This window comes from Leiobunum rupestre, chromosome 9, assembly GCF_980474605.1.
Source record: "Leiobunum rupestre chromosome 9, qqLeiRupe1.1.hap1, whole genome shotgun sequence".
NCBI classification, from domain to species: Eukaryota; Metazoa; Arthropoda; class Arachnida; order Opiliones; family Sclerosomatidae; genus Leiobunum; species Leiobunum rupestre.
Genome location: NC_143392.1, coordinates 24,585,269 through 24,657,357, shown reverse-complemented (window position 1 = coordinate 24,657,357; position 72,089 = coordinate 24,585,269).

Below are 72,089 nucleotides of genomic sequence, written 5' to 3'. Positions count from 1 at the left end.
ATTTTGGCCAATTTCCAACAGCAAAGCAGCTTACGGAATTCATAGAAGAAATAGACATTTATTGTTAATCGTCCGGGTCAATCACGGCTTAAAAGTCTGAACGACACTAACATTTTGATAACGAAAAAGTTAACCTAAGTGATTAAAGATTTAATTGAACAGGCAACACTTAAATGTTCGACACACTCAGAAAATCGATATAAATTTTGTATTAATTCTTAAGAAGGAAGAATTTTCCCAGGTTCCAAAATCCATTTATATGGCAGAATGCCGTGTTGAAATACCAAATTTTGGTAAATTGCTTCAGTCAAACAGGGTTTTGATGAAATATCGACACTAGCAATTGATTAACAAATAAATAAAATCTTAATAAAATATTGATATAAATATACTGGCCGTTCTGTTAAGCTAGTCACACTCCATAATTATCTAAATTTTTTCATTTTTATAACCAGCTTGATCTGCCTTAGGAAGTTTTGGCAAATTGACAACAGCAAAGCAACTTACGGAATTCATAGAAGAAATACACATTTCTTGTTAATCGTCTTGGTCAATCATGGATTAAAAGTCTGATCGATACTAACATTTTGATAACGAAAAAAATTAACCTTCGTGATTAAAGATTTAATTAAACTGGCAACACTTGAATGTTAGACACACTCAGAAAATTGATAAAAAAAATTGTATTAATTCTTAAGAAGGAAGAATTTTCTCAGGTTCGAAATCTATTAATCTGGTAGATTGCCGTTTTGAATTACCAAATTTTGGTAAATTGCTTCAGTCAAACAAGGTTTTGATGAAATATCGACACTAGCAATTGATTAAAAAATAAATAAAACGTTAATAAAATATTGATATAAATAAACTGGCCGTTCTGTTAAGTTAGTCACACTCCATAATTATCTAAATTTTTTCATTTTTATAACCAGCTTGATCTGCCTAAGGAAGATTTTGGCAAATTTTCAACAGCAAAGCAACTTACGGAATTCATAGAAGAAATACACATTTCTTGTTAATCGTCTTGGTCAATCATGGATTAAAAGTCTGATCGATACTAACATTTTGATAACGAAAAAAATTAACCTTCGTGATTAAAGATTTAATTAAACTGGCAACACTTGAATGTTAGACACACTCAGAAAATCGATAAAAATTTTGTATTAATTCTTAAGAAGGAAGAATTTTCTCAGGTTGGCAATCTATTTATATGGCAGATTGCCGTGTTGAAATACCAAATTTTGGTAAATTGCTTCAGTCAAACAGGGTTTTGATGAAATTTCGACATTAGCAATTGATTAACAAATAAATAAAACCTTAATAAAATATTGATATAAATAAACTGGCCGTTCTGTTAAGTTAGTCACACTCCATAATTATCTAAATTTTTTCATTTTTATAACCAGCTTGATCTGCCTAAGGAAGATTTTGGCAAATTTTCAACAGCAAAGCAACTTACGGAATTCATAGAAGAAATACACATTTCTTGTTAATCGTCTTGGTCAATCATGTATTAAAAGTCTGATCGATACTAACATTTTGATAACGAAAAAAATTAACCTTCGTGATTAAAGATTTAATTAAACTGGCAACACTTGAATGTTAGACACACTCAGAAAATTGATAAAAAAAATTGTATTAATTCTTAAGAAGAAGAATTTTCTCAGGTTCGAAATCTATTAATCTGGTAGATTGCCGTTTTGAATTAACAAATTTTGGTAAATTGCTTCAGTCAAACAAGAATTTGATGAAATATCGACACTAGCAATTGATTAAAAAATAAATAAAACGTTAATAAAATATTGATATAAATAAACTGGCAGTTCTGTTAAGCTAGTCACACTCCATAATTATCTAAATTTTTTCATTTTTATAATCAGCTTGATCTGCCTAAGGAAGATTTTGGCAAATTTTCAACAGCAAAGCAACTTACGGAATTCATAGAAGAAATACACATTTCTTGTTAATCGTCTTGGTCAATCTTGGATTAAAAGTCTGATCGATACTAACATTAAGATTACGAAAAAAATTAACCTTCGTGATTAAAGATTTAATTAAACTGGCAACACTTGAATGTTAGACACACTCAGAAAATCGATAAAAATTTTGTATTAATTCTTAAGAAGGAAGAATTTTCTCAGGTTCGCAATCTATTTATCTGGCAGATTGCCGTGTTGAAATACCAAATTTTGGTAAATTGCTTCAGTCAAACAGGGTTTTGATGAAATTTCGACATTAGAAATAGATTAACAAATAAATAAAACCTTAATAAAATATTGATATAAATAAACTGGCCGTTCTGTTAAGCTAGTCACACTCCATAATTATCTAAATTTTTTCATTTTTATAACCAGCTTGATCTGCCTTAGGAAGTTTTGGCCAATTGACAACAGCAAAGCAACTTACGGAATTCATAGAAGAAATACACATTTCTTGTTAATCGTCTTGGTCAATCATGGCTTAAAAGTCTGATCGATACTAACATTTTGATAACGAAAAAAATTAACCTTCGTGATTAAAGATTTAATTAAACTGGCAACACTTGAATGTTAGACACACTCAGAAAATCGATAAAAATTTTGTATTAATTCTTAAGAAGGAAGAATTTTCTCAGGTTGGCAATCTATTTATATGGCAGATTGCCGTGTTGAAATACCAAATTTTGGTAAATTGCTTCAGTCAAACAGGGTTTTGATGAAATTTCGACATTAGCAATTGATTAACAAATAAATAAAACCTTAATAAAATATTGATATAAATAAACTGGCCGTTCTGTTAAGTTAGTCACACTCCATAATTATCTAAATTTTTTCATTTTTATAACCAGCTTGATCTGCCTAAGGAAGATTTTGGCAAATTTTCAACAGCAAAGCAACTTACGGAATTCATAGAAGAAATACACATTTCTTGTTAATCGTCTTGGTCAATCATGTATTAAAAGTCTGATCGATACTAACATTTTGATAACGAAAAAAATTAACCTTCGTGATTAAAGATTTAATTAAACTGGCAACACTTGAATGTTAGACACACTCAGAAAATTGATAAAAAAAATTGTATTAATTCTTAAGAAGAAGAATTTTCTCAGGTTCGAAATCTATTAATCTGGTAGATTGCCGTTTTGAATTACCAAATTTTGGTAAATTGCTTCAGTCAAACAAGAATTTGATGAAATATCGACACTAGCAATTGATTAAAAAATAAATAAAACGTTAATAAAATATTGATATAAATAAACTGGCAGTTCTGTTAAGCTAGTCACACTCCATAATTATCTAAATTTTTTCATTTTTATAATCAGCTTGATCTGCCTAAGGAAGATTTTGGCAAATTTTCAACAGCAAAGCAACTTACGGAATTCATAGAAGAAATACACATTTCTTGTTAATCGTCTTGGTCAATCTTGGATTAAAAGTCTGATCGATACTAACATTAAGATTACGAAAAAAATTAACCTTCGTGATTAAAGATTTAATTAAACTGGCAACACTTGAATGTTAGACACACTCAGAAAATCGATAAAAATTTTGTATTAATTCTTAAGAAGGAAGAATTTTCTCAGGTTCGCAATCTATTTATCTGGCAGATTGCCGTGTTGAAATACCAAATTTTGGTAAATTGCTTCAGTCAAACAGGGTTTTGATGAAATTTCGACATTAGAAATAGATTAACAAATAAATAAAACCTTAATAAAATATTGATATAAATAAACTGGCCGTTCTGTTAAGCTAGTCACACTCCATAATTATCTAAATTTTTTCATTTTTATAACCAGCTTGATCTGCCTTAGGAAGTTTTGGCCAATTGACAACAGCAAAGCAACTTACGGAATTCATAGAAGAAATACACATTTCTTGTTAATCGTCTTGGTCAATCATGGCTTAAAAGTCTGATCGATACTAACATTTTGATAACGAAAAAAATTAACCTTCGTGATTAAAGATTTAATTAAACTGGCAACACTTGAATGTTAGACACACTCAAAAAATCGATAAAAATTTTGTATTAATTCTTAAGAAGGAAGAATTTTCTCAGGTTCGCAATCTATTTATCAGGCAGATTGCCGTGTTGAAATACCAAATTTTGGTAAATTGCTTCAGTCAAACAGGGTTTTGATGAAATTTCACATTAGCAATTGATTAACAAATAAATAAAACCTTAATAAAATATTGATATAAATAAACTGGCCGTTCTGTTAAGTTAGTCACACTCCATAATTATCTAAATTTTTTCATTTTTATAACCAGCTTGATCTGCCTAAGGAAGATTTTGGCAAATTTTCAACAGCAAAGCAACTTACGGAATTCATAGAATAAATACACATTTCTTGTTAATCGTCTTGGTCAATCATGGATTAAAAGTCTGATCGATATTAACATTAAGATCACGAAAAAAATTAACCTTCGTGATTAAAGATTTAATTAAACTGGCAACACTTGAATGTTAGACACACTCAGAAAATCGATAAAAATTTTGTATTAATTCTTAAGAAGGAAGAATTTTCTCAGGTTCGCAATCTATTTATCTGGCAGATTGCCGTGTTGAAATACCAAATTTTGGTAAATTGCTTCAGTCAAACAGGGTTTTGATGAAATTTCGACATTAGCAATTGATTAACAAATAAATAAAACCTTAATAAAATATTGATATAAATAAACTGGCCGTTCTGTTAAGTTAGTCACACTCCATAATTATCTAAATTTTTTCATTTTTATAACCAGCTTGATCTGCCTAAGGAAGATTTTGGCAAATTTTCAACAGCAAAGCAACTTACGGAATTCATAGAAGAAATACACATTTCTTGTTAATCGTCTTGGTCAATCATGGATTAAAAGTCTGATCGATACTAACATTAAGATTACGAAAAAAATTAACCTTCGTGATTAAAGATTTAATTAAACTGGCAACACTTGAATGTTAGACACACTCAGAAAATCGATAAAAATTTTGTATTAATTCTTAAGAAGGAAGAATTTCCTCAGGTTCGCAATCTATTTATCTGGCAGATTGCCGTGTTGAAATACCAAATTTTGGTAAATTGCTTCAGTCAAACAGGGTTTTGATGAAATTTCGACATAAGCAATTGATTAACAAATAAATAAAACCTTAATAAAATATTGATATAAATAAACTGGCCGTTCTGTTAAGCTAGTCACACTCCATAATTATCTAAATTTTTTCATTTTTATAACCAGCTTGATCTGCCTTAGGAAGTTTTGGCCAATTGACAACAGCAAAGCAACTTACGGAATTCATAGAAGAAAAACACATTTCTTGTTAATCGTCTTGGTCAATCATGGCTTAAAAGTCTGATCGATACTAACATTTTGATAACGAAAAAAATTAACCTTCGTGATTAAAGATTTAATTAAACTGGCAACACTTGAATGTTAGACACACTCAGAAAATCGATAAACATTTTGTATTAATTCTTAAGAAGGAAGAATTTTCTCAGGTTCGCAATCTATTTATCTGGCAGATTGCCGTGTTGAAATACCAAATTTTGGTAAATTGCTTCAGTCAAACAGGGTTTTGATGAAATTTCACATTAGCAATTGATTAACAAATAAATAAAACCTTAATAAAATATTGATATAAATAAACTGGCCGTTCTGTTAAGTTAGTTACACTCCATAATTATCTAAATTTTTTCATTTTTACAACCAGCTTGATCTGCCTAAGGAAGATTTTGGCAAATTTTCAACAGCAAAGCAACTTACGGAATTCATAGAAGAAATACATATTTCTTGTTAATCGTCTTGGTCAATCATGGATTAAAAGTCTGATCGATATTAACATTAAGATTACGAAAAAAATTAACCTTCGTGATTAAAGATTTAATTAAACTGGCAACACTTGAATGTTAGACACACTCAGAAAATTGATAAAAAATTTTGTATTAATTCTTAAGAAGGAAGAATTTTCTCAGGTTCGAAATCTATTAATCTGGTAGATTGCCGTTTTGAATTAACAAATTTTGGTAAATTGCTTCAGTCAAACAAGGTTTTGATGAAATATCGACACTAGCAATTGATTAAAAAATAAATAAAACGTTAATAAAATATTGATATAAATAAACTGGCAGTTCTGTTAAGCTAGTCACACTCCATAATTATCTAAATTTTTTCATTTTTATAATCAGCTTGATCTGCCTAAGGAAGATTTTGGCAAATTTCCCACAGCAAAGCAACTTACGGAATTCATAGAAGAAATACACATTTCTTGTTATTCGTCTTGGTCAATCATGGCTTAAAAGTCTGATCGATACTAACATTAAGATTACGAAAAAAATTAACCTTCGTGATTAAAGATTTAATTAAACTGGCAACACTTTAATGTTAGACACACTTAGAAAATCAATATTAATTTTGTATAAATTCTTAAGAAGGAAGAATTTTCCCAGGTTCCAAAATCCATTTATCTGGCAGATTGCCTTGTTGATATACCAAATTTTGGTAAATTGCTTCAGTTTAACAAAGTTTTGATGAAATATCGACACTAGCAATTGATTAACAAATAAATAAAATCTTAATAAAATATTGATATAATTAAACTGGCCGTTCTGTTAAGCTAGTCACACTCCGTAATTATCTAAAATTTTTCATTTTTATAACCAGCTTGATCTGCCTTAGGAAGTTTTGGAAAATTGACAACAGCAAAGCAACTTACGGAATTCATAGAAGAAATACACATTTCTTGTTAATCGTCTTGGTCAATCATGGCTTAAAAGTCTGATCGATACTAACATTTTGATAACGAAAAAAATTAACCTTCGTGATTAAAGATTTAATTAAACTGGCAACACTTGAATGTTAGACACACTCAGAAAATTGATAAAAAAAAATTGTATTAATTCTTAAGAAGGAAGAATTTTCTCAGGTTCGAAATCTATTAATCTGGTAGATTGCCGTTTTGAATTACCAAATTTTGGTAAATTGCTTCAGTCAAACAAGAATTTGATGAAATATCGACACTAGCAATTGATTAAAAAATAAATAAAACGTTAATAAAATATTGATATAAATAAACTGGCAGTTCTGTTAAGCTAGTCACACTCCATAATTATCTAAATTTTTTCATTTTTATAATCAGCTTGATCTGCCTAAGGAAGATTTTGGCAAATTTCCCACAGCAAAGCAACTTACGGAATTCATAGAAGAAATACACATTTCTTGTTATTCGTCTTGGTCAATCATGGCTTAAAAGTCTGATCGATACTAACATTAAGATTACGAAAAAAATTAACCTTCGTGATTAAAGATTTAATTAAACTGGCAACACTTAAATGTTAGACACACTCAGAAAATCGATAAAAAATTTGTATTAATTCTTAAGAAGGAAGAATTTTCTCAGGTTCGCAATCTATTTATCTGGCAGATTGCCGTTTTGAATTACCAAATTTTGGTAAATTGCTTCAGTCAAACAAGAATTTGATGAAATATCGACACTAGCAATTGATTAAAAAATAAATAAAACGATAATAAAATATTGATATAAATAAACTGGCAGTTCTGTTAAGCTAGTCACACTCCATAATTATCTAAATTTTTTCATTTTTATAACCAGCTTGATCTGCCTTAGGAAGTTTTGGCCAATTGAAAACAGCAAAGCAACTTACGGAATTCATAGAAGAAATACACATTTCTTGTTAATCGTCTTGGTCAATCATGGATTAAAAGTCTGATCGATATTAACATTAAGATTACGAAAAAAATTAACCTTCGTGATTAAAGATTTAATTAAACTGGCAACACTTGAATGTTAGACACACTCAGAAAATCGATAAAAATTTTGTATTAATTCTTAAGAAGGAAGAATTTTCTCAGGTTCGCAATCTATTTATCTGGCAGATTGCCGTGTTGAAATACCAAATTTTGGTAAATTGCTTCAGTCAAACAGGGTTTTGATGAAATTTCGACATTAGCAATTGATTAACAAATAAATAAAACCTTAATAAAATATTGATATAAATAAACTGGCCGTTCTGTTAAGTTAGTCACACTCCATAATTATCTAAATTTTTTCATTTTTATAACCAGCTTGATCTGCCTAAGGAAGATTTTGGCAAATTTTCAACAGCAAAGCAACTTACGGAATTCATAGAAGAAATACACATTTCTTGTTAATCGTCTTGGTCAATCATGGATTAAAAGTCTGATCGATACTAACATTAAGATTACGAAAAAAATTAACCTTCGTGATTAAAGATTTAATTAAACTGGCAACACTTGAATGTTAGACACACTCAGAAAATCGATAAAAATTTTGTATTAATTCTTAAGAAGGAAGAATTTCCTCAGGTTCGCAATCTATTTATCTGGCAGATTGCCGTGTTGAAATACCAAATTTTGGTAAATTGCTTCAGTCAAACAGGGTTTTGATGAAATTTCGACATTAGCAATTGATTAACAAATAAATAAAACCTTAATAAAATATTGATATAAATAAACTGGCCGATCTGTTAAGTTAGTTACACTCCATAATTATCTAAATTTTTTCATTTTTATAACCAGCTTGATCTGCCTAAGGAAGATTTTGGCAAATTTTCAACAGCAAAGCAACTTACGGAATTCATAGAAGAAATACACATTTCTTGTTAATCGTCTTGGTCAATCATGGATTAAAAGTCTGATCGATACTAACATTAAGATTACGAAAAAAATTAACCTTCGTGATTAAAGATTTAATTAAACTGGCAACACTTGAATGTTAGACACACTCAGAAAATCGATAAAAATTTTGTATTAATTCTTAAGAAGGAAGAATTTTCTCAGGTTCGCAATCTATTTATCTGGCAGATTGCCGTGTTGAATTACCAAATTTTGGTAAATTGCTTCAGTCAAACAGGGTTTTGATGAAATTTCGACATTAGAAATAGATTAACAAATAAATAAAACCTTAATAAAATATTGATATAAATAAACTGGCCGTTCTGTTAAGCTAGTCACACTCCATAATTATCTAAATTTTTTCATTTTTATAACCAGCTTGATCTGCCTTAGGAAGTTTTGGCCAATTGACAACAGCAAAGCAACTTACGGAATTCATAGAAGAAATACACATTTCTTGTTAATCGTCTTGGTCAATCATGGCTTAAAAGTCTGATCGATACTAACATTTTGATAACGAAAAAAATTAACCTTCGTGATTAAAGATTTAATTAAACTGGCAACACTTGAATGTTAGACACACTCAAAAAATCGATAAAAATTTTGTATTAATTCTTAAGAAGGAAGAATTTTCTCAGGTTCGCAATCTATTTATCTGGCAGATTGCCGTGTTGAAATACCAAATTTTGGTAAATTGCTTCAGTCAAACAGGGTTTTGATGAAATTTCACATTAGCAATTGATTAACAAATAAATAAAACCTTAATAAAATATTGATATAAATAAACTGGCCGTTCTGTTAAGTTAGTCACACTCCATAATTATCTAAATTTTTTCATTTTTATAACCAGCTTGATCTGCCTAAGGAAGATTTTGGCAAATTTTCAACAGCAAAGCAACTTACGGAATTCATAGAAGAAATACACATTTCTTGTTAATCGTCTTGGTCAATCATGGATTAAAAGTCTGATCGATACTAACATTAAGATTACGAAAAAAATTAACCTTCGTGATTAAAGATTTAATTAAACTGGCAACACTTGAATGTTAGACACACTCAGAAAATCGATAAAAATTTTGTATTAATTCTTAAGAAGGAAGAATTTCCTCAGGTTCGCAATCTATTTATCTGGCAGATTGCCGTGTTGAAATACCAAATTTTGGTAAATTGCTTCAGTCAAACAGGGTTTTGATGAAATTTCGACATTAGCAATTGATTAAAAAATAAATAAAACGTTAATAAAATATTGATATAAATAAACTGGCAGTTCTGTTAAGCTAGTCACACTCCATAATTATCTAAATTTTTTCATTTTTATAATCAGCTTGATCTGCCTAAGGAAGATTTTGGCAAATTTCCCACAGCAAAGCAACTTACGGAATTCATAGAAGAAATACACATTTCTTGTTATTCGTCTTGGTCAATCATGGCTTAAAAGTCTGATCGATACTAACATTAAGATTACGAAAAAATTAACCTTCGTGATTAAAGATTTAATTAAACTGGCAACACTTTAATGTTAGACACACTTAGAAAATCAATATTAATTTTGTATAAATTCTTAAGAAGGAAGAATTTTCCCAGGTTCCAAAATCCATTTATCTGGCAGATTGCCTTGTTGATATACCAAATTTTGGTAAATTGCTTCAGTTTAACAAAGTTTTGATGAAATATCGACACTAGCAATTGATTAACAAATAAATAAAATCTTAATAAAATATTGATATAATTAAACTGGCCGTTCTGTTAAGCTAGTCACACTCCGTAATTATCTAAAATTTTTCATTTTTATAACCAGCTTGATCTGCCTTAGGAAGATTTGGAAAATTGACAACAGCAAAGCAACTTACGGAATTCATAGAAGAAATACACATTTCTTGTTAATCGTCTTGGTCAATCATGGCTTAAAAGTCTGATCGATACTAACATTTTGATAACGAAAAAAATTAACCTTCGTGATTAAAGATTTAATTAAACTGGCAACACTTGAATGTTAGACACACTCAGAAAATCGATAAAAATTTTGTATTAATTCTTAAGAAGGAAGAATTTTCTCAGGTTCGCAATCTATTTATCTGGCAGATTGCCGTGTTGAAATACCAAATTTTGGTAAATTGCTTCAGTTTAACAAAGTTTTGATGAAATATCGACACTAGCAATTGATTAACAAATAAATAAAATCTTAATAAAATATTGATATAAATAAACTGGCCGTTCTTTTAAGCTAGTCACACTCCATAATTATCTAAATTTTTTCATTTTTATAACCAGCTTGATCTGCCTTAGGAAGTTTTGGCCAATTGACAACAGCAAAGCAACTTACGGAATTCATAGAGGAAATACACATTTCTTGTTAATCGTCTTGGTCAATCATGGCTTAAAAGTCTGATCGATACTAACATTTTGATAACGAAAAAAATTAACCTTCGTGATTAAAGATTTAATTAAACTGGCAACACTTGAATGTTAGACACACTCAGAAAATCGATAAAAATTTTGTATTAATTCTTAAGAAGGAAGAATTTTCTCAGGTTCGCAATCTATTTATCTGGCAGATTGCCGTGTTGAAATACCAAATTTTGGTAAATTGCTTCAGTTTAACAAAGTTTTGATGAAATATCGACACTAGCAATTGATTAACAAATAAATAAAATCTTAATAAAATATTGATATAAATAAACTGGCCGTTCTTTTAAGCTAGTCACACTCCATAATTATCTAAATTTTTTCATTTTTATAACCAGCTTGATCTGCCTTAGGAAGTTTTGGCCAATTGACAACAGCAAAGCAACTTACGGAATTCATAGAAGAAATACACATTTCTTGTTAATCGTCTTGGTCAATCATGGCTTAAAAGTCTGATCGATACTAACATTTTGATAACGAAAAAAATTAACCTTCGTGATTAAAGATTTAATTAAACTGGCAACACTTGAATGTTAGACACACTCAGAAAATCGATAAAAATTTTGTATTAATTCTTAAGAAGGAAGAATTTTCTCAGGTTCGCAATCTATTTATCTGGCAGATTGCCGTGTTGAAATACCAAATTTTGGTAAATTGCTTCAGTCAAACAGGGTTTTGATGAAATTTCACATTAGCAATTGATTAACAAATAAATAAAACCTTAATAAAATATTGATATAAATAAACTGGCCGTTCTGTTAAGTTAGTCACACTCCATAATTATCTAAATTTTTTCATTTTTATAACCAGCTTGATCTGCCTAAGGAAGATTTTGGCAAATTTTCAACAGCAAAGCAACTTACGGAATTCATAGAAGAAATACACATTTCTTGTTAATCGTCTTGGTCAATCATGGATTAAAAGTCTGATCGATATTAACATTAAGATTACGTAAAAAATTAACCTTCGTGATTAAAGATTTAATTAAACTGGCAACACTTGAATGTTAGACACACTCAGAAAATCGATAAAAATTTTGTATTAATTCTTAAGAAGGAAGAATTTTCTCAGGTTCGCAATCTATTTATCTGGCAGATTGCCGTGTTGAAATACCAAATTTTGGTAAATTGCTTCAGTCAAACAGGGTTTTGATGAAACTTTGACATTAGCAATTGATTAACAAATAAATAAAACCATAATAAAATATTGATATAAATAAACTGGCCGTTCTGTTAAGTTAGTCATACTCCATAATTATCTAAATTTTTTCATTTTTATAACCAGCTTGATCTGCCTAAGGAAGATTTTGGCAAATTTTCAACAGCAAAGCAACTTACGGAATTCATAGAAGAAATACACATTTCTTGTTAATCGTCTTGGTCAATCATGGATTAAAAGTCTGATCGATACTAACATTTTGATAACGAAAATAATTAACCTTCGTGATTAAAGATTTAATTAAACTGGCAACACTTGAATGTTAGACACACTCAGAAAATTGATAAAAAATTTTGTATTAATTCTTAAGAAGGAAGAATTTTCTCAGGTTCGAAATCTATTAATCTGGTAGATTGCCGTTTTGAATTACCAAATTTTGGTAAATTGCTTCAGTCAAACAAGGTTTTGATGAAATATCGACACTAGCAATTGATTAAAAAATAAATAAAACGTTAATAAAATATTGATATAAATAAACTGGCAGTTCTGTTAAGCTAGTCACACTCCATAATTATCTTAATTTTTTCATTTTTATAACCAGCTTGATCTGCCTAAGGAAGATTTTGGCAAATTTTCAACAGCAAAGCAACTTACGGAATTCATAGAAGAAATACACATTTCTTGTTAATCGTCTTGTTCAATCATGGATTAAAAGTCTGATCGATACTAACATTTTGATAACGAAAAAAATTAACCTTCGTGATTAAAGATTTAATTAAACTGGCCACACTTGAATGTTAGACACACTCAGAAAATCGATAAAAATTTTGTATTAATTCTTAAGAAGGAAGAATTTTCTCAGGTTCGCAATCTATTTATCTGGCAGATTGCCGTGTTGAAATACCAAATTTTGGTAAATTGCTTCAGTCAAACAGGGTTTTGATGAAACTTCGACATTAGCAATTGATTAACAAATAAATAAAACCTTAATAAAATATTGATATAAATAAACTGGCCGTTCTGTTAAGCTAGTCACACTCCATAATTATCTACATTTTTTCATTTTTATAACCAGCTTCATCTGCCTAAGGAAGATTTTGGCCAATTTCCAACAGCAAAGCAAGTTACGGAATTCATAGAAGAAATACTTATTTCTTGTTAATCGTCTTGGTCAATCATGGCTTAAAAGTCTGATCGATACTTACATTTTGATAACGAAAAAATTAACCTTCGTGATTAAAGATTTAATTAAACTGGCCACACTTGAATGTTAGATACACTCAGAAAATCGATAAAAATTTTGTATTAATTCTTAAGAAGGAAGAATTTTCCCAGGTTCTAAAATCCATTTATATGGCAGATTGCCGTGTTGAAATACCAAATTTTGGTAAATTGCTTCAGTTAAACATGGTTTTGATGATATATCGACACTAGCAATTGATAAACAAATAAATAAAACCTTAATAAAATATTGATATAAATAAACTGGCAGTTCTGTTAAGCTAGTCACACTCCATAATTATCTACATTTTTTCATTTTTATAACCAGCTTCATCTGCCTAAGGAAGATTTTGGCCAATTTCCAACAGCAAAGCAAGTTACGGAATTCATAGAAGAAATACTTATTTCTTGTTAATCGTCTTGGTCAATCATGGCTTAAAAGTCTGATCGATACTTACATTTTGATAACGAAAAAATTAACCTTCGTGATTAAAGATTTAATTAAACTGGCCACACTTGAATGTTAGACACACTCAGAAAATCGATATAAATTTTGTATTAATTCTTAAGAAGGAAGAATTTTCTCAGGTTCGAAATCTATTTATATGGCAGATTGCCGTGTTGAAATACCAAATTTTGGTAAATTGCTTCAGTTAAACATGGTTTTGATGAAATATCGACACTAGCAATTGATTAACAAATAAATAAAACCTTAAGAAAATATTGATATAAATAAACTGGCAGTTCTGTTAAGCTAGTCCCACTCCATAATTATCAAAATTTTTTCATTTTTATTACCAGCTTGATCTTCCTAAGGAAGATTTTGGCAAATTTCCAACAGCAAAGCAGCTTACGGAATTCATAGAAGAAATAGACATTTATTGTTAATCGTCCGGGTCAATCACGGCTTAAAAGTCTGATCGATACTAACATTTTGATAACGAAAAAAATTATCTTCGTAATTAAAGATTTAATTAAACTGGCAACACTTGAATGTTAGACACACTCAGAAAATCGATATAAATTTTGTATTAATTCTTAAGAAGGAAGAATTTTCCCAGGTTCCGAAATCCATTTATATGGCAGATTGCCGTGTTGAAATACCAAATTTTGGTAAATTGCTTCAGTTAAACATGGTTTTGATGAAATATCGACACTAGCAATTGATTAACAAATAAATAAAACCTTAATGAAACCTTAATAAAATATTGATATAAATAAACTGGCCGTTCTGTTAAGTTAGTCATACTCCATAATTATCTAATTTTTTTAATTTTATAACCAGATTTATCTGCCTAAGGAAGATTTTGGCCAATTTTCAACAGCAAAGCAGCTTACGGAATTCATAGAAGAAATACACATTTCTTGTTAATCGTCTTGGTCAATCATGGATTAAAAGTCTGATCGATACTTACATTTTGAAAACGAAAAAAATTAACCTTCGTGATTAAAGATTTAATTAAACTGGCAACACTTGAATGTTAGACACACTCTGAAAATTGATATCAATTTTGTATTAATTCTTAAGAAGGAAGAATTTTCTCAGGTTCGGAATCTATTAATCTGGTAGATTGCCGTTTTGAATTACCAAATTTTGGTAAATTGCTTCAGTTAAACAGGGTTTTGATGAAATATCGACACTAGCAATTGAAAAACAAATAAATAAAACCTTAATAAAATATTGATATAAATAAACTGGCAGTTCTGTTACGCTAGTCACGCTCCATAATTATCTACATTTTTTCATTTATATAACCAGCTTCATCTGCCTAAGGAAGATTTTGGCCAATTTCCAACAGCAAAGCAAGTTACGGAATTCATAGAAGAAATACTTATTTCTTGTTAATCGTCTTGGTCAATCATGGCTTAAAGGCCTGATCGATACTAACATTTTGATAACGAAAAAATTAACCTTCGTGATTAAAGATTTAATTAAACTGGCAACACTTGAATGTTAGACACACTCAGAAAATCGATATCAATTTTGTATTAATTCTTAAGAAGGAAGAATTTTCTCAGGTTCGAAATCTATTTATATGGCAGATTACCGTGTTGAAATACCAAATTTTGGTAAATTGCTTCAGTTAAACATGGTTTTGATGAAATATCGTCACTAGCAATTGATTAACAAATAAATAAAACCTTAATAAAATATTGATATAAATAAACTGGCAGTTCTGTTAAGCTAGTCCCACTCCATAATTATCTACATTTTTTCATTTTTATAACCAGCTTTATCTGCCTTAGGAAGATTTTGGCAAATTTCCAACAGCAAAGCAGCTTACGGAATTCATAGAAGAAATAGACATTTATTGTTAATCGTCCGGGTCAATCATGGATTAAAAGTCTGATCGATACTAACATTTTGATAACGAAAAAAATTAACCTTCGTGATTAAAGATTTAATTAAACTGGCAACACTTGAATGTTAGACACACTCAGAAAATCGATATAAATTTTGTATTAATTCTTAAGAAGGAAGAATTTTCCCAGGTTCCAAAATCCATTTATCTGGCAGATTGCCGTGTGGAAATACCAAATTTTGGTAAATTGCTTCAGTCAAAAAGGGTTTTGATGAAATATCGACACTAGCAATTGATAAACAAATAAATAAAACCTTAATAAAATATTGATATAAATAAACTGGAAGTTCTGTTAAGCTAGTCCCACTCCATAATTATCTAATTTTTTTCATTTTTATAACCAGCTTGATATGCCTAAGGAAGATTTTGGCAAATTTCCAATAGCAAAGCAGCTTACGGAATTCATAGAAGAAATAGACATTTATTGTTAATCGTCCGAGTCAATCACGGCTTAAAAGTCTGATCGATACTAACATTTTGATAACGAAAAAAATTAACCTTCGTGATTTAAGATTTAATTAAACTGGCAACACTTTAATGTTAGACACACTCAGAAAATCGATATAAATTTTGTATTAATTCTTAAGAAGGAAGAATTTTCCCAGTGTCCAAAATCCATTTATATGGCAGATTGCCGTATTGAAATACCAAATTTTGGTAAATTGCTTCAGTTAAACATGGTTTTGATGAAATATCGACACTAGCAATTGATTAACAAATAAATAAAACTTTAATAAAATATTGATATAAATAAACTGGCCGTTCTGTTAGGTTAGTCACACTCCATAATTATCTTAATTTTTTCATTTTTAAAACCAGCTTGATCTGCCTAAGGAAGATTTTGGCAAATTTCCAACAGCAAAGTAGCTTCCGGAATTCATAGAAGAAATAGACATTTATTGTTAATCGTCCGGGTCAATCACGGCTTAAAAGTCTGACCGATACTAACATTTTGATAACGAAAAAAATTAACCTTCGTGATTAAAGATTTAATTAAACTGGCAACACTTGAATGTTAGACAGACTCAGAAAATCGATAAAAAATTTTGTATTAATTTTTAAGAAGGAAGAATTTTCTCAGGTTTGAAATCTATTTATCTGGCAGATTGCCGTGTGGAAATACCAAATTTTGGTAAATTGCTTCAGTCAAAAAGGGTTTTGATGAAATATCGACACTAGCAATTGATAAACAAATAAATAAAACCTTAACAAAATATTGATATAAATAAACTGGCAGTTCTGTTAAGCTAGTCACGATTTATAATTATCTAAATTTTTTCATTTTTATAACCAGCGTGATCTGCCTAAGGAAGATTTTGGCCAATTTCCAACAGCAAAGCAACTTACGGAATTAATAGAAGAAATACACATTTCTTGTTAATCGTCTTGGTCAATCATGGCTTAAAAGTCTGATCGATACTAAAATTTTAATAACGAAAAAAATTAACCTTCGTGATTAAAGATTTAATTACTCTGGCAACACTTTAATGTAAGACACACTTATAAAAACAATATTAATTTTGTATAAATTCTTAAAAAGGAAGAATTTTCCCAGGTTCCAAAATTCATTTATCTGGCAGATTGCCGTGTTGAAATACCAAATTTTGGTAAATTGCTTCAGTTAAACAGGGTTTTGATGGAATATCGACACTAGCAATTGATAAACAAATAAATAAAACCTTAATAAAATATTGATATAAATAAACTGGCAGTTCTGTTAGGTTAGTCACACTCCATAATTATCTAAATTTTTTCATTTTTATAACCATTTTGATCTGCCTTATGAAGTTTTGGCAAATTGCCATCAGCAAAGCAGCTTACGGAATTCATAGAAGAAATACACATTTCTTGTTAATCGTCTTGGTCAATCATGGCTTTAAAGTCTGATCGATACTAACATTTTGATAACGAAAAAATTAACCTTCGTGATTAAAGATTTAATTAAACTGGCAACACTTGAATGTTAGACAGACTCAGAAAATCGATAAAAAATTTTGTATTAATTCTTAAGAAGGAAGAATTTTCTCAGGTTCGAAATCTATTTATCTGGCAGATTGCCGTGTGGAAATACCAAATTTTGGTAAATTGCTTCAGTCAAAAAGGGTTTTGATGAAATATCGACACTAGCAATTGATAAACAAATAAATAAAACCTTAACAAAATATTGATATAAATAAACTGGCAGTTCTGTTAGCTTAGTCACACTCCATAATTATCTAAATTTTTTTCATTTTTATAACCAGCTTCATCTGCCTTAGGAAGATTTTGGCCAATTTCCAACAGCAAAGCAAGTTACGGAATTCATAGAAGAAATAATTATTTCTTGTTAATCGTCTTGGTCAATCATGGCTTAAAAGTCTGACCGATACTAACATTTTGATAACGAAAAAAATTAACCTTCGTGATTAAAGATTTAATTAAACTGGCAACACTTTAATGTTAGACACACTTAGAAAATCAATATTAATTTTGTATAAATTCTTAAGAAGGAAGAATTTTCCCAGGTTCCAAAATCCATTTATCTGGCAGATTGCCTTGTTGAAATACCAAATTTTGGTAAATTGCTTCAGTCAAAAAGGGTTTTGATGAAATATCGACACTAGCAATTGATTAACAAATAAATAAAACCTTAATAAAATATTGATATAAATAAACTGGCAGTTCTGTTAAGCTAGTCACGATTTATAATTATCTACATTTTTTCATTTTTATAACCAGCTTGATCTGCCTAAGGAAGATTTTGGCCAATTTCCAACAGCAAAGCAACTTACGGAATTAATAGAAGAAATACACATTTCTTGTTAATCGTCTTGGTCAATCATGGCTTAAAAGTCTGATCGATACTAACATTTTAATAACGAAAAAAATTAACCTTCGTGATTAAAGATTTAGTTAAACTGGCAACACTTTAATGTAAGACACTTTTATAAAATCAATATTAATTTTGTATAAATTCTTAAAAAGGAAGAATTTTCCCAGGTTCCAAAATCCATTTATCTGGCAGATTGCCGTGTTTAAATACCAAATTTTGGTAAATTGCTTCAGGTAAACAGGGTTTTGATGAAATATCGACACTAGCAATTGATTAACAAATAAATAAAACCTTGATAAAATATTGATATAAATAAACTGGCAGTTCTGTTAGGTTAGTCACACTCCATAATTATCTAAATTTTTTCATTTTTATAACCAGCTTCATCTGCCTAAGGAAGATTTTGGCCAATTTCCAACAGCAAAGCAAGTTACGGAATTCATAGAAGAAATACTTATTTCTTGTTAATCGTCTTGGTCAATCATGGCTTAAAAGTCTGACCGATACTAACATTTTGATAACGAAAAAAATTAACCTTCGTGATTAAAGATTTAATTAAACTGGCAACACTTGAATGTTAGACAGACTCAGAAAATCGATAAAAAATTTTGTGGTAATTCTTAAGAAGGAAGAATTTTCTCAGGTTCGAAATCTATTTATCTGGCAGATTGCCGTGTGGAAATACCAAATTTTGGTAAATTGCTTCAGTCAAAAAGGGTTTTGATGAAATATCGACACTAGCAATTGATAAACAAATAAATAAAACCTTAACAAAATATTGATATAAATAAACTGGCAGTTCTGTTAAGCTAGTCACGATTTATAATTATCTAAATTTTTTCATTTTTATAACCAGCTTGATCTGCCTAAGGAAGATTTTGGCCAATTTCCAACAGCAAAGCAACTTACGGAATTAATAGAAGAAATACACATTTCTTGTTAATCGTCTTGGTCAATCATGGCTTAAAAGTCTGATCGATACTAAAATTTTAATAACGAAAAAAATTAACCTTCGTGATTAAAGATTTAATTAAACTGGCAACACTTTAATGTAAGACACACTTATAAAAACAATATTAATTTTCTATAAATTCTTAAAAAGGAAGAATTTTCCCAGGTTCCAAAATTCATTTATCTGGCAGATTGCCGTGTTGAAATACCAAATTTTGGTAAATTGCTTCAGTTAAACAGGGTTTTGATGGAATATCGACACTAGCAATTGATAAACAAATAAATAAAACCTTAATAAAATATTGATATAAATAAACTTGCAGTTCTGTTAGGTTAGTCACACTCCATAATTATCTAAATTTTTTCATTTTTATAACCATTTTGATCTGCCTTATGAAGTTTTGGCAAATTGCCAACAGCAAAGCAGCTTACGGAATTCATAGAAGAAATACACATTTCTTGTTAATCGTCTTGGTCAATCATGGCTTTAAAGTCTGATCGATACTAACATTTTGATAACGAAAAAATTAACCTTCGTGATTAAAGATTTAATTAAACTGGCAACACTTGAATGTTAGACACACTTAGAAAAACGATATTAATTTTGTATAAATTCTTAAGAAGGAAGAATTTTACCAGGTTCCAAAATCCATTTATCTGGCAGATTGCCGTGTTTAAATACCAAATTTTGGTAAATTGCTTCAGTTAAACAGGGTTTTGATGGAATATCGACACTAGCAATTGATAAACAAATAAATAAAACCTTAATAAAATATTGATATAAATAAACTGGCAGTTCTGTTAGCTTAGTCACACTCCATAATTATCTAAATTTTTTTCATTTTTATAACCAGCTTCATCTGCCTTAGGAAGATTTTGGCCAATTTCCAACAGCAAAGCAAGTTACGGAATTCATAGAAGAAATACTTATTTCTTGTTAATCGTCTTGGTCAATCATGGCTTAAAAGTCTGACCGATACTAACATTTTGATAACGAAAAAAATTAACCTTCGTGATTAAAGATTTAATTAAACTGGCAACACTTTAATGTTAGACACACTTAGAAAATCAATATTAATTTTGTATAAATTCTTAAGAAGGAAGAATTTTCCCAGGTTCCAAAATCCATTTATCTGGCAGATTGCCTTGTTGAAATACCAAATTTTGGTAAATTGCTTCAGTTTAACAAAGTTTTGATGAAATATCGACACTAGCAATTGATTAACAAATAAATAAAACCTTAATAAAATATTGATATAAATAAACTGGCAGTTCTTTTAAGCTAGTCACGATTTATAATTATCTACATTTTTTCATTTTTATAACCAGCTTGATCTGCCTAAGGAAGATTTTGGCCAATTTCCAACAGCAAAGCAACTTACGGAATTAATAGAAGAAATACACATTTCTTGTTAATCGTCTTGGTCAATCATGGCTTAAAAGTCTGATCGATACTAACATTTTAATAACGAAAAAAATTAACCTTCGTGATTAAAGATTTAGTTAAACTGGCAACACTTTAATGTAAGACACACTTATAAAATCAATATTAATTTTGTATAAATTCTTAAAAAGGAAGAATTTTCCCAGGTTCCAAAATCCATTTATCTGGCAAATTGCCGTGTTTAAATACCAAATTTTGATAAATTGCTTCAGGTAAACAGGGTTTTGATGAAATATCGACACTAGCAATTGATTAACAAATAAATAAAACCTTGATAAAATATTGATATAAATAAACTGGCAGTTCTGTTAGGTTAGTCACACTCCATAATTATCTAAATTTTTTCATTTTTATAACCAGCTTCATCTGCCTAAGGAAGATTTTGGCCAATTTCCAACAGCAAAGCAAGTTACGGAATTCATAGAAGAAATACTTATTTCTTGTTAATCGTCTTGGTCAATCATGGCTTAAAAGTCTGACCGATACTAACATTTTGATAACGAAAAAAATTAACCTTCGTGATTAAAGATTTAATTAAACTGGCAACACTTGAATGTTAGACACACTTAGAAAAACGATATTAATTTTGTATAAATTCTTAAGAAGGAAGAATTTTACCAAGTTCCAAAATCCTGTTATCTGGCAGATTGCCGTGTTTAAATACCAAATTTTGGTAAATTGCTTCAGGTAAACAGGGTTTTGATGAAATATCGACACTAGCAATTGATAAACAAATAAATAAAACCTTAATAAAATATTGATATAAATAAACTGGCAGTTCTGTTAGGTTAGTCACACTCCATAATTATCTAAATTTTTTCATTTTTTTAACCATTTTGATCTGCCTTAGGAAGTTTTGGCAAATTGCCAACAGCAAAGCAGCTTACGGAATTCATAGAAGAAATACACATTTCTTGTTAATCGTCTTGGTCAATCATGGCTTAAAAGTCTGATCGATACTAAAATTTTGATAACGAAAAAATTAACCTTCGTGATTAAAGATTTAATTAAACTGGCAACACTTGAATGTTAGACACACTTAGAAAAACGATATTAATTTTGTATAAATTCTTAAGAAGGAAGAATTTTACCAGGTACCAAAATTCATTTATCTGGCAGATTGCCGTGTTTAAATACCAAATTTTGGTAAATTGCTTCAGTTAAACATGGTTTTGATGAAATATCGACACTAGCAATTGATTAACAAATAAATAAAACCTTAATAAAAATATTGATATAAATAAACTAGCAGTTTTGTTAAGCTAGTCACACTCCATAATTATCTAAATTTTTTCATTTTTATAACTATTTTGATCTGCCTTAGGAAGTTTTGGCAAATTGCCAACAGCAAAGCAGCTTACGGAATTCATAGAAGAAATACACATTTCTTGTTAATCGTCTTGGTCAATCATGGCTTAAAAGTCTGATCGATACTAAAATTTTGATAACGAAAAAAATTAACCTTCGTGATTAAAGTTTTAATTAAACTGGCAACACTTGAATGTTAGACACACTCAGAAAATCGATAAAAATTTTGTATTAATACTTAAGAAGGAAGAATTTTCTCAGGTTCGAAATCTATTTATCTGGCAGATTGCCGTTTTGAAATACCAAATTTTGGTAAATTGCTTCAGTCAAACAGGGTTTTGATGAAATATCGACACTAGCAATTGATTAACAAATAAATAAAACCTTAATAAAATATTGATATAAATAAACTGGCCGTTCTGTTAATTTAGTCACACTCCATAATTATCTAAATTTTTTCATTTTTATAACCAGCTTGATCTGCCTAAGGAAGATTTTGGCAAATTTTCAACAGCAAAGCAACTTACGGAATTCATAGAAGAAATACACATTTCTTGTTAATCGTCTTGGTCAATCATGGATTAAAAGTCTGATCGATACTAACATTTTGATAACGAAAAAAATTAACCTTCGTGATTAAAGATTTAATTAAAATGGCAACACTTTAATGTTAAACACACTTAGAAAATCAATATTAATTTTGTATAAATTCTTAAGAAGGAAGAGTTTTCCCAGGTTCCAAAATCCATTTATCTGGCATATTGCCTTGTTGAAGTACAAATTTTGGTAAATTGCTTCAGTTTAACAAAGTTTTGATGAAATATCAACACTAGCAATTGATTAACAAATAAATAAAACCTTTATAAAATATTGATATAAATAAACTGGCCGTTCAGTTAATTTAGTCACACTCCATAATTATCTACATTTTTTCATTTTTATAACCAGCTTGATCTGCCTAAGGAAGATTTTGGCAAATTTTCAACAGCAAAGCAACTTACGGAATTCATAGAAGAAATACACATTTCTTATTAATCGTCTTGGTCAATCATGGATTAAAAGTCTGATCGATACTAACATTAAGATTACGAAAAAAATTAACCTTCGTGATTAAAGATTTAATTAAACTGGCAACACTTTAATGTTAGACACACTTAGAAAATCAATATTAATTTTGTATGAATTCTTAAGAAGGAAGAATTTTCCCAGGTTCCAAAATCCATTTATCTGGCAGATTGCCTTGTTGAAATACCAAATTTTGGTAAATTGCTTCAGTTTAACAAAGTTTTGATGAAATATCGACACTAGCAATTGATTAACAAATAAATAAAACCTTAATAAAATATTGATATAAATAAATTGGCCGTTCTATTAAGTTAGTCACACTCCGTAATTATCTAAATTTTATCATTTTTATAACCAGCTTGATCTGCCTAAGGAAGATTTTGGCAAATTTTCAACAGCAAAGCCACTTACGGAATTCATAGAAGAAATACACATTTCTTGTTAATCGTCTTGGTCAATCATGGCTTAAAAGTCTGATCGATACTAACATTTTGATAACGAAAAAAATTAACCTTCGTGATGAAAGATTTAATTAAACTGGCAACACTTGAATGTTAGACACACTCAGAAAATCGATAAAAATTTTGTATTAATACTTAAGAAGGAAGAATTTTCTCAGGTTCGAAATCTATTTATCTGGCAGATTGCCGTTTTGAAATACCAAATTTTGGTAAATTGCTTCAGTCAAACAGGGTTTTGATGAAATATCGACACTAGCAATTGATTAACAAATAAATAAAACCTTAATAAAATATTGATATAAATAAACTGGCAGTTTTGTTAAGCTATTCACACTCCATAATTATCTAAATTTTTCATTTTTATAACCAGCTTGATCTGCCTAAGGAAGATTTTGGGAAATTTCCCACAGCAAAGCAACTTACGGAATTCATAGAAGAAATACACATTTCTTGTTATTCGTCTTGGTCAATCATGGCTTAAAAGTCTGATCGATACTAACATTAAGATTACGAAAAAAATTAACCTTCGTGATTAAAGATTTAATTAAAATGGCAACACTTTAATGTTAAACACACTTAGAAAATCAATATTAATTTTGTATAAATTCTTAAGAAGGAAGAGTTTTCCCAGGTTCCAAAATCCATTTATCTGGCATATTGCCTTGTTGAAGTACAAATTTTGGTAAATTGCTTCAGTTTAACAAAGTTTTGATGAAATATCAACACTAGCAATTGATTAACAAATAAATAAAACCTTTATAAAATATTGATATAAATAAACTGGCCGTTCAGTTAATTTAGTCACACTCCATAATTATCTACATTTTTTCATTTTTATAACCAGCTTGATCTGCCTAAGGAAGATTTTGGCAAATTTTCAACAGCAAAGCAACTTACGGAATTCATAGAAGAAATACACATTTCTTGTTAATCGTCTTGGTCAATCATGGCTTAATAGTCTGATCGATACTAACATTTTGATAACGAAAAAAATTAACCTTCGTGATTAAAGATTTAATTAAACTGGCTACACTTGAATGTTAGACACACTCAGAAAGTCGATAAAAATTTTGTATTAATTCTTAAGAAGGAAGAATTTTCTCAGGTTCGAAATCTATTTATCTGGCAGATTGCCGTTTTGAAATACCAAATTTTGGTAAATTGCTTCAGTCAAACAGGGTTTTGATGAAATTTCGACATTAGCACTTGATTAACAAATAAATAAAACCTTTATAAAATATTGATATAAATAAACTGGCCGTTCTGTTAATTTAGTCACACTCCATAATTATCTAAATTTTTTCATTTTTATAACCAGCTTGATCTGCCTAAGGAAGATTTTGGCAAATTTTCAACAGCAAAGCAACTTACGGAATTCATAGAAGAAATACACATTTCTTGTTAATCGTCTTGGTCAATCATATATTAAAAGTCTGATCGATACTAACATTAAGTTTACGAAAAAAATTAACCTTCGTGATTAAAGATTTAATTAAACTGGCAACACTTGGATGTTAGACACACTCAGAAAATCGATAAAAATTTTGTATTAATACTTAAGAAGGAAGAATTTTCTCAGGCTCGAAATCTATTTATCTGGCAGATTGCCGTTTTGAAATACCAAATTTTGGTAAATTGCTTCAGTCAAACAGGGTTTTGATGAAATTTCGACATTAGCACTTGATTAACAAATAAATAAAACCTTTATAAAATATTGATATAAATAAACTGGTCGTTCTGTTAATTTAGTCTCACTCCATAATTATCTAAATTTTTTCATTTTTATAACCAGCTTGATCTGCCTAAGGAAGATTTAGGGAAATTTCCCACAGCAAAGCAACTTACGGAATTCATAGAAGAAATGTACATTTCTTGTTATTCGTCTTGGTCAATCATGGCTTAAAAGTCTGATCGATACTAACATTAAGATTACGAAAAAAATTAACCTTGGTGATTAAAGATTTAATTAAACTGGCAACACTTTAATGTTTAACACACTTAGAAAATCAATATTAATTTTGTATAAATTCTTAAGAAGGAAGTGTTTTCCCAGGTTCCAAAAACCATTTATCTGGCATATTGCCTTGTTGAAATACAAATTTTGGTAAATTGCTTCATTTTAACAAAGTTTTGATGAAATATCAACACTAGCAATTGATTAACAAATATATAAAACCTTAATAAAATATTGATATAAATAAACTGGCAGTTTTGTTAAGCTATTCACACTCCATAATTATCTAAATTTTTCATTTTTATAACCAGCTTGATCTGCCTAAGGAAGATTTTGGCAAATTTCCCACAGCAAAGCAACTTACGGAATTCATAGAAGAAATACACATTTCTTGTTATTCGTCTTGGTCAATCATGGCTTAAAAGTCTGATCGATACTAACATTAAGATTACGAAAAAAATTAACCTTCGTGATTAAAGATTTAATTAAAATGGCAACACTTTAATGTTAAACACACTTAGAAAATCAATATTAATTTTGTATAAATTCTTAAGAAGGAAGAGTTTTCCCAGGTTCCAAAATCCATTTATCTGGCATATTGCCTTGTTGAAATACAAATTTTGGTAAATTGCTTCATTTTAACAAAGTTTTGATGAAATATCAACACTAGCAATTGATTAACAAATAAATAAAACCTTAATAAAATATTGATATAAATAAACTGGCCGTTCTGTTAAGTAAGTCACACTCCATAATTATCAAAATTTTTTCATTTTTATAACCAGCTTGATCTGCCTAAGGAAGATTTTGGCAAATTTTCAACAGCAAAGCAACTTACGGAATTCATAGAAGAAATACACATTTCTTGTTAATCGTCTTGGTCAATCATGGCTTAATAGTCTGATAGATACTAACATTTTGATAACGAAAAAAATTAACCTTCGTGATTAAAGATTTAATTAAACTGGCAACACTTGGATGTTAGACACACTTAGAAAAACGATATTAATTTTGTATAAATACTTAAGAAGGAAGAATTTTCCCAGGTTCCAAAATCCATTTATCTGGCAGATTGCCGTGTTTAAATACCAAATTTTGGTAAATTGCTTCAGCTAAACAGAGTTTGGATGAAATATCGACCCTAGCAATTGATTAACAAATAAATAAAACCTTTATAAAATATTGATATAAATAAACTGGCCGTTCAGTTAATTTAGTCACACTCCATAATTATCTACATTTTTTCATTTTTATAACCAGCTTGATCTGCCTAAGGAAGATTTTGGCAAATTTTCAACAGCAAAGCAACTTACGGAATTCATAGAAGAAATACACATTTCTTATTAATCGTCTTGGTCAATCATGGATTAAAAGTCTGATCGATACTAACATTAAGATTACGAAAAAAATTAACCTTCGTGATTAAAGATTTAATTAAACTGGCAACACTTTAATGTTAAACACACTTAGAAAATCAATATTAATTTTGTATAAATTCTTAAGAAGGAAGAGTTTTCCCAGGTTCCAAAATCCATTTATCTGGCATATTGCCTTGTTGAAGTACAAATTTTGGTAAATTGCTTCAGTTTAACAAAGTTTTGATGAAATATCAACACTAGCAATTGATTAACAAATAAATAAAACCTTTATAAAATATTGATATAAATAAACTGGCCGTTCAGTTAATTTAGTCACACTCCATAATTATCTACATTTTTTCATTTTTATAACCAGCTTGATCTGCCTAAGGAAGATTTTGGCAAATTTTCAACAGCAAAGCAACTTACGGAATTCATAGAAGAAATACACATTTCTTGTTAATCGTCTTGGTCAATCATGGCTTAATAGTCTGATCGATACTAACATTTTGATAACGAAAAAAATTAACCTTCGTGATTAAAGATTTAATTAAACTGGCTACACTTGAATGTTAGACACACTCAGAAAGTCGATAAAAATTTTGTATTAATTCTTAAGAAGGAAGAATTTTCTCAGGTTCGAAATCTATTTATCTGGCAGATTGCCGTTTTGAAATACCAAATTTTGGTAAATTGCTTCAGTCAAACAGGGTTTTGATGAAATTTCGACATTAGCACTTGATTAACAAATAAATAAAACCTTTATAAAATATTGATATAAATAAACTGGCCGTTCTGTTAATTTAGTCACACTCCATAATTATCTAAATTTTTTCATTTTTATAACCAGCTTGATCTGCCTAAGGAAGATTTTGGCAAATTTTCAACAGCAAAGCAACTTACGGAATTCATAGAAGAAATACACATTTCTTGTTAATCGTCTTGGTCAATCATATATTAAAAGTCTGATCGATACTAACATTAAGTTTACGAAAAAAATTAACCTTCGTGATTAAAGATTTAATTAAACTGGGAACACTTGGATGTTAGACACACTCAGAAAATCGATAAAAATTTTGTATTAATACTTAAGAAGGAAGAATTTTCTCAGGCTCGAAATCTATTTATCTGGCAGATTGCCGTTTTGAAATACCAAATTTTGGTAAATTGCTTCAGTCAAACAGGGTTTTGATGAAATTTCGACATTAGCACTTGATTAACAAATAAATAAAACCTTTATAAAATATTGATATAAATAAACTGGTCGTTCTGTTAATTTAGTCTCACTCCATAATTATCTAAATTTTTTCATTTTTATAACCAGCTTGATCTGCCTAAGGAAGATTTAGGGAAATTTCCCACAGCAAAGCAACTTACGGAATTCATAGAAGAAATACACATTTCTTGTTATTCGTCTTGGTCAATCATGGCTTAAAAGTCTGATCGATACTAACATTAAGATTACGAAAAAAATTAACCTTCGTGATTAAAGATTTAATTAAAATGGCAACACTTTAATGTTAAACACACTTAGAAAATCAATATTAATTTTGTATAAATTCTTAAGAAGGAAGAGTTTTCCCAGGTTCCAAAATCCATTTATCTGGCATATTGCCTTGTTGAAATACAAATTTTGGTAAATTGCTTCATTTTAACAAAGTTTTGATGAAATATCAACACTAGCAATTGATTAACAAATAAATAAAACCTTAATAAAATATTGATATAAATAAACTGGCCGTTCTGTTAAGTAAGTCACACTCCATAATTATCAAAATTTTTTCATTTTTATAACCAGCTTGATCTGCCTAAGGAAGATTTTGGCAAATTTTCAACAGCAAAGCAACTTACGGAATTCATAGAAGAAATACACATTTCTTGTTAATCGTCTTGGTCAATCATGGCTTAATAGTCTGATAGATACTAACATTTTGATAACGAAAAAAATTAACCTTCGTGATTAAAGATTTAATTAAACTGGCAACACTTGGATGTTAGACACACTTAGAAAAACGATATTAATTTTGTATAAATACTTAAGAAGGAAGAATTTTCCCAGGTTCCAAAATCCATTTATCTGGCAGATTGCCGTGTTTAAATACCAAATTTTGGTAAATTGCTTCAGCTAAACAGAGTTTGGATGAAATATCGACCCTAGCAATTGATTAACAAATAAATAAAACCTTTATAAAATATTGATATAAATAAACTGGCCGTTCAGTTAATTTAGTCACACTCCATAATTATCTACATTTTTTCATTTTTATAACCAGCTTGATCTGCCTAAGGAAGATTTTGGCAAATTTTCAACAGCAAAGCAACTTACGGAATTCATAGAAGAAATACACATTTCTTATTAATCGTCTTGGTCAATCATGGATTAAAAGTCTGATCGATACTAACATTAAGATTACGAAAAAAATTAACCTTCGTGATTAAAGATTTAATTAAACTGGCAACACTTTAATGTTAAACACACTTAGAAAATCAATATTAATTTTGTATAAATTCTTAAGAAGGAAGAGTTTTCCCAGGTTCCAAAATCCATTTATCTGGCATATTGCCTTGTTGAAGTACAAATTTTGGTAAATTGCTTCAGTTTAACAAAGTTTTGATGAAATATCAACACTAGCAATTGATTAACAAATAAATAAAACCTTTATAAAATATTGATATAAATAAACTGGCCGTTCAGTTAATTTAGTCACACTCCATAATTATCTACATTTTTTCATTTTTATAACCAGCTTGATCTGCCTAAGGAAGATTTTGGCAAATTTTCAACAGCAAAGCAACTTACGGAATTCATAGAAGAAATACACATTTCTTGTTAATCGTCTTGGTCAATCATGGCTTAATAGTCTGATCGATACTAACATTTTGATAACGAAAAAAATTAACCTTCGTGATTAAAGATTTAATTAAACTGGCTACACTTGAATGTTAGACACACTCAGAAAGTCGATAAAAATTTTGTATTAATTCTTAAGAAGGAAGAATTTTCTCAGGTTCGAAATCTATTTATCTGGCAGATTGCCGTTTTGAAATACCAAATTTTGGTAAATTGCTTCAGTCAAACAGGGTTTTGATGAAATTTCGACATTAGCACTTGATTAACAAATAAATAAAACCTTTATAAAATATTGATATAAATAAACTGGCCGTTCTGTTAATTTAGTCACACTCCATAATTATCTAAATTTTTTCATTTTTATAACCAGCTTGATCTGCCTAAGGAAGATTTTGGCAAATTTTCAACAGCAAAGCAACTTACGGAATTCATAGAAGAAATACACATTTCTTGTTAATCGTCTTGGTCAATCATATATTAAAAGTCTGATCGATACTAACATTAAGTTTACGAAAAAAATTAACCTTCGTGATTAAAGATTTAATTAAACTGGGAACACTTGGATGTTAGACACACTCAGAAAATCGATAAAAATTTTGTATTAATACTTAAGAAGGAAGAATTTTCTCAGGCTCGAAATCTATTTATCTGGCAGATTGCCGTTTTGAAATACCAAATTTTGGTAAATTGCTTCAGTCAAACAGGGTTTTGATGAAATTTCGACATTAGCACTTGATTAACAAATAAATAAAACCTTTATAAAATATTGATATAAATAAACTGGTCGTTCTGTTAATTTAGTCTCACTCCATAATTATCTAAATTTTTTCATTTTTATAACCAGCTTGATCTGCCTAAGGAAGATTTAGGGAAATTTCCCACAGCAAAGCAACTTACGGAATTCATAGAAGAAATGTACATTTCTTGTTATTCGTCTTGGTCAATCATGGCTTAAAAGTCTGATCGATACTAACATTAAGATTACGAAAAAAATTAACATTGGTGATTAAAGATTTAATTAAACTGGCAACACTTTAATGTTTAACACACTTAGAAAATCAATATTAATTTTGTATAAATTCTTAAGAAGGAAGTGTTTTCCCAGGTTCCAAAAACCATTTATCTGGCATATTGCCTTGTTGAAATACAAATTTTGGTAAATTGCTTCATTTTAACAAAGTTTTGATGAAATATCAACACTAGCAATTGATTAACAAATATATAAAACCTTAATAAAATATTGATATAAATAAACTGGCAGTTTTGTTAAGCTATTCACACTCCATAATTATCTAAATTTTTCATTTTTATAACCAGCTTGATCTGCCTAAGGAAGATTTTGGCAAATTTCCCACAGCAAAGCAACTTACGGAATTCATAGAAGAAATACACATTTCTTGTTATTCGTCTTGGTCAATCATGGCTTAAAAGTCTGATCGATACTAACATTAAGATTACGAAAAAAATTAACCTTCGTGATTAAAGATTTAATTAAAATGGCAACACTTTAATGTTAAACACACTTAGAAAATCAATATTAATTTTGTATAAATTCTTAAGAAGGAAGAGTTTTCCCAGGTTCCAAAATCCATTTATCTGGCATATTGCCTTGTTGAAATACAAATTTTGGTAAATTGCTTCATTTTAACAAAGTTTTGATGAAATATCAACACTAGCAATTGATTAACAAATAAATAAAACCTTAATAAAATATTGATATAAATAAACTGGCAGTTTTGTTAAGCTATTCACACTCCATAATTATCTAAATTTTTCATTTTTATAACCAGCTTGATCTGCCTAAGGAAGATTTTGGCAAATTTCCCACAGCAAAGCAACTTACGGAATTCATAGAAGAAATACACATTTCTTGTTATTCGTCTTGGTCAATCATGGCTTAAAAGTCTGATCGATACTAACATTAAGATTACGAAAAAAATTAACCTTCGTGATTAAAGATTTAATTAAAATGGCAACACTTTAATGTTAAACACACTTAGAAAATCAATATTAATTTTGTATAAATTCTTAAGAAGGAAGAGTTTTCCCAGGTTCCAAAATCCATTTATCTGGCATATTGCCTTGTTGAAATACAAATTTTGGTAAATTGCTTCATTTTAACAAAGTTTTGATGAAATATCAACACTAGCAATTGATTAACAAATAAATAAAACCTTAATAAAATATTGATATAAATAAACTGGCCGTTCTGTTAAGTAAGTCACACTCCATAATTATCAAAATTTTTTCATTTTTATAACCAGCTTGATCTGCCTAAGGAAGATTTTGGCAAATTTTCAACAGCAAAGCAACTTACGGAATTCATAGAAGAAATACACATTTCTTGTTAATCGTCTTGGTCAATCATGGCTTAATAGTCTGATAGATACTAACATTTTGATAACGAAAAAAATTAACCTTCGTGATTAAAGATTTAATTAAACTGGCAACACTTGGATGTTAGACACACTTAGAAAAACGATATTAATTTTGTATAAATACTTAAGAAGGAAGAATTTTCCCAGGTTCCAAAATCCATTTATCTGGCAGATTGCCGTGTTTAAATACCAAATTTTGGTAAATTGCTTCAGCTAAACAGGGTTTGGATGAAATATCGACCCTAGCAATTGATTAACAAATAAATAAAACCTTTATAAAATATTGATATAAATAAACTGGCCGTTCAGTTAATTTAGTCACACTCCATAATTATCTACATTTTTTCATTTTTATAACCAGCTTGATCTGCCTAAGGAAGATTTTGGCAAATTTTCAACAGCAAAGCAACTTACGGAATTCATAGAAGAAATACACATTTCTTATTAATCGTCTTGGTCAATCATGGATTAAAAGTCTGATCGATACTAACATTAAGATTACGAAAAAAATTAACCTTCGTGATTAAAGATTTAATTAAACTGGCTACACTTGAATGTTAGACACACTCAGAAAATCGATACAAATTTTGTATTAATTCTTAAGAAGGAAGAATTTTCTCAGGTTCGAAATCTATTTATCTGGCAGATTGCCGTTTTGAAATACCAAATTTTGGTAAATTGCTTCAGTCAAACATGGTTTTGATGAAATATCGACACTAGCAATTGATTAACAAATAAATAAAACCTTAATAAAATATTGATATAAATAAAATGGCAGTTCTGTTAAGCTAGTCACACTCCATAATTATCTAGATTTTTTCATTTTTATAATCAGCTTGATCTGCCTAAGGAAGATTTTGGCAAATTTCCAACAGCAAAGCAACTTACGGAATTCATAGAAGAAATACAAATTTCTTAATAATCGTTTTGGTCAATCATGGCTTAAAAGTCTGACCGATACTAACATTTTTATAACGAAAAAAATTAACCTTCGTGTTAAAGATTTAATTAAATGGCAACACTAAAATGTTAGACACTTTCAGAAAATCGATAAAAAATTTGTATTAATTCTTAAGAAGGAAGAATTTTCTCAGGTTCGAAATCTATTTATCTGGCAGATTGCCGTGTTGAAATACCAAATTCTGGTAAAGTGCTTCAGTTAAACAGGGTTTTGATGAAATATCGACACTAGCAATTGATTAAAAACAATTAAAACCGAAAAATTAAAAATTTAAATAAACCTGGCAGCTCTGTTAAGTCACACTCCATAATTATCTAAATTTTTTCATTTTTATAATCAGCTTGATCTGCCTAAGGAAGATTTTGGCAAATTTCCCACAGCAAAGCAACTTACGGAATTCATAGAAGAAATACACATTTCTTGTTATTCGTCTTGGTCAATCATGGCTTAAAAGTCTGATCGATTCTAACATTAAGATTACGAAAAAAATTAACCTTCGTGATTAAAGATTTAATTAAACTGGCAACACTTTAATGTTAGACACACTTAGAAAATCAATATTAATTTTGTATAAATTCTTAAGAAGGAAGAATTTTCCCAGGTTCCAAAATCCATTTATCTGGCAGATTGCCTTGTTGATATACCAAATTTTGGTAAATTGCTTCAGTTTAACAAAGTTTTGATGAAATATCGACACTAGCAATTGATTAACAAATAAATAAAACCTTAATAAAATATTGATATAAATAAACTGGCCGTTCTGTTAAGTTAGTCACACTCCATAATTATCTAAATTTTTTCATTTTTATAACCAGCTTGATCTGTTTAAGGAAGATTTTGGCAAATTTTCAACAGCAAAGCAACTTACGGAATTCATAGAAGAAATACACATTTCTTGTTAATCGTCTTGGTCAATCATGGATTAAAAGTCTGATCGATACTAACATTAAGATTACGAAAAAAATTAACCTTCGTGATTAAAGATTTAATTAAACTGGCAACACTTTAATGTTAGACACACTTAGAAAATCAATATAAATTTTGTATAAATTCTTAAGAAGGAAGAATTTTCCCAGGTTCCAAAATCCATTTATCTGGCATATTGCCTTGTTGAAATTCAAATTTTGGTAAATTGCTTCAGTTTAACAAATTTTTGATGAAATATCAACACTAGCAATTGATTAACAAATAAATAAAACCTTAATAAAATATTGATATAAATAAACTGGCCGTTCTGTTAAGTAAGTCACACTCCATAATTATCTAGATTTTTTCATTTTTATAATCAGCTTGATCTGCCTAAGGAAGATTTTGGCAAATTTCCAAAAGCAAAGCAGCTTACGGAATTCATAGAAGAAATAGACATTTATTGTTAATCGTCCGGGTCAATCACGGCTTAAAAGTCTGATCGATACTAACATTTTGAAAACGAAAATTTAACCTTAGTGATTAAAGATTTAATTGAACTGGCAACACTTTAATTTTAGACACACTCAGAAAATCGATATAAATTTTGTATTAATTCTTAAGAAGGAAGAATTTTCCCTGGTTCCAAAATCCATTTATATGGCAGATTGCCGTGTTGAAATACCAAATTTTGGTAAATTGCTTCAGTTAAACATGCTTTTGATGATATATCGACACTAGCAAATGATTAACAAATAAATAAAATCTTAATAAAATATTGATATAAATAAACTGGCAGTTTTGTTAAGCTAGTCACACTCCATAATTATCTAAATTTTTCATTTTTATAACCAGCTTGATCTTCCTAAGGAAGATTTTGGCAAATTTCCAACAGCAAAGCAACTTACGGAATTCATAGAAGAAATACACATTTCTTAATAATCGTTTTGGTTAATCATGGCTTAAAAGTCTGACCGATACTAACATTTTGATAACGAAAAAAATTAACCTTCGTGTTAAAGATTTAATTAAATGGCAACACTAAAATGTTAGACACTTTCAGAAAATCGATAAAAAATTTTGTATTAATTCTTAAGAAGGAAGAATTTTCTCAGGTTCGAAATCTATTTATCTGGCAGATTGCCGTGTTGAAATACCAAATTCTGGTAAAGTGCTTCAGTTAAACAGGGTTTTGATGAAATATCGACACTAGCAATTGATTAAAAACAATTAAAACCGAAAAATTAAAAATTTAAATAAACCTGGCAGCTCTGTTAAGTCACACTCCATAATTATCTAAATTTTTTTATTTATATAAACAGCTTCATCTGACTACGGAAGATTTTGGCCAATTTCCAACAGCAAAGCAACTTACGGAATTCATAGAAGAAATACACATTTCTTGTTAATCGTCTTGGTCAATCATGGATTAAAAGTCTGATCGATACTAACATTAAGATTACGAAAAAAATTAACCTTCGTGATTAAAGATTTAATTAAACTGGCAACACTTTAATGTTAGACACACTTAGAAAATCAATATAAATTTTGTATAAATTCTTAAGAAGGAAGAATTTTCCCAGGTTCCAAAAACCATTTATCTGGCATATTGCCTTGTTAAAATACAAATTTTGGTAAATTGCTTCATTTTAACAAAGTTTTGATGAAATATCAACACTAGCAATTGATTAACAAATAAATAAAACCTTAATAAAATATTGATATAAATAAACTGGCCGTTCTGTTAAGTAAGTCACACTCCATAATTATCTAAATTTTTTCATTTTTATAACCAGCTTGATCTGCCTAAGGAAGATTTTGGCAAATTTTCAACAGCAAAGCAACTTACGGAATTCATAGAAGAAATACACATTTCTTGTTAATCGTCTTGGTCAATCATGGCTTAATAGTCTGATAGATTCTAACATTTTGATAACGAAAAAAATTAACCTTCGTGATTAAAGATTTAATTAAACTGGCAACACTTGGATGTTAGACACACTTAGAAAAACGATATTAATTTTGTATAAATACTTAAGAAGGAAGAATTTTCCCAGGTTCCAAAATCCATTTATCTGGCAGATTGCCGTGTTTAAATACCAAATTTTGGTAAATTGCTTCAGCTAAACAGGGTTTGGATGAAATATCGACCCTAGCAATTGATTAACAAATAAATAAAACCTTTATAAAATATTGATATAAATAAACTAGCCGTTCAGTTAATTTAGTCACACTCCATAATTATCTACATTTTTTCATTTTTATAACCAGCTTGATCTGCCTAAGGAAGATTTTGGCAAATTTTCAATAGCAAAGCAACTTACGGAATTCATAGAAGAAATACACATTTCTTATTAATCGTCTTGGTCAATCATGGATTAAAAGTCTGATCGATACTAACATTAAGATTACGAAAAAAATTAACCTTCGTGATTAAAGATTTAATTAAACTGGCAACACTTTAATGTTAGACACACTTAGAAAATCAATATTAATTTTGTATGAATTCTTAAGAAGGAAGAATTTTCCCAGGTTCCAAAATCCATTTATCTGGCAGATTGCCTTGTTGAAATACCAAATTTTGGTAAATTGCTTCAGTTTAACAAAGTTTTGATGAAATATCGACACTAGCAATTGATTAACAAATAAATAAAACCTTAATAAAATATTGATATAAATAAATTGGCCGTTCTATTAAGTTAGTCACACTCCGTAATTATCTAAATTTTATCATTTTTATAACCAGCTTGATCTGCCTAAGGAAGATTTTGGCAAATTTTCAACAGCAAAGCAACTTACGGAATTCATAGAAGAAATACACATTTCTTGTTAATCGTCTTGGTCAATCATGGCTTAAAAGTCTGATCGATACTAACATTTTGATAACGAAAAAAATTAACCTTCGTGATGAAAGATGTAATTAAACTGGCAACACTTGAATGTTAGACACACTCAGAAAATCGATAAAAATTTTGTATTAATACTTAAGAAGGAAGAATTTTCTCAGGTTCGAAATCCATTTATCTGGCATATTGCCTTGTTGAAATACAAATTTTGGTAAATTGCTTCAGTTTAACAAAGTTTTGATGAAATATCAACACTAGCAATTGATTAACAAATAAATAAAACCTTAATAAAATATTGATATAAATAAACTGGCCGTTCTGTTAAGTAAGTCACACTCCATAATTATCTAAATTTTTTCATTTTTATAACCAGCTTGATCTGCCTAAGGAAGATTTTGGAAAATTTTCAACAGCAAAGCAACTTACGGAATTCATAGAAGAAATACACATTTCTTGTTAATCGTCTTGGTCAATCATGGCTTAAAAGTCTGATCGATACTAACATTTTGATAACGAAAAAAATTAACCTTCGTGATTAAAGATTTAATTAAACTGGCTACACTTGAATGTTAGACACACTCAGAAAATCGATACAAATTTTGTATTAATTCTTAAGAAGGAAGAATTTTCTCAGGTTCGAAATCTATTTATCTGGCAGATTGCCGTTTTGAAATACCAAATTTTGGTAAATTGCTTCAGTCAAACATGGTTTTGATGAAATATCGACACTAGCAATTGATTAACAAATAAATAAAACCTTAATAAAATATTGATATAAATAAAATGGCAGTTCTGTTAAGCTAGTCACACTCCATAATTATCTAGATTTTTTCATTTTTATAATCAGCTTGATCTGCCTAAGGAAGATTTTGGCAAATTTCCAACAGCAAAGCAACTTACGGAATTCATAGAAGAAATACAAATTTCTTAATAATCGTTTTGGTCAATCATGGCTTAAAAGTCTGACCGATACTAACATTTTTATAACGAAAAAAATTAACCTTCGTGTTAAAGATTTAATTAAATGGCAACACTAAAATGTTAGACACTTTCAGAAAATCGATAAAAAATTTGTATTAATTCTTAAGAAGGAAGAATTTTCTCAGGTTCGAAATCTATTTATCTGGCAGATTGCCGTGTTGAAATACGAAATTCTGGTAAAGTGCTTCAGTTAAACAGGGTTTTGATGAAATATCGACACTAGCAATTGATTAAAAACAATTAAAACCGAAAAATTAAAAATTTAAATAAACCTGGCAGCTCTGTTAAGTCACACTCCATAATTATCTAAATTTTTTCATTTTTATAATCAGCTTGATCTGCCTAAGGAAGATTTTGGCAAATTTCCCACAGCAAAGCAACTTACGGAATTCATAGAAGAAATACACATTTCTTGTTATTCGTCTTGGTCAATCATGGCTTAAAAGTCTGATCGATACTAACATTAAGATTACGAAAAAAATTAACCTTCGTGATTAAAGATTTAATTAAACTGGCAACACTTTAATGTTAGACACACTTAGAAAATCAATATTAATTTTGTATAAATTCTTAAGAAGGAAGAATTTTCCTAGGTTCCAAAATAAATTTATCTGGCAGATTGCCTTGTTGAAATACCAAATTTTGGTAAATTGCTTCAGTTTAACAAAGTTTTGATGAAATATCGACACTAGCAATTGATTAACAAATAAATAAAACCTTAATAAAATATTGATATAAATAAACTGGCCGTTCTGTTAAGTTAGTCACACTCCATAATTATCTAAATTTTTTCATTTTTATAACCAGCTTGATCTGCCTAAGGAAGATTTTGGCAAATTTTCAACAGCAAAGCAACTTACGGAATTCATAGAAGAAATACACATTTCTTGTTAATCGTCTTGGTCAATCATGGCTTAAAAGTCTGATCGATACTAACATTTTGATAACGAAAAAAATTAACCTTCGTGATTAAAGATTTAATTAAACTGGCTACACTTGAATGTTAGACACACTCAGAAAATCGATAAAAATTTTGTATTAATTCTTAAGAAGGAAGAATTTTCTCAGGTTCGAAATCTATTTATCTGGCAGATTGCCGTTTTGAAATACCAAATTTTGGTAAATTGCTTCAGTCAAACATGGTTTTGATGAAATATCGACACTAGCAATTTATTAACAAATAAATAAAACCTTAATAAAATATTGATATAAATAAAATGGCAGTTCTGTTAAGCTAGTCACACTCCATAATTATCTAGATTTTTTCATTTTTATAATCAGCTTGATCTGCCTAAGGAAGATTTTGGCAAATTTCCAACAGCAAAGCAACTTACGGAATTCATAGAAGAAATACAAATTTCTTAATAATCGTTTTGGTCAATCATGGCTTAAAAGTCTGACCGATACTAACATTTTTATAACGAAAAAAATTAACCTTCGTGTTAAAGATTTAATTAAATGGCAACACTAAAATGTTAGACACTTTCAGAAAATCGATAAAAAATTTGTATTAATTCTTAAGAAGGAAGAATTTTCTCAGGTTCGAAATCTATTTATCTGGCAGATTGCCGTGTTGAAATACCAAATTCTGGTAAAGTGCTTCAGTTAAACAGGGTTTTGATGAAATATCGACACTAGCAATTGATTAAAAACAATTAAAACCGAAAAATTAAAAATTTAAATAAACCTGGCAGCTCTGTTAAGTCACACTCCATAATTATCTAAATTTTTTCATTTTTATAATCAGCTTGATCTGCCTAAGGAAGATTTTGGCAAATTTCCCACAGCAAAGCAACTTACGGAATTCATAGAAGAAATACACATTTCTTGTTATTCGTCTTGGTCAATCATGGCTTAAAAGTCTGATCGATACTAACATTAAGATTACGAAAAAAATTAACCTTCGTGATTAAAGATTTAATTAAACTGGCAACACTTTAATGTTAGACACACTTAGAAAATCAATATTAATTTTGTATAAATTCTTAAGAAGGAAGAATTTTCCCAGGTTCCAAAATCCATTTATCTGGCAGATTGCCTTGTTGATATACCAAATTTTGGTAAATTGCTTCAGTTTAACAAAGTTTTGATGAAATATCGACACTAGCAATTGATTAACAAATAAATAAAACCTTAATAAAATATTGATATAAATAAACTGGCCGTTCTGTTAAGTTAGTCACACTCCATAATTATCTAAATTTTTTCATTTTTATAACCAGCTTGATCTGTTTAAGGAAGATTTTGGCAAATTTTCAACAGCAAAGCAACTTACGGAATTCATAGAAGAAATACACATTTCTTGTTAATCGTCTTGGTCAATCATGGATTAAAAGTCTGATCGATACTAACATTAAGATTACGAAAAAAATTAACCTTCGTGATTAAAGATTTAATTAAACTGGCAACACTTTAATGTTAGACACACTTAGAAAATCAATATAAATTTTGTATAAATTCTTAAGAAGGAAGAATTTTCCCAGGTTCCAAAATCCATTTATCTGGCATATTGCCTTGTTGAAATTCAAATTTTGGTAAATTGCTTCAGTTTAACAAATTTTTGATGAAATATCAACACTAGCAATTGATTAACAAATAAATAAAACCTTAATAAAATATTGATATAAATAAACTGGCCGTTCTGTTAAGTAAGTCACACTCCATAATTATCTAGATTTTTTCATTTTTATAATCAGCTTGATCTGCCTAAGGAAGATTTTGGCAAATTTCCAAAAGCAAAGCAGCTTACGGAATTCATAGAAGAAATAGACATTTCTTAATAATCGTTTTGGTTAATCATGGCTTAAAAGTCTGACCGATACTAACATTTTGATAACGAAAAAAATTAACCTTCGTGTTAAAGATTTAATTAAATGGCAACACTAAAATGTTAGACACTTTCAGAAAATCGATAAAAAATTTTGTATTAATTCTTAAGAAGGAAGAATTTTCTCAGGTTCGAAATCTATTTATCTGGCAGATTGCCGTGTTGAAATACCAAATTCTGGTAAAGTGCTTCAGTTAAACAGGGTTTTGATGAAATATCGACACTAGCAATTGATTAAAAACAATTAAAACCGAAAAATTAAAAATTTAAATAAACCTGGCAGCTCTGTTAAGTCACACTCCATAATTATCTAAATTTTTTCATTTTTATAAACAGCTTCATCTGACTACGGAAGATTTTGGCCAATTTCCAACAGCAAAGCAACTTACGGAATTCATAGAAGAAATACACATTTCTTGTTAATCGTCTTGGTCAATCATGGCTTAAAAGTCTGATCGAAACTAACATTTTGATAACGAAAAAAATAACCTTCGTGATTAAAGATTTAATTAAACTGGCAACACTTGAATGTTAGACACACTCAGAAAATTGATAAAAAATTTTGTATTAATTCTTAAGAAGGAAGAATTTTCTCAGGTTCGAAATCTATTAATCTGCTAGATTGCCGTTTTGAATTACCAAATTTTGGTAAATTGCTTCAGTCAAACAGGGTTTTGATGAAATTTCGACTTAGCAATTGATTAACAAATAAATAAAACCTTAATAAAATATTGATATAAATAAATTGGCCGTTCTGTTAAGTTAGTCACACTCCATAATTATCTAAATTTTTTTATTTATATAAACAGCTTCATCTGACTACGGAAGATTTTGGCCAATTTCCAACAGCAAAGCAACTTACGGAATTCATAGAAGAAATACACATTTCTTGTTAATCGTCTTGGTCAATCATGGATTAAAAGTCTGATCGATACTAACATTAAGATTACGAAAAAAATTAACCTTCGTGATTAAAGATTTAATTAAACTGGCAACACTTTAATGTTAGACACACTTAGAAAATCAATATAAATTTTGTATAAATTCTTAAGAAGGAAGAATTTTCCCAGGTTCCAAAATCCATTTATCTGGCATATTGCCTTGTTGAAATTCAAATTTTGGTAAATTGCTTCAGTTTAACAAATTTTTGATGAAATATCAACACTAGCAAATGATTAACAAATAAATAAAATCTTAATAAAATATTGATATAAATAAACTGGCAGTTTTGTTAAGCTAGTCACACTCCATAATTATCTAAATTTTTCATTTTTATAACCAGCTTGATCTTCCTAAGGAAGATTTTGGCAAATTTCCAACAGCAAAGCAACTTACGGAATTCATAGAAGAAATACACATTTCTTAATAATCGTTTTGGTCAATCATGGCTTAAAAGTCTGACCGATACTAACATTTTGATAACGAAAAAAATTAACCTTCGTGATTAAAGATTTAATTAAACTGGCAACACTTGAATGTTAGACACACTTAGAAAATCGATATTAATTTTGTATTAATTCTTAAGAAGGAAGAATTTTCCCTGGTTCCAAAATCCTGTTATATGGCAGATTGCCGTGTTGAAATACCAAATTTTGGTAAATTGCTTCAGTTAAACATGCTTTTGATGAAATATCGACACTAGCAAATGATTAACAAATAAATAAAACCTTAATAAAATATTGATATAAATAAACTGGCAGTTCTGTTAAGCTAGTCACACTCCATAATTATCTAGATTTTTTCATTTTTATAATCAGCTTGATCTGCCTAAGGAAGATTTTGGCAAATTTCCAACAGCAAAGCAGCTTACGGAATTTATAGAAGAAATAGACATTTATTGTTAATCGTCCGGGTCAATCACGGCTTAAAAGTCTGATCGATACTAACATTTTGAAAACGAAAATTTAACAAAGTGATTAAAGATTTAATTGAATTGGCAACACTTTAATTTTAGTCACACTCAGAAAATCGATATAAATTTTGTATTAATTCTTAAGAAGGAAGAATTTTACCAGGTTCCAAAATCCATTTATCTGGCAGATTGCCGTGTTTAAAAACCAAATTTTGGTAAATTGCTTTAGTTAAACAGGGTTTTGATGAAATATCGACACTAGCAATTGAAAAACAAATAAATAAAACCTTAATAAAATATTGATATAAATAAACTGGCAGTTCTGTTAAGCTAGTCACGCTCCATAATTATCTACATTTTTTCTTTTTTATAACCAGCTTGATCTGCTTAAGGAAGATTTTGGCCAATTTCCAACAGCAAAGCAACTTACGGAATTAATAGATGAAATACAAATTTCTTGTTAATCGTCTTGGTCAATCATGGCTTAAAAGTCTGATCGATACTAACATTTTGATAAGGAAAAAAATTAACCTTCGTGATTAAAGATTTAATTAAGCTGGCAACACTTGAATGTTAGACACACTCAGAAAATTGATAAAAAATTTTGTATTAATTCTTAAGAAGGAAGAATTTTCTCAGGTTCGAAATCTATTAATCTGCTAGATTGCCGTTTTGAATTACCAAATTTTGGTAAATTGCTTCAGTCAAACAGGGTTTTGATGAAATTTCGACATTAGCAATTGATTAACAAATAAATAAAACCTTAATAAAATATTGATATAAATAAACTGGCCGTTCTGTTAAGTTAGTCACACTCCATAATTATCTAAATTTTTTTATTTATATAACCAGCTTCATCTGCCTAAGGAAGATTTTGGCCAATTTCCAACAGCAAAGCAAGTTACGGAATTCATAGAAGAAATACTTATTTCTTGTTAATCGTCTTGGTCAATCATGGCTTAAAAGTCTGATCGATACTAACATTTTGAAAACGAAAATTTAACCTTAGTGATTAAAGATTTAATTGAACTGGCAACACTTTAATTTTAGACACACTCAGAAAATCGATATAAATTTTGTATTAATTTTTAAGAAGGAAGAATTTTCCCTGGTTCCAAAATCCATTTATATGGCAGATTGCCTTGTTGAAATTCAAATTTTGGTAAATTGCTTCAGTTTAACAAATTTTTGATGAAATATCAACACTAGCAATTGATTAACAAATAAATAAAACCTTAATAAAATATTGATATAAATAAACTGGCCGTTCTGTTAAGTAAGTCACACTCCATAATTATCTAGATTTTTTCATTTTTATAATCAGCTTGATCTGCCTAAGGAAGATTTTGGCAAATTTCCAAAAGCAAAGCAGCTTACGGAATTCATAGAAGAAATAGACATTTCTTAATAATCGTTTTGGTTAATCATGGCTTAAAAGTCTGACCGATACTAACATTTTGATAACGAAAAAAATTAACCTTCGTGTTAAAGATTTAATTAAATGGCAACACTAAAATGTTAGACACTTTCAGAAAATCGATAAAAAATTTTGTATTAATTCTTAAGAAGGAAGAATTTTCTCAGGTTCGAAATCTATTTATCTGGCAGATTGCCGTGTTGAAATACCAAATTCTGGTAAAGTGCTTCAGTTAAACAGGGTTTTGATGAAATATCGACACTAGCAATTGATTAAAAACAATTAAAACCGAAAAATTAAAAATTTAAATAAACCTGGCAGCTCTGTTAAGTCACACTCCATAATTATCTAAATTTTTTCATTTTTATAAACAGCTTCATCTGACTACGGAAGATTTTGGCCAATTTCCAACAGCAAAGCAACTTACGGAATTCATAGAAGAAATACACATTTCTTGTTAATCGTCTTGGTCAATCATGGCTTAAAAGTCTGATCGAAACTAACATTTTGATAACGAAAAAAATAACCTTCGTGATTAAAGATTTAATTAAACTGGCAACACTTGAATGTTAGACACACTCAGAAAATTGATAAAAAATTTTGTATTAATTCTTAAGAAGGAAGAATTTTCTCAGGTTCGAAATCTATTAATCTGCTAGATTGCCGTTTTGAATTACCAAATTTTGGTAAATTGCTTCAGTCAAACAGGGTTTTGATGAAATTTCGACTTAGCAATTGATTAACAAATAAATAAAACCTTAATAAAATATTGATATAAATAAATTGGCCGTTCTGTTAAGTTAGTCACACTCCATAATTATCTAAATTTTTTTATTTATATAAACAGCTTCATCTGACTACGGAAGATTTTGGCCAATTTCCAACAGCAAAGCAACTTACGGAATTCATAGAAGAAATACACATTTCTTGTTAATCGTCTTGGTCAATCATGGATTAAAAGTCTGATCGATACTAACATTAAGATTACGAAAAAAATTAACCTTCGTGATTAAAGATTTAATTAAACTGGCAACACTTTAATGTTAGACACACTTAGAAAATCAATATAAATTTTGTATAAATTCTTAAGAAGGAAGAATTTTCCCAGGTTCCAAAATCCATTTATCTGGCATATTGCCTTGTTGAAATTCAAATTTTGGTAAATTGCTTCAGTTTAACAAATTTTTGATGAAATATCAACACTAGCAAATGATTAACAAATAAATAAAATCTTAATAAAATATTGATATAAATAAACTGGCAGTTTTGTTAAGCTAGTCACACTCCATAATTATCTAAATTTTTCATTTTTATAACCAGCTTGATCTTCCTAAGGAAGATTTTGGCAAATTTCCAACAGCAAAGCAACTTACGGAATTCATAGAAGAAATACACATTTCTTAATAATCGTTTTGGTCAATCATGGCTTAAAAGTCTGACCGATACTAACATTTTGATAACGAAAAAAATTAACCTTCGTGATTAAAGATTTAATTAAACTGGCAACACTTGAATGTTAGACACACTTAGAAAATCGATATTAATTTTGTATTAATTCTTAAGAAGGAAGAATTTTCCCTGGTTCCAAAATCCTGTTATATGGCAGATTGCCGTGTTGAAATACCAAATTTTGGTAAATTGCTTCAGTTAAACATGCTTTTGATGAAATATCGACACTAGCAAATGATTAACAAATAAATAAAACCTTAATAAAATATTGATATAAATAAACTGGCAGTTCTGTTAAGCTAGTCACACTCCATAATTATCTAGATTTTTTCATTTTTATAATCAGCTTGATCTGCCTAAGGAAGATTTTGGCAAATTTCCAACAGCAAAGCAGCTTACGGAATTTATAGAAGAAATAGACATTTATTGTTAATCGTCCGGGTCAATCACGGCTTAAAAGTCTGATCGATACTAACATTTTGAAAACGAAAATTTAACAAAGTGATTAAAGATTTAATTGAATTGGCAACACTTTAATTTTAGTCACACTCAGAAAATCGATATAAATTTTGTATTAATTCTTAAGAAGGAAGAATTTTACCAGGTTCCAAAATCCATTTATCTGGCAGATTGCCGTGTTTAAAAACCAAATTTTGGTAAATTGCTTTAGTTAAACAGGGTTTTGATGAAATATCGACACTAGCAATTGAAAAACAAATAAATAAAACCTTAATAAAATATTGATATAAATAAACTGGCAGTTCTGTTAAGCTAGTCACGCTCCATAATTATCTACATTTTTTCTTTTTTATAACCAGCTTGATCTGCTTAAGGAAGATTTTGGCCAATTTCCAACAGCAAAGCAACTTACGGAATTAATAGATGAAATACAAATTTCTTGTTAATCGTCTTGGTCAATCATGGCTTAAAAGTCTGATCGATACTAACATTTTGATAAGGAAAAAAATTAACCTTCGTGATTAAAGATTTAATTAAGCTGGCAACACTTGAATGTTAGACACACTCAGAAAATTGATAAAAAATTTTGTATTAATTCTTAAGAAGGAAGAATTTTCTCAGGTTCGAAATCTATTAATCTGCTAGATTGCCGTTTTGAATTACCAAATTTTGGTAAATTGCTTCAGTCAAACAGGGTTTTGATGAAATTTCGACATTAGCAATTGATTAACAAATAAATAAAACCTTAATAAAATATTGATATAAATAAACTGGCCGTTCTGTTAAGTTAGTCACACTCCATAATTATCTAAATTTTTTTATTTATATAACCAGCTTCATCTGCCTAAGGAAGATTTTGGCCAATTTCCAACAGCAAAGCAAGTTACGGAATTCATAGAAGAAATACTTATTTCTTGTTAATCGTCTTGGTCAATCATGGCTTAAAAGTCTGATCGATACTAACATTTTGAAAACGAAAATTTAACCTTAGTGATTAAAGATTTAATTGAACTGGCAACACTTTAATTTTAGACACACTCAGAAAATCGATATAAATTTTGTATTAATTTTTAAGAAGGAAGAATTTTCCCTGGTTCCAAAATCCATTTATATGGCAGATTGCCGTGTTGAAATACCAAATTTTGGTAAATTGCTTCAGTTAAACATGCTTTTGATGATATATCGACACTAGCAAATGATTAACAAATAAATAAAATCTTAATAAAATATTGATATAAATAAACTGGCAGTTTTGTTAAGCTAGTCACACTCCATAATTATATAAATTTTTCATTTTTATAACCAGCTTGATCTTCCTAAGGAAGATTTTGGCAAATTTACAACAGCAAAGCAACTTACGGAATTCATAGAAGAAATACACATTTCTTAATAATCGTTTTGGTCAATCATGGCTTAAAAGTCTGACCGATACTAACATTTTGATAACGAAAAAAATTAACCTTCGTGATTAAAGATTTAATTAAACTGGCAACACTTGAATGTTAGACACACTTAGAAAATCGATATTAATTTTGTATTAATTCTTAAGAAGGAAGAATTTTCCCTGGTTCCAAAATCCTGTTATATGGCAGATTGCCGTGTTGAAATACCAAATTTTGGTAAATTGCTTCAGTTAAACATGCTTTTGATGAAATATCGACACTAGCAAATGATTAACAAATAAATAAAACCTTAATAAAATATTGATATAAATAAACTGGCAGTTCTGTTAAGCTAGTCACACTCCATAATTATCTAGATTTTTTCATTTTTATAATCAGCTTGATCTGCCTAAGGAAGATTTTGGCAAATTTCCAACAGCAAAGCAGCTTACGGAATTCATAGAAGAAATAGACATTTATTGTTAATCGTCCGGGTCAATCACGGCTTAAAAGTCTGATCGATACTAACATTTTGAAAACGAAAATTTAACAAAGTGTTTAAAGATTTAATTGAATTGGCAACACTTTAATTTTAGTCACACTCAGAAAATCGATATAAATTTTGTATTAATTCTTAAGAAGGAAGAATTTTACCAGGTTCCAAAATCCATTTATCTGGCAGATTGCCGTGTTTAAAAACCAAATTTAGTTAAATTGCTTTAGTTAAACAGGGTTTTGATGAACACTAGCAATTGAAAAACAAATAAATAAAACCTTAATAAAATATTGATATAAATAAACTGGCAGTTCTGTTAAGCTAGTCACGCTCCATAATTATCTACATTTTTTCTTTTTTATAACCAGCTTGATCTGCTTAAGGAAGATTTTGGCCAATTTCCAACAGCAAAGCAACTTACGGAGTTAATAGATGAAATACAAATTTCTTGTTAATCGTCTTGGTCAATCATGGCTTAAAAGTCTGATCGATACTAACATTTTGATAAGGAAAAAAATTAACCTTCGTGATTAAAGATTTAATTAAGCTGGCAACACTTGAATGTTAGACACACTCAGAAAATTGATAAAAAATTTTGTATTAATTCTTAAGAAGGAAGAATTTTCTCAGGTTCGAAATCTATTAATCTGCTAGATTGCCGTTTTGAATTACCAAATTTTGGTAAATTGCTTCAGTCAAACAGGGTTTTGATGAAATTTCGACATTAGCAATTGATTAACAAATAAATAAAACCTTAATAAAATATTGATATAAATAAACTGGCAGTTCTGTTAAGCTAGTCACTCTCCATAATTATCTAGATTTTTTCATTTTTATAACCAGCTTCATCTGCCTAAGGAAGATTTTGGCCAATTTCCAACAGCAAAGCAAGTTACGGAATTCATAGAAGAAATACTTATTTCTTGTTAATCGTCTTGGTCAATCATGGCTTAAAAGTCTGATGGATACTAACATTTTGATAACGAAAAAATTAACCTTCGTGATTAAAGATTTAATTAAACTGGCAACACTTGAATGTTAGACACACTTAGAAAAACGATATTAATTTTGTATAAATTCTTAAGAAGGAAGAATTTTACCAGGTTCCAAAATCCATTTATCTGGCAGATTGCCGTGTTTAAATACCAAATTTTGGTAAATTGCTTCAGGTAAACAGGGTTTTGATGAAATATCGACACTAGCAATTGATTAACAAATAAATAAAACCTTAATAAAATATTGATATAAATAAACTGGCCGTTCTGTTAAGTAAGTCACACTCCATAATTATCTAGATTTTTTAATTTTTATAATCAGCTTGATCTGCCTAAGGAAGATTTGGGCAAATTTCCAACAGCAAAGCAACTTACGGAATTCATAGAAGAAATACACATTTCTTAATAATCGTTTTGGTCAATCATGGCTTAAAAGTCTGACCGATACTAACATTTTGATAACGAAAAAAATTAACCTTCGTGTTAAAGATTTAATTAAATGGCAACACTAAAATGTTAGACACTTTCAGAAAATCGATAAAAAATTTTGTATTAATTCTTAAGAAGGACGAATTTTCTCAGGTTCGAAATCTATTTATCTGGCAGATTGCCGTGTTGAAATACCAAATTCTGGTAAAGTGCTTCAGTTAAACAGGGTTTTGATGAAATATCGACACTAGCAATTGATTAAAAACAATTAAAACCGAAAAATTAAAAATTTAAATAAACCTGGCAGCTTTGTTAAGTCACACTCCATAATTATCTAAATTTTTTCATTTTTATAAACAGCTTCATCTGACTACGGAAGATTTTGGCCAATTTCCAACAGCAAAGCAACTTACGGAATTCATAGAAGAAATACACATTTCTTGTTAATCGTCTTGGTCAATCATGGCTTAAAAGTCTGATCGAAACTAACATTTTGATAACGAAAAAATAACCTTCGTGATTAAAGATTTAATTAAACTGGCAACACTTGAATGTTAGACACACTTAGAAAATCGATATTAATTTTGTATTAATTCTTAAGAAGGAAGAATTTTCCCTGGTTCCAAAATCCTGTTATATGGCAGATTGCCGTGTTGAAATACCAAATTTTGGTAAATTGCTTCAGTTAAACAGGGTTTTGATGAAATATCGACACTAGCAATTGAAAAACAAATAAATAAAACCTTAATAAAATATTGATATAATTAAACTGGCAGTTCTGTTAAGCTAGTCCCACTCCATAATTATCTAAATTTTTTCATTTTTATAACCAGCTTGATCTGCCTAAGGAAGATTTTGGCAAATTTCCAACAGCAAAGCAACTTACGGAATTCATAGAAGAAATACTTATTTCTTGTTAATCGTCTTGGTCAATCATGGCTTAAAAGTCTGATGGATATTAACATTTTGATAACGAAAAAATTAACCTTCGTGATTAAAGATTTAATTAAACTGGCAACACTTGAATGTTAGACACACTTAGAAAAACGATATTAATTTTGTATAAATTCTTAAGAAGGAAGAATTTTACCAGGTTCCAAAATCCATTTATCTGGCAGATTGCCGTGTTTAAATACCAAATTTTGGTAAATTGCTTCAGGTAAACAGGGTTTTGATGAAATATCGACACTAGCAATTGATTAACAAATAAATAAAACCTTAATAAAATATTGATATAAATAAACTGGCCGTTCTGTTAAGTAAGTCACACTCCATAATTATCTAGATTTTTTCATTTTTATAATCAGCTTGATCTGCCTAAGGAAGATTTTGGCAAATTTCCAACAGCAAAGCAGCTTACGGAATTCATAGAAGAAATAGACATTTATTGTTAATCGTCCGGGTCAATCACGGCTTAAAAGTCTGATCGATACTAACATTTTGAAAACGAAAATTTAACCTTAGTGATTAAAGATTTAATTGAACTGGCAACACTTTAATTTTAGACACACTCAGAAAATCGATATAAATTTTGTATTAATTCTTAAGAAGGAAGAATTTTCCGTGGTTCCAAAATCCATTTATATGGCAGATTGCCGTGTTGAAATACCAAATTTTGGTAAATTGCTTTAGTTAAACATGCTTTTGATGATATATCGACACTAGCAAATGATTAACAAATAAATAAAATCTTAATAAAATATTGATATAAATAAACTGGCAGTTTTGTTAAGCTAGTCACACTCCATAATTATCTAAATTTTTCATTTTTATAACCAGCTTGATCTTCCTAAGGAAGATTTTGGCAAATTTCCAACAGCAAAGCAACTTACGGAATTCATAGAAGAAATACACATTTCTTAATAATCGTTTTGGTCAATCATGGCTTAAAAGTCTGACCGATACTAACATTTTGATAACGAAAAAAATTAACCTTCGTGTTAAAGATTTAATTAAATGGCAACACTAAAATGTTAGACACTTTCAGAAAATCGATAAAAAATTTTGTATTAATTCTTAAGAAGGACGAATTTTCTCAGGTTCGAAATCTATTTATCTGGCAGATTGCCGTGTTGAAATACCAAATTCTGGTAAAGTGCTTCAGTTAAACAGGGTTTTGATGAAATATCGACACTAGCAATTGATTAAAAACAATTAAAACCGAAAAATTAAAAATTTAAATAAACCTGGCAGCTTTGTTAAGTCACACTCCATAATTATCTAAATTTTTTCATTTTTATAAACAGCTTCATCTGACTACGGAAGATTTTGGCCAATTTCCAACAGCAAAGCAACTTACGGAATTCATAGAAGAAATACACATTTCTTGTTAATCGTCTTGGTCAATCATAGCTTAAAAGTCTGATCGAAACTAACATTTTGATAACGAAAAAATAACCTTCGTGATTAAAGATTTAATTAAACTGGCAACACTTGAATGTTAGACACACTTAGAAAATCGATATTAATTTTGTATTAATTCTTAAGAAGGAAGAATTTTCCCTGGTTCCAAAATCCTGTTATATGGCAGATTGCCCTGTTGAAATACCAAATTTTGGTAAATTACTTCAGTTAAACAGGGTTTTGATGAAATATCGACACTAGCAATTGAAAAACAAATAAATAAAACCTTAATAAAATATTGATATAAATAAACTGGCAGTTCTGTTAAGCTAGTCACGCTCCATAATTATCTACATTTTTTCATTTTTATAACCAGCTTGATCTGCTTAAGGAAGATTTTGGCCAATTTCCAACAGCAAAGCAACTTACGGAATTAATAGAAGAAATACAAATTTCTTGTTAATCGTCTTGGTCAATCATGGCTTAAAAGTCTGATCGATACTAACATTTTGTTAACGAAAAAATTAACCTTCGTGATTAAAGATTTAATTGAACTGGCAACACTTTAATTTTAGACACACTCAGAAAATCGATATAAATTTTGTATTAATTCTTAAGAAGGAAGAATTTTCCCTGGTTCCAAAATCCATTTATATGGCAGATTGCCGTGTTGAAATACCAAATTTTGGTAAATTGCTTCAGTTAAACATGCTTTTGATGATATATCGACACTAGCAAATGATTAACAAATAAATAAAATCTTAATAAAATATTGATATAAATAAACTGGCAGTTTTGTTAAGCTAGTCACACTCCATTATTATCTAAATTTTTCATTTTTATAACCAGCTTGATCTTCCTAAGGAAGATTTTGGCAAATTTCCAACAGCAAAGCCACTTACGGAATTCATAGATGAAATACACATTTCTTAATAATCGTTTTGGTCAATCATGGCTTAAAAGTCTGACCGATACTAACATTTTGATAACGAAAAAAATTAACCTTCGTGTTAAAGATTTAATTAAATGGCAACACTAAAATGTTAGACACTTTCAGAAAATCGATAAAAAATTTTGTATTAATTCTTAAGAAGGAAGAATTTTCTCAGGTTCGAAATCTATTTATCTGGCAGATTGCCGTGTTGAAATACCAAATTCTGGTAAAGTGCTTCAGTTAAACAGGGTTTTGATGAAATATCGACACTAGCAATTGATTAAAAACAATTAAAACCGAAAAATTAAAAATTTAAATAAACCTGGCAGCTTTGTTAAGTCACACTCCATAATTATCTAAATTTTTTCTTTTTTATAAACAGCTTCATCTGACTACGGAAGATTTTGGCCAATTTCCAACAGCAAAGCAACTTACGGAATTCATAGAAGAAATACACACTTCTTGTTAATCGTCTTGGTCAATCATGGCTTAAAAGTCTGATCGAAACTAACATTTTGATAACGAAAAAATAACCTTCGTGATTAAAGATTTAATTAAACTGGCAACACTTGAATGTTAGACACACTTAGAAAATCGATATTAATTTTGTATTAATTCTTATGAAGGAAGAATTTTCCCTGGTTCCAAAATCCTGTTATATGGCAGATTGCCGTGTTGAAATACCAAATTTTGGTAAATTGCTTCAGTTAAACAGGGTTTTGATGAAATATCGACACTAGCAATTGAAAAACAAATGAATAAAACCTTAATAAAATATTGATATAAATAAACTGGCAGTTCTGTTAAGCTAGTCACGCTCCATAATTATCTACATTTTTTCATTTTTATAACCAGCTTGATCTGCTTAAGGAAGATTTTGGCCAATTTCCAACAGCAAAGCAACTTACGGAATTAATAGAAGAAATACAAATTTCTTGTTAATCGTCTTGGTCAATCATGGCTTAAAAGTCTGATCGATACTAACATTTTGTTAACGAAAAAATTAACCTTCGTGATTAAAGATTTAATTAAACTGGCAACACTTGAATGTTAGACACACTCAGAAAATCGATATAAATTTTGTATTAATTCTTAAGAAGGAAGAATTTTCCCAGGTTCCAAAATCCATTTATATGGCAGATTGCCGTGTTGAAATACCAAATTTTGGTAAATTGCTTCAGTTAAACATGGTTTTGATGAAATATCGACACTAGCAATTGATTAACAAATAAATAAAACCTTAATAAAATATTGATATAAATAAACTATCAGTTTTGTTAAGCTAGTCACACTCCATAATTATCTAAATTTTTTCATTTTTATAACCAGCTTCATCTGCCTAAGGAAGATTTTGGCCAATTTCCAACAGCAAAGCAAATTACGGAATTCATAGAAGAAATACTTATTTCTTGTTAATCGTCTTGGTCAATCATGGCTTAAAAGTCTGACCGATACTAACATTTTGATAACGAAAAAAATTAACCTTCGAGATTAAAGATTTAATTAAACTGGCAACACTTGAATGTTAGACAGACTCAGAAAATCGATAAAAAAATTTGTATTAATTCTTAAGAAGGAAGAATTTTCTCAGGTTCGAAATCTATTTATCTGGCAGATTGCCGTGTTGAAATACCAAATTTTGGTAAATTGCTTCAGTTAAACAGGGTTTTGATGAAATATCGACCCTAGCAATTGATAAACAAATAAATAAAACCTTAATAAAATATTGATATAAATAAACTGGCAGTTCTGTTAAGCTAGTCCCACTCCATAATTATCTACATTTTTTCATTTTTATAACCAGCTTGATCAGCCTAAGGAAGATTTTGGCAAATTTCCAACAGCAAAGTAGCTTACGGAATTCATAGAAGAAATAGACATTTATTGTTAATCGTCCGGGTCAATCACGGCTTAAAAGTCTGATCGATACTAACATTTTGATAACGAAAAAAATAACCTTCGTAATTAAAGATTTAATTAAACTGGCAACACTTAAATGTTAGACACACTTAGAAAAACGATATTAATTTTGTATAAATTCTTAAGAAGGAAGAATTTTCCCAGGTTCCAAAATCCATTTATATGGCAGATTGCCGTGTTGAAATACCAAATTTTGGTAAATTGCTTCAGTTAAACATGGTTTTGATGAAATATCGACACTAGCAATTGATTAACAAATAAATAAAACCTGAATAAAACCTTAATAAAATATTGATATAAATAAACTAGCAGTTTTGTTAAGCTAGTCACACTCCATAATTATCTAAATTTTTTCATTTTTATAACCAGCTTCATCTGCATAAGGAAGATTTTGGCCAATTTCCAACAGCAAAGCAAGTTACGGAATTCATAGAAGAAATACTTATTTCTTGTTAATCGTCTTGGTCAATCATGGCTTAAAAGTCTGATCGATACTAACATTTTGATAACGAAAAAATTAACCTTCATGATTAAAGATTTAATTAAACTGGCAACACTTTAATTTTAGACACACTCAGAAAATCGATATAAATTTTGTATTAATTCTTAAGAAGGAAGAATTTTCCCTGGTTCCAAAATCCATTTATATGGCAGATTGCCGTGTTGAAATACCAAATTTTGGTAAATTGCTTCAGTTAAACATGCTTTTGATGATATATCGACACTAGCAAATGATTAACAAATAAATAAAATCTTAATAAAATATTGATATAAATAAACTGGCAGTTTTGTTAAGCTAGTCACACTCCATAATTATCTAAATTTTTCATTTTTATAACCAGCTTGATCTTCCTAAGGAAGATTTTGGCAAATTTCCACCAGCAAAGCAACTTACGGAATTCATAGAAGAAATACACATTTCTTAATAATCGTTTTGGTCAATCATGGCTTAAAAGTCTGACCGATACTAACATTTTGATAACGAAAAAAATTAACCTTCGTGTTTAAGATTTAATTAAATGGCAACACTAAAATGTTAGACACTTTCAGAAAATCGATAAAAAATTTTGTATTAATTCTTAAGAAGGACGAATTTTCTCAGGTTCGAAATCTATTTATCTGGCAGATTGGTAAAGTGCTTCAGTTAAACAGGGTTTTGATGAAATATCGACACTAGCAATTGATTAAAAACAATTAAAACCGAAAAATTAAAAATTTAAATAAACCTGGCAGCTTTGTTAAGTCACACTCCATAATTATCTAAATTTTTTCATTTTTATAAACAGCTTCATCTGACTACGGAAGATTTTGGCCAATTTCCAACAGCAAAGCAACTTACGGAATTCATAGAAGAAATACACATTTCTTGTTAATCGTCTTGGTCAATCATGGCTTAAAAGTCTGACCGATACTAACATTTTGATAACGAAAAAAATTAACCTTCGAGATTAAAGATTTAATTAAACTGGCAACACTTGAATGTTAGACAGACTCAGAAAATCGATAAAAAAATTTGTATTAATTCTTAAGAAGGAAGAATTTTCTCAGGTTCGAAATCTATTTATCTGGCAGATTGCCGTGTGGAAATACCAAATTTTGGTAAATTGCTTCAGTCAAACAGGGTTTTGATGAAATATTGACACTAGCAATTGATAAACAAATAAATAAAACCTTAATAAAATATTGATATAAATAAACTGGCAGTTCTGTTAAGCTAGTCACACTCCATAATTATCTAAATTTTTTCATTTTTATAACCAGCTTGATCTGCCTAAGGAAGATTTGGCAAATTTCCAACAGCAAAGCAAGTTACGGAATTCATAGAAGAAATACTTATTTCTTGTTAATCGTCTTGGTCAATCATGGCTTAAAAGTCTGACCGATACTAACATTTTGATAACGAAAAAAATTAACCTTCGTGATTAAAGATTTAATTAAACTGGCAACACTTGAATGTTAGACACACTCAGAAAATCGATAAAAAATTTGTATAAATTCTTAAGAAGGAAGAATTTTCCCAGGTTCCAAAATCCATTTATCTGGCAGATTGCCGTGTTTAAATACCAAATTTTGGTAAATTGCTTCAGTTAAACATGGTTTTGATGAAATCTTGACACTAGCAATTGATTAACAAATAAATAAAACCTTAATAAGATATTGATATAAATAAACTGGCAGTTCTGTTAAGCTAGTCACACTCCATAATTATCTAAATTTTTTCATATTTATAGCCAGCTTGATCTGCCTAAGGAAGATTTGGCAAATTTCCAACAGCGAAGCAACTTACGGAATTCATAGAAGAAAAACACATTTCTTGTTAATCGTCTTGGTCAATCATGGCTTTAAAGTCTGACCGATACTAACATTTTGATAACGAAAAAGTTAACCTAAGTGATTAAAGATTTAATTGAACTGGCAACACTTTAATCTTAGACAGACTCAGAAAATCGATAAAAAATTTGTATAAATTCTTAAGGAGGAAGAATTTTCCCAGGTTCCAAAATCCATTTATCTGGCAGATTGCCGTGTTTAAATACCAAATTTTGGTAAATTGCTTCAGTTAAACAGGGTTTTGATGAAATATCGACACTAGCAATTGATAAACAAATAAATAAAACCTTAATAAAATATTGATAGAAATAAACTGGCAGTTCTGCTAGCTTAGTCACACTCCATAATTATCTAAATTTTTTCATTTTTATAACCAGCTTCATCTGCCTAAGGAAGATTTTGGCCAATTTCCAACAGCAAAGCAAGTAACGGAATTCATAGAAGAATTACTTATTTCTTGTTAATCGTCTTGGTCAATCATGGCTTAAAAGTCTGACTGATACTAACATTTTGATAACGAAAAAAATTAACCCTCGTGATTAAAGATTTAATTAAACTGGCAACACTTGAATGTCAGACACACTCAGAAAATCGATAAAAAAATTTGTATTAATTCTTAAGAAAAAAGAATTTTCTCAGGTTCGAAATCTATTTATCTGGCAGATTGCCGTGTTGAAATACCAAATTTTGGTAAATTGCTTCAGTTAAACAGGGTTTTGATGAAATATCGACACTAGCAATTGATAAACAAATAAATAAAACCTTAATAAAATATTGATATAAATAAACTGGCAGTTCTGTTAGGTTAGTCACACTCCATAATTATCTAAATTTTTTCATTTTTATAACCAGCTTCATCTGCCTAAGGAAGATTTTGGCCAATTTCCAACAGCAAAGCAAGTAACGGAATTCATAGAAGAATTACTTATTTCTTGTTAATCGTCTTGGTCAATCATGGCTTAAAAGTCTGACTGATACTAACATTTTGATAACGAAAAAAATTAACCCTCGTGATAAAAGATTTAATTAAACTGGCAACACTTGAATGTCAGACACACTCAGAAAATCGATAAAAAAATTTGTATTAATTCTTAAGAAAAAAGAATTTTCTCAGGTTCGAAATCTATTTATCTGGCAGATTGCCGTGTTGAAATACCAAATTTTGGTAAATTGCTTCAGTTAAACAGGGTTTTGATGAAATATCGACACTAGCAATTGATAAACAAATAAATAAAACCTTAATAAAATATTGATATAAATAAACTGGCAGTTCTGTTAGGTTAGTCACACTCCATAATTATCTAAATTTTTTCATTTTTATAACCAGCTTGATCTGCCGAAGGAAGATTTTGGCCAATTTCCAACAGCAAAGCTAGTTACGGAATTCTTAGAAGAAATACACATTTCTTGTTAATCGTCTTGGTCAATCATGGCTTAAAAGTCTGACCGATACTAACATTTTGATAACGGAAAAAATTAACCTTCGTGATTAAAGATTTAATTAAACTGGCAACACTTGAATGTTAGACACACTCAGAAAATCGATAAAAAATTTGTATAAATCGATATAAATTTTGTATTAATTCTTAAGAAGGAAGAATTTTCCCAGTGTCCAAAATCCATTTATATGGCAGATTGCCGTGTTGAAATACCAAATTTTGGTAAATTGCTTCAGTTAAACATGGTTTTGATGAAATATCGACACTAGCAATTGATTAACAAATAAATAAAACCTTAATAAGATATTGATATAAATAAACTGGCAGTTCGGTTAAGCTAGTTACACTCCATAATTATCTAAATTTTTTCATTTTTATAATCAGCTTGATCTGCCTAAGGAAGATTTTGGCAAATTTCCAACAGCAAAGCAGCTTACGGAATTCATAGAAGAAATAGACATTTATTGTTAATCGTCTGGGTCAATCACGGCTTAAAAGTCTGATCGATACTAACATTTTGATAACGAAAAAAATAACCTTCGTAATTAAAGATTTAATTAAACTGGCAACACTTTAATGTTAGACACACTCAGAAAATCGATATAAATTTTGTATTAATTCTTAAGAAGGAAGAATTTTCCCAGTGTCCAAAATCCATTTATATGGCAGATTGCCGTGTTGAAATACCAAATTTTGGTAAATTGCTTCAGTTAAACATGGTTTTGATGAAATATTGACACTAGCAATTGATTAACAAATAAATAAAATCTTAATAAGATATTGATATAAATAAACTGGCAGTTCGGTTAAGCTAGTCACACTCCATAATTATCTAAATTTTTTCATTTTTATAACCAGCTTGATCTGCCTAAGGAAGATTTGGCAAATTTCCAACAGCAAAGCAACTTACGGAATTCATAGAAGAAAAACACATTTCTTGTTAATCGTCTTGGTCAATCATGGCTTAAAAGTCTGATCGATACTAACATTTTGTTAACTAAAAAAATTAACCTTCGTGATTAAAGTTAATTAAACTGGCAACACTTTAATGTAAGACACACTTATAAAATCAATATTAATTTTGTATAAATTCTTAAAAAGGAAGAATTTTCCCAGGTTCCAAATTCCATTTATCTGGCAGATTGCCGTGTTGAAATACCAAATTTTGGTAAATTGCTTCAGTTAAACATGGTTTTGATGAAATCTTGACACTAGCAATTGATTAACAAATAAATAAAACCTTAATAAGATTTTGATATAAATAAACTGGCAGTTCGGTTAAGCTTGTCACACTCCATAATTACCTAATTTTTTTCATTTTTATAACCAGCTTGATCTGCCAAAGGAAGATTTTGGCAAATTTCCAACAGCAAAGCAGTTTACGGAATTCATAGAAGTAACAGTCATTTATTGTTAATCGTCCGGGTCAATCACGGCATAAAAGTCTGATCGATACTAACATTTTGATAACGAAAAAAATAACCTTCGTAATTAAAGATTTAATTAAACTGGCAACACTTTAATGTTAGACACACTCAGAAAATCGATATAAATTTTGTATTAATTCTTAATAAGGAAGAATTTTCCCAGTGTCCAAAATCCATTTATATGGCAGATTGCCGTGTTGAAATAACAAATTTTGGTAAATTGCTTCAGTTAAACATGGTTTTGATGAAATATTGACACTAGCAATTGATTAACAAATAAATAAAACCTTAATAAGATATTGATATAAATAAACTGGCAAATTGCTTCAGTTAAACATGGTTTTGATGAAATATTGACACTAGCAATTGATTAACAAATAAATAAAACCTTAATAAGATATTGATATAAATAAACTGGCAGTTCGGTTAAGCTAGTCACATTCCATAATTACCTAAATTTTTTCATTTTTAAAACCATTTTGATCTGCCTTAGGAAGTTTTGGCAAATTTCCAACAGCAAAGCAGTTTACGGAATTCATAGAAGTAACAGACATTTATTGTTAATCGTCCGGGTCAATCACGGCATAAAAGTCAGAACGACACTAACATTTTGATAACGAAAAACTTAACCTAAGTGATTAAAGATTTAATTGAAGTGGCAACACTTTAATGTTAGACACACTCAGAAAATCGATATAAATTTTGTATTAATTTTTAAGAAGGAAGAATTTTCCCAGGTTCCAAAATCCATTTATATGGCAGATTGCCGTGTTGAAATACCAAATTTTGGTAAATTGCTTCAGTTAAACATAATTTTGATGAAATATCGACACTAGCAATTGATTAACAAATAAATAAAACCTGAATAAAACCTTAATAAAATATTGATATAAATAAACTAGCAGTTTTGTTAAGCTAGTCACACTCCATAATTATCTAAATTTTTTCATTTTTATAACCAGCTTCATCTGCCTAAGGAAGATTTTGGCCAATTTCCAACAGCAAAGCAAGTTACGGAATTCATAGAAGAAATACTTATTTCTTGTTAATCGTCTTGGTCAATCATGGCTTAAAAGTCTGACCGATACTAACATTTTGATAACGAAAAAAATTAACCTTCGAGATTAAAGATTTAATTAAACTGGCAACACTTGAATGTTAGACAGACTCAGAAAATCGATAAAAAAATTTGTATTAATTCTTAAGAAGGAAGAATTTTCTCAGGTTCGAAATCTATTTATATGGCAGATTGCCGTGTGGAAATACCAAATTTTGGTAAATTGCTTCAGTCAAAAACGGTTTTGATGAAATATCGACACTAGCAATTGATAAACAAATAAATAAAACCTTAATAAAATATTGATATAAATAAACTGGCAGTTCTGTTAAGCTAGTCCCACTCCATAATTATCTACATTTTTTCATTTTTATAACCAGCTTGATCTGCCTAAGGAAGATTTTGGCAAATTTCCAACAGCAAAGTAGCTTACGGAATTCATAGAAGAAATAGACATTTATTGTTAATCGTCCGGGTCAATCACGGCTTAAAAGTCTGATCGATACTAACATTTTGATAACGAAAAAAATAACCTTCGTAATTAAAGATTTAATTAAACTGGCAACACTTAAATGTTAGACACACTTAGAAAAACGATATTAATTTTGTATAAATTCTTAAGAAGGAAGAATTTTCCCAGGTTCCAAAATCCATTTATATGGCAGATTGCCGTGTTGAAATACCAAATTTTGGTAAATTGCTTCAGTTAAACATGGTTTTGATGAAATATCGACACTAGCAATTGATTAACAAATAAATAAAACCTGAATAAAACCTTAATAAAATATTGATATAAATAAACTAGCAGTTTTGTTAAGCTAGTCACACTCCATAATTATCTAAATTTTTTCATTTTTATAACCAGCTTCATGTGCCTAAGGAAGATTTTGGCCAATTTCCAACAGCAAAGCAAGTTACGGAATTCATAGAAGAAATACTTATTTCTTGTTAATCGTCTTGGTCAATCATGGCTTAAAAGTCTGATCGATACTAACATTTTGATAACCAAAAAATTAACCTTCGTGATTAAAGATTTAATTAAACTGGCAACACTTAAATGTTAGACACACTTAGAAAAACGATATTAATTTTGTATAAACTCTTAAGAAGGAAGAATTTTACCAGGTTCCAAAATCCATTTATCTGGCAGATTGCCGTGTTTAAATACCAAATTTTGGTAAATTGCTTCAGTTAAACAGGGTTTTGATGAAATATCGACACTAGCAATTGAAAAACCAATAAATAAAACCTTAATAAAATATTGATATAAATAAACTGGCAGTTCTGTTAAGCTAGTCACGCTCCATAATTATCTACATTTTTTCATTTTTATAACCAGCTTGATCTGCTTAAGGAAGATTTTGGCCAATTTCCAACAGCAAAGCAACTTACGGAATTAATAGAAGAAATACAAATTTCTTGTTAATCGTCTTGGTCAATCATGGCTTAAAAGTCTGATCGATACTAACATTTTGAAAACGAAAATTTAACCTTAGTGATTAAAGATTTAATTGAACTGGCAACACTTTAATTTTAGACACACTCAGAAAATCGATATAAATTTTGTATTAATTCTTAAGAAGGAAGAATTTTCCCTGGTTCCAAAATCCTGTTATATGGCAGATTGCCGTGTTGAAATACCAAATTTTGGTAAATTGCTTCAGTCAAAAACGGTTTTGATGAAATATCGACACTAGCAATTGATAAACAAATAAATAAAACCTTAATAAAATATTGATATAAATAAACTGGCAGTTCTGTTAAGCTAGTCCCACTCCATAATTATCTACATTTTTTCATTTTTATAACCAGCTTGATCTGCCTAAGGAAGATTTTGGCCAATTTCCAACAGCAAAGCAACTTACGGAATTCATAGAAGAAATACACATTTCTTGTTAATCGTCTTGGTCAATCATGGCTTAAAAGTCTGATCGAAACTAACATTTTGATAACGAAAAAATAACGTTCGTGATTAAAGATTTAATTAAACTGGCAACACTTGAATGTTAGACACACTTAGAAAATCGATATTAATTTTGTATTAATTCTTAAGAAGGAAGAATTTTCCCTGGTTCCAAAATCCTGTTATATGGCAGATTGCCGTGTTGAAATACCAAATTTTGGTAAATTGCTTCAGTTAAAAAGGGTTTTGATGAAATATCGACACTAGCAATTGAAAAACAAATAAATAAAACCTTAATAAAATATTGATATAAATAAACTGGCAGTTCTGTTAAGCTAGTCACACTCCATAATTATCTAAATTTTTTCATTTTTATAACCAGCTTCATCTGCCTAAGGAAGATTTTGGCCAATTTCCAACAGCAAAGCAAGTTACGGAATTCATAGAAGAAATACTTATTTCTTGTTAATCGTCTTGGTCAATCATGGCTTAAAAGTCTGATCGATACTAACATTTTGATAACCAAAAAATTAACCTTCGTGATTAAAGATTTAATTAAACTGGCAACACTTAAATGTTAGACACACTTAGAAAAACGATATTAATTTTGTATAAACTCTTAAGAAGGAAGAATTTTACCAGGTTCCAAAATCCATTTATCTGGCAGATTGCCGTGTTTAAATACCAAATTTTGGTAAATTGCTTCAGTTAAACAGGGTTTTGATGAAATATCGACACTAGCAATTGAAAAACCAATAAATAAAACCTTAATAAAATATTGATATAAATAAACTGGCAGTTCTGTTAAGCTAGTCACGCTCCATAATTATCTACATTTTTTCATTTTTATAACCAGCTTGATCTGCTTAAGGAAGATTTTGGCCAATTTCCAACAGCAAAGCAACTTACGGAATTAATAGAAGAAATACAAATTTCTTGTTAATCGTCTTGGTCAATCATGGCTTAAAAGTCTGATCGATACTAACATTTTGATAACGAAAAAATTAACCTTCGTGATTAAAGATTTAATTAAACTGGCAACACTTTAATTTTAGACACACTCAGAAAATCGATATAAATTTTGTATTAATTCTTAAGAAGGAAGAATTTTCCCTGGTTCCAAAATCCATTTATATGGCAGATTGCCGTGTTGAAATACCAAATTTTGGTAAATTGCTTCAGTTAAACATGCTTTTGATGATATATCGACACTAGCAAATGATTAACAAATAAATAAAATCTTAATAAAATATTGATATAAATAAACTGGCAGTTTTGTTAAGCTAGTCACACTCCATAATTATCTAAATTTTTCATTTTTATAACCAGCTTGATCTTCCTAAGGAAGATTTTGGCAAATTTCCAACAGCAAAGCAACTTACGGAATTCATAGAAGAAATACACATTTCTTAATAATCGTTTTGGTCAATCATGGCTTAAAAGTCTGACCGATACTAACATTTTGATAACGAAAAAAATTAACCTTCGTGTTAAAGATTTAATTAAATGGCAACACTAAAATGTTAGACACTTTCAGAAAATCGATAAAAAATTTTGTATTAATTCTTAAGAAGGACGAATTTTCTCAGGTTCGAAATCTATTTATCTGGCAGATTGCCGTGTTGAAATACCAAATTCTGGTAAAGTGCTTCAGTTAAACAGGGTTTTGATGAAATATCGACACTAGCAATTGATTAAAAACAATTAAAACCGAAAAATTAAAAATTTAAATAAACCTGGCAGCTTTGTTAAGTCACACTCCATAATTATCTAAATTTTTTCATTTTTATAAACAGCTTCATCTGACTACGGAAGATTTTGGCCAATTTCCAACAGCAAAGCAACTTACGGAATTCATAGAAGAAATACACATTTCTTGTTAATCGTCTTGGTCAATCATGGCTTAAAAGTCTGATCGAAACTAACATTTTGATAACGAAAAAATAACTTTCGTGATTAAAGATTTAATTAAACTGGCAACACTTGAATGTTAGACACACTTAGAAAATTGATAAAAAAAATTTGTATTAATTCTTAAGAAGGAAGAATTTTCTCAGGTTCGAAATCTATTAATCTGCTAGATTGCCGTTTTGAATTACCAAATTTTGGTAAATTGCTTCAGTCAAACAGGGTTTTGATGAAATTTCGACTTAGCAATTGATTAACAAATAAATAAAACCTTAATAAAATATTGATATAAATAAATTGGCCGTTCTGTTAAGTTAGTCACACTCCATAATTATCTAAATTTTTTTATTTATATAACCAGCTTCATCTGCCTATTTTTGGCCAATTTCCAACAGCAAAGCAAGTTACGGAATTCATAGAAGAAATACTTATTTCTTGTTAATCGTCTTGGTCAATGATGGCTTAAAAGTCTGACCGATACTAACATTTTGATAACGAAAAAAATTAACCTTCGTGATTAAAGATTTAATTAAACTGGCAACACTTGAATGTTAGACACACTCAGAAAATCGATAAAAAATTTTGTATTAATTCTTAAGAAGGAAGAATTTTCTCAGTTTCGAAATCTATTTATCTGGCAGATTGCCATGTTGAAATACCAAATTCTGGTAAAGTGCTTCAGTTAAACAGGGTTTTGATGAAATATCGACACTAGCAATTGAAAAACAAATAAATAAAACCTTAATAAAATATTGATATAAATAAACTGGCAGTTCTGTTAAGCTAGTCACGCTCCATAATTATCTACATTTTTTCATTTTTATAACCAGCTTGATCTGCTTAAGGAAGATTTTGGCCAATTTCCAACAGCAAAGCAACTTACGGAATTAATAGAAGAAATACAAATTTCTTGTTAATCGTCTTGGTCAATCATGGCTTAAAAGTCTGATCGATACTAACATTTTGTTAACGAAAAAATTAACCTTCGTGATTAAAGATTTAATTGAACTGGCAACACTTTAATTTTAGACACACTCAGAAAATCGATATAAATTTTGTATTAATTCTTAAGAAGGAAGAATTTTCCCTGGTTCCAAAATCCATTTATATGGCAGATTGCCGTGTTGAAATACCAAATTTTGGTAAATTGCTTCAGTTAAACATGCTTTTGATGATATATCGACACTAGCAAATGATTAACAAATAAATAAAATCTTAATAAAATATTGATATAAATAAACTGGCAGTTTTGTTAAGCTAGTCACACTCCATAATTATCTAAATTTTTCATTTTTATAACCAGCTTGATCTTCCTAAGGAAGATTTTGGCAAATTTCCAACAGCAAAGCCACTTACGGAATTCATAGAAGAAATACACATTTCTTAATAATCGTTTTGGTCAATCATGGCTTAAAAGTCTGACCGATACTAACATTTTGATAACGAAAAAAATTAACCTTCGTGTTAAAGATTTAATTAAATGGCAACACTAAAATGTAAGACACTTTCAGAAAATCGATAAAAAATTTTGTATTAATTCTTAAGAAGGAAGAATTTTCTCAGGTTCGAAATCTATTTATCTGGCAGATTGCCGTGTTGAAATACCAAATTCTGGTAAAGTGCTTCAGTTAAACAGGGTTTTGATGAAATATCGACACTAGCAATTGATTAAAAATAATTAAAACCGAAAAATTAAAAATTTAAATAAACCTGGCAGCTTTGTTAAGTCACACTCCATAATTATCTAAATTTTTTCTTTTTTATAAACAGCTTCATCTGACTACGGAAGATTTTGGCCAATTTCCAACAGCAAAGCAACTTAAGGAATTCATAGAAGAAATACACACTTCTTGTTAATCGTCTTGGTCAATCATGGCTTAAAAGTCTGATCGAAACTAACATTTTGATAACGAAAAAATAACCTTCGTGATTAAAGATTTAATTAAACTGGCAACACTTGAATGTTAGACACACTTAGAAAATCGATATTAATTTTGTATTAATTCTTAAGAAGGAAGAATTTTCCCTGGTTCCAAAATCCTGTTATATGGCAGATTGCCGTGTTGAAATACCAAATTTTGGTAAATTGCTTCAGTTAAACAGGGTTTTGATGAAATAACGACACTAGCAATTGAAAAACAAATAAATAAAACCTTAATAAAATATTGATATAAATAAACTGGCAGTTCTGTTAAGCTAGTCACGCTCCATAATTATCTACATTTTTTCATTTTTATAACCAGCTTGATCTGCTTAAGGAAGATTTTGGCCAATTTCCAACAGCAAAGCAACTTACGGAATTAATAGAAGAAATACAAATTTCTTGTTAATCGTCTTGGTCAATCATGGCTTAAAAGTCTGATCGATACTAACATTTTGTTAACGAAAAAATTAACCTTCGTGATTAAAGATTTAATTAAACTGGCAACACTTGAATGTTAGACACACTCAGAAAATCGATATAAATTTTGTATTAATTCTTAAGAAGGAAGAATTTTCCCAGGTTCCAAAATCCATTTATATGGCAGATTGCCGTGTTGAAATACCAAATGTTGGTAAATTGCTTCAGTTAAACATGGTTTTGATGAAATATCGACACTAGCAATTGATTAACAAATAAATAAAACCTTAATAAAATATTGATATAAATAAACTATCAGTTTTGTTAAGCTAGTCACACTCCATAATTATCTAAATTTTTTCATTTTTATAACCAGCTTCATCTGCCTAAGGAAGATTTTGGCCAATTTCCAACAACAAAGCAAATTACGGAATTCATAGAAGAAATACTTATTTCTTGTTAATCGTCTTGGTCAATCATGGCTTAAAAGTCTGACCGATACTAACATTTTGATAACGAAAAAAATTAACCTTCGAGATTAAAGATTTAATTAAACTGGCAACACTTGAATGTTAGACAGACTCAGAAAATCGATAAAAAAATTTGTATTAATTCTTAAGAAGGAAGAATTTTCTCAGGTTCGAAATCTATTTATATGGCAGATTGCCGTGTGGAAATACTAAATTTTGGTAAATTGCTTCAGTCAAAAAGGGTTTTGATGAAATATCGACACTAGCAATTGATAAACAAATAAATAAAACCTTAATAAAATATTGATATAAATAAACTAGCAGTTTTGTTAAGCTAGTCACACTCCATATTTATCTAAATTTTTTCATTTTTATAACCAGCTTGATCTGCTTAAGGAAGATTTTGGCCAATTTCCAACAGCAAAGCAAGTTACGGAATTCATAGAAGAAATACTTATTTCTTGTTAATCGTCTTGGTCAATCATGGCTTAAAAGTCTGATCGATACTAACATTTTGATAACCAAAAAATTAACCTTCGTGATTAAAGATTTAATTAAACTGGCAACACTTAAATGTTAGACACACTTAGAAAAACGATATTAATTTTGTATAAATTCTTAAGAAGGAAGAATTTTACCAGGTTCCAAAATCCATTTATCTGGCAGATTGCCGTGTTTAAATACCAAATTTTGGTAAATTGCTTCAGTTAAACAGGGTTTTGATGAAATATCGACACTAGCAATTGAAAAACAAATAAATAAAACCTTAATAAAATATTGATATAAATAAACTGGCAGTTCTGTTAAGCTAGTCACGCTCCATAATTATCTACATTTTTTCATTTTTATAACCAGCTTGATCTGCTTAAGGAAGATTTTGGCCAATTTCCAACAGCAAAGCAACTTACGGAATTAATAGAAGAAATACAAATTTCTTGTTAATCGTCTTGGTCAATCATGGCTTAAAAGTCTGATCGATACTAACATTTTGATAACGAAAAAATTAACCTTCGTGATTAAAGATTTAATTAAACTGGCAACACTTTAATTTTAGACACACTCAGAAAATCGATATAAATTTTGTATTAATTCTTAAGAAGGAAGAATTTTCCCTGGTTCCAAAATCCATTTATATGGCAGATTGCCGTGTTGAAATACCAAATTTTGGTAAATTGCTTCAGTTAAACATGCTTTTGATGATATATCGACACTAGCAAATGATTAACAAATAAATAAAATCTTAATAAAATATTGATATAAATAAACTGGCAGTTTTGTTAAGCTAGTCACACTCCATAATTATCTAAATTTTTCATTTTTATAACCAGCTTGATCTTCCTAAGGAAGATTTTGGCAAATTTCCAACAGCAAAGCCACTTACGGAATTCATAGAAGAAATACACATTTCTTAATAATCGTTTTGGTCAATCATGGCTTAAAAGTCTGACCGATACTAACATTTTGATAACGAAAAAAATTAACCTTCGTGTTAAAGATTTAATTAAATGGCAACACTAAAATGTTAGACACTTTCAGAAAATCGATAAAAAATTTTGTATTAATTCTTAAGAAGGAAGAATTTTCTCAGGTTCGAAATCTATTTATCTGGCAGATTGCCGTGTTGAAATACCAAATTCTGGTAAAGTGCTTCAGTTAAACAGGGTTTTGATGAAATATCGACACTAGCAATTGATTAAAAACAATTAAAACCGAAAAATTAAAAATTTAAATAAACCTGGCAGCTTTGTTAAGTCACACTCCATAATTATCTAAATTTTTCCTTTTTTATAAACAGCTTCATCTGACTACGGAAGATTTTGGCCAATTTCCAACAGCAAAGCAACTTACGGAATTCATAGAAGAAATACACACTTCTTGTTAATCGTCTTGGTCAATCATGGCTTAAAAGTCTGATCGAAACTAACATTTTGATAACGAAAAAATAACCTTGGTGATTAAAGATTTAATTAAACTGGCAACACTTGAATGTTAGACACACTTAGAAAATCGATATTAATTTTGTATTAATTCTTAAGAAGGAAGAATTTTCCCTGGTTCCAAAATCCTGTTATATGGCAGATTGCCGTGTTGAAATACCAAATTTTGGTAAATTGCTTCAGTTAAACAGGGTTTTGATGAAATATCGACACTAGCAATTGAAAAACAAATAAATAAAACCTTAATAAAATATTGATATAAATAAACTGGCAGTTCTGTTAAGCTAGTCACGCTCCATAATTATCTACATCTTTTCATTTTTATAACCAGCTTGATCTGCTTAAGGAAGATTTTGGCCAATTTCCAACAGCAAAGCAACTTACGGAATTAATAGAAGAAATACAAATTTCTTGTTAATCGTCTTGGTCAATCATGGCTTAAAAGTCTGATCGATACTAACATTTTGTTAACGAAAAAATTAACCTTCGTGATTAAAGATTTAATTAAACTGGCAACACTTGAATGTTAGACACACTCAGAAAATCGATATAAATTTTGTATTAATTCTTAAGAAGGAAGAATTTTCCCAGGTTCCAAAATCCATTTATATGGCAGATTGCCGTGTTGAAATACCAAATTTTGGTAAATTGCTTCAGTCAAAAAGGGTTTTGATGAAATATCGACACTAGCAATTGATAAACAAATAAATAAAACCTTAATAAAATATTGATATAAATAAACTGGCAGTTCTGTTAAGCTAGTCCCACTCCATAATTATATACATTTTTTCATTTTTATAACCAGCTTGATCTGCCTAAGGAAGATTTTGGCAAATTTCCAACAGCAAAGCAAGTTACGGAATTCATAGAAGAAATACTTATTTCTTGTTAATCGTCTTGGTCAATCATGGCTTAAAAGTCTGATGGATACTTACATTTTGATAACGAAAAAATTAACCTTCGTGATTAAAGATTTAATTAAACTGGCAACACTTGAATGTTAGACACACTCAGAAAATCGATATAAATTTTGTATTAATTCTTAAGAAGGAAGAATTTTCTCAGGTTCGAAATCTATTTATATGGCAGATTGCCGTGTTGAAATACCAAATTTTGGTAAATTGCTTCAGTTAAACATGGTTTTGATGAAATATCGACACTAGCAATTGATTAACAAATAAATAAAACCTTAATAAAACCTTAATAAAATATTGATATAAATAAACTAGCAGTTTTGTTAAGCTAGTCACACTCCATAATTATCTAAATTTTTTCATTTTTATAACCAGCTTCATCTGCCTAAGGAAGATTTTGGCCAATTTCCAACAGCAAAGCAAGTTACGGAATTCATAGAAGAAATACTTATTTCTTGTTAATCGTCTTGGTCAATCATGGCTTAAAAGTCTGACCGATACTTACATTTTGATAACGAAAAAAATTAACCTTCGAGATTAAAGATTTAATTAAACTGGCAACACTTGAATGTTAGACAGACTCAGAAAATCGATAAAAAAATTTGTATTAATTCTTAAGAAGGAAGAATTTTCTCAGGTTCGAAATCTATTTATATGGCAGATTGCCGTGTGGAAATACCAAATTTTGGTAAATTGCTTCAGTCAAAAACGGTTTTGATGAAATATCGACACTAGCAATTGATAAACAAATAAATAAAACCTTAATAAAATATTGATATAAATAAACTGGCAGTTCTGTTAAGCTAGTCCCACTCCATAATTATCTACATTTTTTCATTTTTATAACCAGCTTGATCTGCCTAAGGAAGATTTTGCCAAATTTCCAACAGCAAAGTAGCTTACGGAATTCATAGAAGAAATAGACATTTATTGTTAATCGTCCGGGTCAATCACCGCTTAAAAGTCTGATCGATACTAACATTTTGATAACGAAAAAAATAACCTTCGTAATTAAAGATTTAATTAAACTGGCAACACTTAAATGTTAGACACACTTAGAAAAACGATATTAATTTTGTATAAATTCTTAAGAAGGAAGAATTTTCCCAGGTTCCAAAATCCATTTATATGGCAGATTGCCGTGTTGAAATACCAAATTTTGGTAAATTGCTTCAGTTAAACATGGTTTTGATGAAATATCGACACTAGCAATTGATTAACAAATAAATAAAACCTGAATAAAACCTTAATAAAATATTGATATAAATAAACTAGCAGTTTTGTTAAGCTAGTCACACTCCATAATTATCTAAATTTTTTCATTTTTATAACCAGCTTCATCTGCCTAAGGAAGATTTTGGCCAATTTCCAACAGCAAAGCAAGTTACGGAATTCATAGAAGAAATACTTATTTCTTGTTAATCGTCTTGGTCAATCATGGCTTAAAAGTCTGATCGATACTAACATTTTGATAACCAAAAAATTAACCTTCGTGATTAAAGATTTAATTAAACTGGCAACACTTAAATGTTAGACACACTTAGAAAAACGATATTAATTTTGTATAAATTCTTAAGAAGGAAGAATTTTCCCAGGTTCCAAAATCCATTTATATGGCAGAATGCCGTGTTGAAATACCAAATTTTGGTAAATTGCTTCAGTTAAACAGGGTTTTGAAGAAATATCGACACTAGCAATTGAAAAACAAATAAATAAAACCTTAATAAAATATTGATATAAATAAACTGGCAGTTCTGTAAAGCTAGTCACGCTCCATAATTATCTACATTTTTTCATTTTTATAACCAGCTTGATCTGCTTAAGGAAGA